The sequence below is a fragment of the Chanos chanos genome, chromosome 5, assembly GCF_902362185.1.
Source record: "Chanos chanos chromosome 5, fChaCha1.1, whole genome shotgun sequence".
NCBI lineage: Eukaryota > Metazoa > Chordata > Actinopteri > Gonorynchiformes > Chanidae > Chanos > Chanos chanos.
The window spans coordinates 40,403,825-40,475,913 of NC_044499.1; the positions used below are offsets into that span (position 1 = coordinate 40,403,825).

Genomic DNA, 72,089 nt, shown 5'->3' on the forward strand with positions numbered 1-72,089 from the left:
TGTCACACGTACTCTTGCAGCTCTTGCCTTCCTTTTCAGAGACTGGTGGCAGTTCATCAAGGACAGTGTCAATGCCACCGTTATGTGAGGCCATTGAAACTGATGACTCAAGAGCCATTAGTTGTGCAAATCCATCTTTAGCTGAGGATAAGTATAAGAAGTTGGGTGAAATGCTGAATATAAATCACAAGAGGCATACTTTATGTAGTATTTAAAAAAAAATCAAGAGTGTACATCAAAATTAAATCTCTTACCTGCAATGGAGGAAGCCAGGGACACAGCATTGTCATCTTGGCCCTCCCCTAAACTATCTCCCAAAGAGTCATTCACCCCACTGCTCTGGTGCTCTTCAACCTCTCTTTCATGACTGAGCAGGAAAAAGAAAGGCCAGAAAAGAAAAGGAGGGAGAAGGAATTATTAAACCTAAATAAAAAAATTTTAAAAATGTAAAATCACATTTATCATTTACAAGTCATGCCATTAAAGTACTGAAACGTCTCTGGCTGATTTAGAATTATGAAAAATGTTTTAAGGCACTCACTCCGCTTGTGTCTGAGGCATTCCTGTGAAGTCTAGATGGAGGGAAAGAGAAAAGGCTTTAACACTAAAGTTAACACTAAAATTTCATCATTCAATGGCAAAAAGGTACAAATATCAGCGTGTGAACCACCTTAACATTTGTCGAGACAGTCATCACTATGATCAAATACTCACAGCTTGTGCAAGTGTCATATTCATAAGATTGGATCAAGCGCTGCAGTCCCTCCACCAGTTTCTGGAATCCTGGACTTTCCCTTAGGCTCCTATTGAAAACAAGACATCCCAAATGAGCAAGGCAAAGTTTTTTGTACCAGCAAAACGCAAAAGACACACTGACTTGTGACACACTGACTCATGTGTAGCATGTCAACAAAACAAAATAATCTTTACAAGGTTTCTAAAGGCGTGGCTGTCATGCACGCAAATTACAAACAATATACTTGAAACAGTAAACTTGAATTACAAACAGTATACTTGAATTTCTCAACTTGATAAATTAGTTGTGCAACTAATATGCACACTACAATGTGACACAGTCAAAAGTAAACCTAGTTACTGCCACTTTGCTCTAATCTCATGAAAGATTTGTGCCCAATGAAAGCCAGAGTGCTGTTTCATTCTGTAATGTAGGTTATCTCAGATTTTTTTTTTTACCTTTTGGTAACTTTTAGCTTGCATACTGGACAGCTTGCTTCCTTTCTTCTGCTCCTGTCCAGCAGCTTCATCATGCAAAACCTTGTTTTTGAGAAACATCAGAAATTCAACACAAATTTTTATTTTAATGGCAGTGAGTACAAAGTTCATAGGGGCAATATTTAATGTACAATTTCTTAGAGTGCACAAACAAAATAATTTACCATTAGACTGTCAGGGAAATTTGGAGTCTCCTTATGTAGAGCTGTTAAGTCTCAGAGACAACAAACTCAAGATGTGATGAATCATTTACCTTAGTTCCAATAACATGATCATGGGAGAGTGCACTCTTGTCAATTTGAGCACAGTCTCTCCGAACAGAGAGAATGACAGAGTGTTTATACGGTGATGCAAACAACTTTAGAGGTGGTGTGATGTGGGAGTGGGACTAGTCTGCCTAACCTTTTCAACTCTGCCACACAACATGTTCTTGAAGGAAAACGGTAGAGTCAGCCTGAAATGCCCCCTCGCGACCTTCCTTTGTCTGACATATGATTTTATCTTTCATACAGACATAATTTCAGACTGTGACAGATGGTCACGGCCCAACATCCCTTTAACAGTTTCACTTGTCTAATTTAAGATGCCTTCACCTCAGGTTACAGACAGTTAAAGCAGTGACAGATGCCTTTGATTATACAGCAGAGGTTACAGCAGATCTAAAGGTTACAGCTGATCAATAATACTTCTTCTTTTGGGCTTGCAGGCATATTCCTGCACGCGCTCAACCATCACATTCTCGTTATAACTTCCCCTTTATTATTTTTTACTGTCCAACCTTAAATGACACTTAGTATTGCAGCTTAAGACTTGATTAGGAAGAATATACGTTCAAGCAGTGTTAATGCTTAAATATTTTCCACAAGACAGTCTGGTAATAAAACTTGTCCTCATTAAGTTTGTGAACATTGTTATAAAGAAATCTAAAATTTGGCTCCAAAATGAAAAGGTACTTACTTGCAAAACTGGTGATCACATTTGGTGGACACAGGCATACTCATTAAATCCAAACTGGGGGAAAAAATGGTTTAGTGAATAATGGTGAGCCTGTCACTTAGTCAAGTCAAGACTATGATGAAAAGGATCAGATCACAATGTCACATGACCTGTATGTGACACTGAGCTATAACTAATGTTTATAGCTCTTGTGTACAATGTTGAAAGAGTAGATTTTCATGTGACTTTGTCAAAGTTCTGCTCTCTACAACCAACAAATAATCATTACATCAAAAGCAACACTGCATCTACCAGAGGTATCATTTTTTAAAACCACAAATCATTTGAATACTGACAACGGACTTCAAAATAGGTCCCTGTGAGGGATTATGCCTTATGTGCCTACATGTTATCCAGGACATCCGGTCATTAGATTTCTGGTTCCGTAAATTTCTATAACTTTTTAAAGATGCTTCTACAAGGTATTGATTCAGAGGGATTAAGTATCTCAAATATATATTTATATTTACATGTGCATCACAATAACTTTATTATATAGTCTAATACGGGATACAGGGGTGTAGTGTGTAAATCTTAAAATGGTAGGAATATACTCTCTGAAATGCTTGTAGGTTCGATCGAAATATCTAAGATAAATTTAAGAGGGTGTGGACCACAAGGTAAAATTTATTTGAAGTATCAATGTGGTTGTCCACTAACACTTCCGTTTTCTAACGTAATTTTCTCCATACATACATTCTGTTACCTTGTATTAACTTGAGTAACAATAGCAATAGACACTCACCATATCGGACACTGTAAATTCTCCCAAATCACCGAAATACCGCGTTTCACGTCCTCGGCCCTCGGCACATTCATTTCTGTACAGACAATGAACACCTTAGGTACCTTCCTGAAGAAACTACGTTGGACCAAATATCTGCAGGTAATGTTGCCTGCATGTCCTTCGTTCTATGATGTTGTCTGCTTTTTTGACAGACACCGCTCATGCATTTGTCGTAGAATATCACTGGAAGTCTGACTGACAAAGATCTCACGATCTGTCCTCCCACTTCGGCGGTCAAGATGATTACCGTGTGCGCTTGTTAAATGATTCAGCATTTCCACCAGTCTCATTACACTAATATATCTTGCCCGACTAACGCGAATGTGACATTTAAACAAATCAATGGCTAGCTTCTCAACTGTCAATATGTAATGGCGACAAATTAACAGAATAATACCTAGCTAAATTACTCAGCTACCTTGTCAGCAAGCGGTGGGCTAATTATACACAAGTTAGCCTGCATAGAATAAAATTTAGCAATTCTTCGCGACAGTGAAATGCAAATACGTGATCATACCTTATGATCCAATGTCCCTACCAATAGGGACGTCTCTGTTTCTTAAAAAAAATGTATACTGACAGACCCCAAACGACCACAAACACTGCCAAATTGTTAGTAACTTCAGCACAGATGATCGTTTGGTTTTCCCGCAACTATTTTTGTCACGTGATCACCCCCCATTTCCGTTGTTGCATAAATGGCATGCATGCACAACAAAAATCCCCCCACAGTCCTGCACATTTTGTTAAACAGTAAATTTCGAATGCAGTGTTTCGAATAATTTCGAATCATTTCGAATCAAGGCTTACAGTTTTTAATGACATTATCCCGAACAACAAAAATAAATTATACTGTGCGCATGCGGCAAGGCTATGTCATTTCCTCCGAAATCATCAAAACAGGAAATTCGCGAGTCGAGAGGGCAGGTAATTGCAAAGCACTTTGGTACGGCCGTTAATATTACAAGTACGTAACTGTAGTGATAATGACCATCACTTGAGACATATCAGAAAATAACGTTTTACTGCAACGAGTTCGGCTGAATTTTGTAGTGTTGCCTACGTCAAATTAGTTACAGTGCTGGTTGTTTGGCCTGAACTGGCAAAGTATACAAAACATAACAGTGATTGGTACAGGTATCTTTCCACACAAAGAGCTTCCAAATAAAATTATTCGGGCAAATATGCTTTAATTCATACGGCGATTATAGTTGCAGAATTTGTAAGGATCGCGCATGTAGTGTACAAGTACATGGCAGTAGCCAGCTATGTGTTGTGCCTCTAGATGCCGTACACGGCGATTAGCCACTGACATAATTTATGTTGCCATAATATGTACACACGCAGAACTTGATCTTGTTTAATTTGACAGGATTGTTGGTTGCGAAATCTGTTGGTGGTGGTAAAGAAATCTGTTGTAGTCGTTAGGGAATATAATGGGTTCTGCGGAACAGGGATTTGTACTTTAAATAATGTTTGAGATTATTGTCCCCTCAGTTTGGCCATGGAGGGTTCGAAGTCGTCTAGTACTACAATGCAAGTGAGCTTCGTTTGTCAACGCTGCAGCCAACCACTGAAGCTTGATACGTCCTTTAACGTCTTGGATCGAGTCACAATCCAAGAACTTATTGGTATATTTAAGCGTTGACGTTATCGTTCTGTCATATTAATTTTACCGTTTTATGTAATCGGTTTTTCACGTCGGATTTTGTTTTCGTTCCCCTGTTCAGCCCCATTGGTCACTGTAACATCCAGCAAACAGACAGAAAGCAGTGAGGGGGAAGCAGCTCCTGAGGTGAATAAAGGATTCACATCACTTTGTATTTTATTATTAGACAGTTTTGTTTTCTGGTTCACACTATGCTCATGTGATGTCTTTAGGAGACCTTTGTGGAGAACAAGCAAGATGGAGTGGCAAGGAAGTACATCCCACCCACACGGTAGGAAGGGCTGAGCCCCTGTCCCTGGTGTTTCAAAAACTCCCTCTTTGGGAACCTATTACACATTTTCCTTGTTGTGATCCAGTCATTGTCTTCTAATCACCTGGTGCATGGTACATTCAATCAGATCAGTCGTGATGCAATTTTAGTGCTGAACTAAGCTTTCATAAACCACAAATTCTTCACTGATCCTCTTGAAATAGGCTTTGTAAATGAGTCTGACTACTGTTGTTTCAGCTCACAGCAAACATGTGTGTACTTTTATAATAAAACAGTGGATTATGACCAAGATAGGGCCAACATTGAAATAAATGCCAGTGTTATTCACATGTCCAGTGTGTCTGCTAAGCTGTAGTCAAACTCAGTTCTGTGGATTTTGTACAGGATGATGTCCACTGAGAGTGCAAACAGTTTCACTCTAATTGGAGAGGCCTCAGATGGAGGCACAATGGAGAACCTAAGTCGCAGACTGAAGGTAAATTATGGTCGTAAACTGTAAGAAATATAGTAATATTCAAATAAAGTGACCCTCACTTCCAAACTCTGAATACTGACAGTGGAGGTCTGTAATCTCAAAGAGAGCTTGAAATATTTTGTTAAATTTAAAAACATCTTGCAAAGGGATAGGCACAAAGGATTTGGGGAAATACGTTTTCTGCCCTTTCACATCTTTCTGCTTACTTTAGGTGACAAGTGATCTGTTTGACATCATGTCTGGGCAGACAGATGTAGATCACCCTCTCTGTGAAGAGTGCACAGACACACTTCTGGATCACCTGGACACACAGCTTAACATAACAGAGAATGAATGCCAGAATTACAAGTAATTCCTTTACTGAACCTACATGTCCATAGGAAGAGCTAAAACATGCACTTCCAATCGTCTTTTCATTGATAGAAATCCAAATACTCCCCAGGAGGTCTACAGTGACTGCCAACTGCTTGTATGTAGTTAGGATGGGTTAAATATAGAGTAGTCTTTGGCCCTGGGATCAATGCAGTGTAACGTAAACTTAAAAAGTGGCTATAAAAAATTTGTGCGTTTTAAAAATGTGTTGATTATAAATATGTCCCCCGTCATTGATGAGTATGTATGAAAACCACTGAAAGTAACAAGAGGCAATCCTTCGAATTGTACTTATATTACAAGAGATGCCCTCCGTGACTGGCCGGAAATATTATTGTTACGTTTGATTGACAGGAGTTGTTTGGAGCTGTTGTCTCAGCTGCAGGAGGAGGATGAGGACACTCTGCTGACAGAGTTACAGCAGTTGAGACAGGAGGAGGAGTCTCTCATCCAAGAACTTGAAGCGATTGAAAAGCAGCGCGAGGCTGTAGCCCAGGACCTCGCAGAGGGACGAACCCACACCCAGAAACTGGATACAGAGGAGCTTCAGTGCGTTCAGGGATAATAGGGAAATTCCAGGGTGGAAGGGAGTTGCCTTAACAGAACTGAAAAATTAACTGTAGCTTGTGAAGAGATGTAACGAAGATGTTGCCATGGAGGAGTAGTTAGAGAACTGTGATGTATTACTGCTTTGGAAGAACATATGAAATTTGTGTAAACTTATCAACCTAAAGACATTATTTTTAGAACTGGAAAGATCAACTTAACAGGAGATATAATCATAAGATGTGTTAGCATGAGGAAGACAGGCCGATTGAAGTGAGGTAGAACCCTATGATGTAAAGGTAAAATTTAACGCTCAGTTATTACACTTTATAGATTCACTGACTCTCTCCCACAGGTATCAAAAGGAGTACAGTGAATTCAAGCGCCAACAGTTGGAGCTGGATGATGAGCTGAAGAGTGTTGATAACCAGATGCGTTACTGCCAGATCCAGCTGGACAGACTGAAGAAAACTAATGTTTTCAATGCCACCTTCCACATCTGGTAGGATTGCATGTTGTTCAGTTCACTGTTAATTTGTTGTTGAGCCTTTCATTCAACGTTGCTTTGTTAACAGTATCTCTGAGAGTGATAGACAACAGACAGTGTAACATGGTTTTTCACTTAAAGCTTTGTAACCATTGTCAGCATCAACAGTCTGTCAATGATTCTCTTTCACAGGCATAGTGGGCAGTTTGGGACAATCAATAACTTCCGGCTGGGGCGATTACCCAGCGTTCCTGTGGAATGGAATGAGATTAATGCTGCCTGGGGACAGACAGTCCTCCTCTTACACGCTCTTGCTAATAAAATGGGACTGAGATTTCAGAGGTGATTGCGCCCAATCAAGCAAATTACAAATGATGTCATACATGAATACGAACAACGTCCGTAATCCCGGACTTTTGTATTCATTTCTGCAAATGTATGGTAACTTGTAATCAGTATCCTGTAAACTTCATTTTCTACATGCTGCCTTTGTGTGCGCAGGTATCGACTAGTACCATACGGAAATCACTCCTATCTGGAATCCCTCACAGACAAGTCAAAGGTTTGTACCACTTTCCTTCCAGTGAGATCGGGAATTAGCTGAAAAATGGCTTAACCAACTAGGCCACATACCTTTGTAACCCATCAGAGTGGTTTCCATTTTTGTCTAGAAGTGCCAGTTTTCACCACTGATGCATTAAAAAAGTACTTTTTAATAATTTTCTTTGAAATGTTTGCTTGTTACACTGCAGAAGTGGTTTCCTCCACTTGTCTTTTTCATTATCTCCATCTCCTTCTCTCAGTCTTTTCATTACTCTTTTTCTTTTCTTAGGAGCTACCGTTGTATTGTTCAGGCGGCCTGCGATTTTTCTGGGATAATAAGTTTGACCATGCCATGGTGGCATTTCTGGATTGTGTTCAGCAGTTTAAAGAGGAGGTTGAAAAAGGTGACACCGGTTTCTGCTTGCCATACAGGTAAGATCTCAGATTTTTATGTGCACTAACGTATATGTCTTAAATCCTCTTAATAAAGTAATGACTTATTCTGTGTGGCAGTATTCTGATATTCAGTTTCGTATTGTACCACTGTCTAAGAAGTGTACTTCAGAGACTTCTAAACAAATAACACTGAAACATAATGCTTTTCATTTGGAGCACAGACTTTTTTCAGTAAGTATGCCTGTACCATTCTGCCTGTCTGCTGATTATTGGTTTGTTTCCTCTGTGCAGAATGGATGTGGACAAGGGGAAGATTGAGGACACAGGTGGCAGTGGAGGCTCTTACTCCATTAAGACTCAGTTTAACTCAGAGGAGCAGTGGACAAAAGCTCTGAAGTTCATGCTTACCAACCTCAAATGGGGCTTGGCCTGGGTCTCTTCCCAGTTCTACAATCGATAGGGGGAAGCATGACTAGACTCAGCCCTGCAGACTCATGGCCTGTGAGCTTTTTTTTTTTTTTCCTGACTGGACATGACTGTTAGCCATGAGCCTCAGGAGCCCAGAAAATATTATCGGTGAATCTCCCCGTGTAAAAATAATATATGCCTTTTTTTTTTTTTTTTTAAAGTTTATGAATACTGAACATTATTATATTTCAGCATCCTCTGTAGGACAGATATGAAGCTTTTATAGTTATATGCACAGCAAATAGATGTGAGGTGTGTTGTGTGTGATCAATGTCGCTGCAGTATAATCAGTCATATAGTGACTGTTCAGTGCCGAACACTAGTCTAGCTGTTGACCTACAACATCTAGCTCAAGCACAAAGGACCTCAACTTAAATGTTGACCAGAAGATAAACTTAAAGGGCCTAGTGAGAGAAGATGTTACACATCTTAAAACGCTGTCAAGAACAATAACAATTTAAAAGTTTGCAAATGATGTATAATAAGCAGGCATGGTTGTTAATGGCAACTTATGATGTAAAAGCTGTCATAAACAAGATAAAATGAATAACTATAAAAGTCATTTCTGCTATCTCGACGCAACTGGAAAATCTGGTATCCCTACTTTGGTCACAAATCAAACCTAGTGCTTATAGCACTCTTCTAACCAGGTGTGGCAAAACCAGACAGTAGTTAAGTAGGTACAGAATGAGAGGTATTTCAAAATTCAAATTTTGTCCTGAAAGCGAAAAATCATCATGAGGTTTGTGGGTTTAGAACTGTCTGATCTGTACGTCTATCATCTTTGTCTTTCCCCGAGGCAGCAGAGTGATGTGGTTAACAGGGCATGAGTACAACAGGTGAACTTCTACATGTTGTGTGGTGAAATGCTGATGAATGCAGGTATCTGACGTGCAATTTTAACATTGTCTGCTGTGTATGCATATGATGTAATTAAGAATAAAGAGTATTGGAATATCGTGTGATTCTGCTGCACTGGTTTCTTTGAGTGAAGAACAGTTTTTCTGTCAATCAGATCAAAAATTTTCTTAGGGTCAGTGCGAAGACCATTTCTTAGTAGTAGATCATCAAATAACTTTATATAGCATGCACAGATATTCACGATCCCCAACTGACCAAAACAGATGTAACACTTGGCAGTTCCTGTAAAGTTTTGAGTTTAACTTTAACATTTTATATGAGGCCTTGCCTGTCTTGAGCAGTATGCATCTAAGCTTATGTTCTGATCCAACTATTGGAGCTTTATAGGACTTAATTTAGGCTGTATGCAAATGTACACCAAGAGAGTGTAAACACAATACACGGCAATGTCAGTGACTCATTTTAATTATTTAAATGCAGCTCTGCGCATCTGGACACCCAGATACACAGTACACAGCATTCCTGCTAAACTGAAATCCATGGAAAAAAAAAAAAAGTGAGAAACCGATATTTAAAAAAATAATTATAAAAGCTTCCACATCCAGTTCCATTATCCAAAAAAGTAAAATGGATAAAAATGCTCTTTAAATACAACTCACTTCCTTGAACTATAGTGGGAAGAAAAAAAAATTTAAACTGTCAGGGTTCCAAGCCAGCAGATCTAGAACTTTGGTCATTAAAAATGAACAGTATAATCTCTTCCTCCTTTCCCTATTAATCTGAGCCCTTCCAAGAAGGTCCTGAAACAAATTTATAATTCTAGTTTGAAGGAAAAAAAAAAAATCTGACACTTGGTCTAGTATCAAATGGAAAGGGTGAGGAGGGAAGTAATCCCACCACAGTGTTATAGTAAACCTCCAACACGTCCTAACAGCTTTGGGCCTCGTCAAAACAAGTCTGTGTGGTTCTTCTTAAAGCCATTCACTTGCTCTATAAAAATATACAACGCGAGAGGGATTTCATGAAAAGGCCCCCCACCATTCTTCTTTGGGATGAATTTGTGTGTGTGTGTGTGTGTGTGTGTTGTATGTGTGGCTGGTTTTCACATGCTTCTTCGCACATGCTTGATCAGCAGGATGTCCCCATGCCATGGTGAGACGTTTTGTGAGCACATATCTTATCGGTTTCCCTGCAAAAACATCACTCTAATCTCATCCTTTTTTTCATTTAATCTCTCTATACATGGCGCTTTGCATCATTCCTCCCATGACAGAAATGGCAAATCTTCCATTTCATCCACATTCTGTGCTCCGTTTTTTTGTTGTTTTTTTTTTTCCTCTTGAGTGTTTGGTGTCTCTCTCAGTTTGAAGCACTGCTGTTGTAGGAACCTGATGTGGAGGCGGCAGGGGGTGCCAGAGGAGGCATATTGAGGGATTTGCGGATGTGAGGCATGAGATAGGGGTCACTGGCCAGCTGGTGCACATCAATACGGTCCTCCTTCCTGTAGGCTAGACAGCGGCGGATAAATGCCTTCCGAAAAGAGAAACCGGGGTTAACCGCTAGAATTGAGACACACAGGACTGGTAACGCATTGCTGTACAGCAGGGATGAGGACCCACAGTACTGGACTATACCTTGGCTTCTGAGGAGACCACGGGTTTGGCAGGAAACTGCACCTCTGTGGCTTTCAGAATAGTGTTCTCTTGCAGAATATCCTGCTGGGACTGGTTATGTCCAAATGGCTAGGGAAAAAGAAAGAAAAAGAATAAACAGGCTTTGTAATATGGGTGTATGCTTGAGTGAAAGCATGTTTTTAATGTGTCTCCAGTACCTTCCTTCCATATAGACTCTGGTAGAAGATCACCCCCACTGACCAAACATCCACTTTATTAGAGATTTTGGGTGGCTCCTTCCCGACGACAAAGCATTCTGGAGGCAAGTACCTGCAAAAAAAGGTTTCCTTGTGGATTCAAGCATAGTAACATGATTCACAGCTTAACCTTGTGAGCCACTGACCTATCTGTGCACAGACAATTATTGTGAACCCAGCAAACCAGCGTTCAAGTAAAAAAAAAAAAAAAGAAAACGTCTGTGCTACAATTTTAATTTATATGAACTGTGTGTCAAGCTACGTTTTAAAAGCTTTTGGTAAAAAGCTAACATGTTTGACTGAGAACACACACTGGGCTCAGTATATCTTTCTGAAAGTACTGAAATGATGAAACGGTCATTGAAATTCTGACACATCGTTGAGTAGTCTTCTCGCCCTCTGGAGGCTGAGATTATGACCTTGCATAAAAGAGCACTGAAGGACTGCTGGCTGCGGTAGACTCCAAAAGAGAAAGGAAGGAACTGACGAGTGGCCTATGCTCTATCCTCATGTTTAAAGAGAGTGTGTCTTTCAGTGCATGGCCCCTTAGACACTTTCAATAGCAAAAAGTTCCAAAACATGCTAATGGTAAATGCGTGAGTTAAATCTGTTAAATGCAAAAAAAACACACACACAAAACAAACAACGCCCCCCCCCCCCCAAAATGTACTTTAATTTATGTCTCCAGGCAGCTGCATGTTAATGATCTTTACATAAATAATCTATATGAGAGTGCATGAAATTATTGTGCCACAGTGTGTGCTGGACATGTCTGTTACCAATAGGTTCCTGCTCCTTGCGACGTGAGCTCCATGCCATCTACTGAGTTATAACTGTCATCGTCCATAATCTTTGAAAGGCCAAAATCTGTGATCTTAATCTCCCCACAAGCTGTGCCATTCACCAGCAGGATATTACCTGAGCAGAGAGGGGGTAGGCAGAGAGAAAGAAAGACAGGGGGAAAAGAGACATGATTAGTACGAACAGAAAGAAATGTCAAGCAGAGACATATAGATGCTTATGCAAGCCGTTTATTGTCTCCGTGACTCAAATCCTTCATTGAACATACCTGGTTTAAGGTCATAGTGGATTATCGGTGGGCGAATCTCGTTCAGATATTTAAGGGCACTGACTATCTGCATAATGATGGACCTTGCTTCTTTCTCTGACATTAACTTGTGCTGCTTCAAGTAGAAATCCAGATCGTTTCCCTCACAGTACTCCAGAACTGTGCAGAACCTAGACCAAAAAAAAAAAAGACATATGAGGCTTATTCATACTACACCAGAAAGATACAAAACTGCCAAAATGTAAACTACGGTTATAGTATAGGAAAATCCACAGATTTTTTTGAAGTGTTACCAGTGCAAGATGAAGGCAAACTAATGAGGCAGTTTGCATTAATGTGTACAGACTGTCTATGTCCGTGATGACAAGAATGCACTGGCAAGAATGCAGACACGTTCTAGAATATATTTTCATTCTGGTCCCACAGCAAAGAACTTACGAGTCTGTATCCAGTGAAAAGTAGTCATAGAGTTTGACAATTCTAGGATGGTCCAATTCTTTGTGGATTCGGTACTCCCTGCATGCATGTCTGCAACAAAAGCAGAGTATACAGGTTAGACTGGTACACAAACTAGCAGAGCCCCTGAATGAGACAGGACCAATGAGGAAAAATGTGGAATGAAATTCAGAGGGAGAATGACTCAGGATGAATATGATGCAGGACAAGCGACTTCAGTTTGCAGTCTCATCATTAGTCACAGTGGGGCATCACTCACTTATGGTAATTCTCCTTCTTCTCCTCTCTCCAGTTCTTATTGAGCTGGTGGATTTTAACAGCTGCATATCTCTGCTCTGTCAAGTCAAATGCCTGCCAGGGAGTCAGGTTGAGATCAAAATAAGCAGAGCACAAAAAAAAAAAAAAAAAAAATCATTCAACCAAAAAGCAAAATAACCTTCAACCTCAAAATAACCCAAATGACCAAACTAACACAGCATAAAAATGTTCTCACCTTTCCTAAAATATGAAAACATATGTTTCATTTCTATTTTTTTTTTAATATATAAAAAACCCATCTCCTGTGTCTGTAAATTAGCCATTCATTACAACTGTGAGGAAACTTAACCTAGTCACAAGCATCCTGAATTTCGGAGGCTGCACCTTAATCTTCCACTTACAAAATTATTTCTCACCTTGTAGACTTCACTGAAGCCACCTCTACCAAGCAGATGCAGTAACAGGTAGCGGTCGTTTAGTGTGGGGTGGTCTTTGAACCTGACAATAAGAGGGAACAGTGTGAGGAGTCATGCAGAGCAATTGCATAATGAAAGACAAAAAAAATACAGCCAGGCATGCGCTTAATCATCAGTATTATGTGTGAAGTCTTTAATATGCTTAAAATGAATATGAAGAAAACGTTCTGTGACGGTGTGTTTGCAAACTAACTGTGAGTTGTCCTCATTGTGTATTCTCTTCAGCTCCCTGATGTGAAGATTCCGTACTCTCTCCAACCGTTCCAGCTCTGCCTGGATCTCTGCCTCCTCCTACAAAACATAACCCACACAAGCATAAAACATCATGCAACTTATAAACCCCAAAGAACTATGAATGATCAAAAGACAGAGGAACTCGGAGAGAGAAAGAGTTCCTGCAATAACACAGGGCAACGGAGACAACAATAAGGGTGAGAAAGTCTGCTGTGAGAAGTTCTACCTTCTTTAAATAGCCAAGTCTTAGTTTGAAAATCTCCTCTTGCTCGTGATACTCTGCCAGTGACAACCTGCAGGAGACAATTAAAACATTCAATGATACTGTGGACTAAATGAAGTGCAAAGGAATTAGCTCAAAATTGAGAAAGAGAGAAAGGAAGAAAGAGAGGTGTGAGCATCGTGTATACATACGCTTCACTCTCGGCTCCGTTGTTTTTGCTTTTGCGTTTGTTTGGCTCCAGACTAAGGGGAGGAGTTTGAACCATGGGAGGTGGTTTCCTCTTTCCCAGCTGTTTCCTCTGTCTTTCAATATCTTCACGTTGTGAGTTGATGCGTTCCTGCTGCCTGGTACCACGAGGACAGATGTTGAGGACATAACAAGAGTTTGTTTGAAAGCTATTAGAAATCATTAAGTGGGATAGCAAGAAATGCGGGGCATGGATTACTCACTTTATAAGATTCTGGAAGGCGTAACCATCTGTCCACTGCTCAGTAAATGAGGCTCCATGTCGGACAGTTGTGAAGTGCCCCAATCGTAGACGATCCTGCATACTCTTATCTCGGCACGCCATCTTCTCCTGCTTTGACTGAACACACATACGATTTCGGCAAATGGTTCACTGCAGGGGAGCTACTTTGCTTTGTTTAAGCTGTAGTATGAATAGCTTGTGACTAAAATAATAAAATATGTTCTCCTAAGTACTCCTATGATAAAAATGTCATTTTTTTAACAAAACAAAAAAAACCATTTTTCTCCCAAAAAATGACTATACACAGACAGAATATTACAATGTACCATATTCTCCATTGTGGTATGAAGGAGTACATGTGGGTAAACATGTGCACACGCACCTTCTCTATGAGCAGTTTCTTGCTCATGGTGACACATTTGTTGAGTCGTTCTTTGTACCGTTCTAGTATCCTTTGCTGCTCGTCAATCTGACGCCTCAAATCACAGTTTGCCTGCGCAAAAACAAGACACCAAATTCAGTCACAGTGTCGATGTTTATTTAATCTGATAGACATTTACTTGGGTCGCTCCAAATTTACTGTTCCACCAAACCTGTCTTCACTTCCATTACAGCAGATGCACTTACAAAATCTTAAAATACAGTAGCAATCGCTGCCCTACCTCATTTATACATATACTTGCCCTAGGAACATGGAACTCACAATGACTAAAAAGATCATTTTTCAGCAGTACAGATGCAAAATTCAAATACGAAAAGACCAGAATTATCACTCAGAGTTCACCACACATACTGCCTTTTCATAATGCTTTAACAGTCTTCCCAACATTTACCACATCCAAAATTTATGGAGGATCACAAACCTATTACTTTTAACCCTTGCATTGCTGAACATGTGAGCTTAATTAATACATTTACGTGGTGTGCAAGCTGCCAAAAGCACAGAACACATTGGTGTACTTTACCCGTAGCAGGTCATCTATCCTGCCTTCTTTCTTCTCTAGGTCAGAGTTCTTGTTGTTTTCTAGTGCTGTGAGTTTCTCTATTGTGAGATCAGACTGGGGGGAAAAAAAAGAATAAATGGTCTAATGAATTATGGACACAGGGGTTTAGGATGCTTGGAGATGGCACCTGTACCGTATTAGAGGTAATACTAACCACTACTCTTTTATGGCCTTAAGCAATTGAAATGTTATTTAACTCAGTATAGAATCTTAAAATGTAACAATACTGACCACATAGACTAGTCATTTGTTTCTAACCTGAGTGGCTTTATGAGATGAGTGCAGTGACTGAGGTTTCAGAGAGCCTGTGGAGTGGTCTGTGTTCGCAGAGCCTATGGAGGAAGGACTACCTTGCTGCACCTGAACATGAGAGTAGAGGAGAGAGAACAGGAGTGGAAGGAGGAGAGAGAAGTAATGAGATGGCAAATATGAGAGAAGGACAAAAATCAACAGAAAAAGAACACCAGTGTTTGATATAATGATTCTAGGTGAGGACACTGCTGTGTACGAGCAAGACTGCAAAAGTTAATGCATTCTAAGTGACAGAAACCAACACAAACATGAGCTGTATTCCCATGAAAACAATGCAATCACTTAACAAAACTTGCCCTCACCGAATGAATCATTTATCAAACAAAATGAGGCTTTGTTAAATCTCTGAAACTCAAGAATGCCTTGGAATGAGAGTAAATTCTTATGCTAGGAGCTTGAGGGAGAACAAAGGTCACAGAGTAATTAAGAGCAACCTGTATCAGATTGCAGGTTAAGTGAAGTAGTGAGAAAAGGAGCATCGTGTTAGTGACCCAGAAGCGTAGGCTGGTTACATGTCTGCTATGTTTAATAGAGCACCAAAGAACTATACGTGTGCATACGTGCGTAAGCATGCGGACATAAGGATCTGAGAGTGTGTGTGTGCTCACCGGCACTGGAGGGTTAGAAAGGGAGTGCTGGGGGGAAGCACGGACCAGCGGTGGGATACCCCGAGCCGGGCTGGTACCAGGACCACTACCACCCGCAAACTGATGGAGAGAAAAAGAAAGACAGATAGACACACAGTGCAGAGGACAGGTGACAGGGTGGAGAAAAAGAAACACCGAGGAGATTAAAGGTACATTAAGACAAGGAAAGAAACAGAGCACAGGGTGAAGGTGATAGCGTGATTCAGTCAAAGCAGTGAACAGCAACCATTTCCTTTTCTCACCTCAAAATAATCACTAATTTTGTGTCCTCTTGGGCCACCTTTTCCTGTAAATCAGAGGAAGAGGAAACACACCATTGATCTAAATTTGATATGGGGCAGGAGCGCCTGCCAAAAACAACAAATGATAAAACCACGGTGATGTAATGAGTGCATAAGACAACAACTTACCTTGATCGAAAGGGTCGCCTTTTCTTTTCCGTGTTCTTTGGTCACCACCCTTTTTCTCTGGTGTCTAGCACATACACACACATTAGATATCTACCTCTTTCTCTGGCATTATCAAGACACAGTGGACACAAGCTGAATGCACAAACTGAATGACAGAGACAGGGTGGAAGTGAAGCACATATAAATGTAAACAGCCTAGGGCACCTGCCAATGCTCTTAGTAAACACAATATTTCATTTCACAACCGTGCATGCATCATCCAATGCTATCTGTCAACATATAGTTTAATGCCATATGCCTGTGCTCTCTGAAGTGTTCATGATAGAAATTGATGTTTTCCATTATTCTCTACCCTGGCCCTCTTGTTCTGAAGTGTGTATTTACTTTCTTTCAGACATTTCACTTCCTATTTTCTTTTCTGACACATTCACTGTTACATAAAAACTAAGTGTTTCAAACAGATTACTGAACTATCTGATGTAATCTCGCTGTGGATGGGAGACCCCATGTAAAAGATTAAACCAGGTCATTATGGTTATTGCATGACAGAGAGGAGTAAATTCCACCTCTGACAACATAAAACGGAATGAAATGGTGCAATTCTAATGTAGTTTACAACATGACCATGTGTGTAAAAAACCTATCCTTATCCAGTGGAGTTAAGAGTCAGAGCCAAGGCCAACTTCACAGTGATACTGTTGCCAAATCTCGTGCTCACACACTGAAAGTTTCGGAACTAAAATAAAAGGCCATTCTCTTGTGATTCCAACAGAAGTCATTGCTGTCATTTTCTCCTTGATCTACTCACAAGAATCTATACACATTCTATGCTTTATATTTCTTAACAGAGTGCTGATGCAGAGATGTTTCAACACTCCACAAAGGACATACAGAAAGGTGTAAATGTTGCATTTTTTCCACAGAATTCTGAGATGTGTGTGTGTGTGTGTGTTCTCACCTCAAGTTCTTTGTCACTGAGAGATCCCACGCTGCATAGGCTTTGATTGGAAGACTCACTATGACCTGTACCCTGGTCACAAAAAAAAATGACCAGACAGTGACTACCCACAATCTTTCAACAGCTGAGCTAATACATAAATAAAATTTTTTCAAGTCCTGTAAAACACTGTTTCATAAGTCCTATCTAAGGGATCCAAAGTGCGGAACACTTTGACAACTCAGCATTACTGACCTTGGCCACACCAACTCCAGTGAATCGGGCCTCAAGTAACTCCTGTCGCCGTGGGTCCAGACTGTGCAGTTCCTCCATCATCTCTTAAAAAAAAAAAAAGGAAAGGAAAAAAAGAAAGAGGAAAATCAGATAGACTGACCAGGGTCATTATGCACATCACCAGACAAAACACTAAATAATTGTTCAGTATCAAAACTGTACTTGATAAGAAGTGATACAGCAATCATGACATAATTTCTGCCAACTTACAGAGGATGCCAAGCTTATCAAATCATGCACGAGGATACCAAAAACGTTAGTTTGTACATTACATGACCAGTTGCTGGAACAACTTTTCTAAGAACCAACCTAACCACACCGTTTGTCTCCAAGATTAACAATAATATTCTATTAGTATTTACACTGTATGGTAATGCAAACTGGACAGCTAACGCTGTGTCTAAATTAAACACTGGTGTACAAACACAATTTAGATACGATAGGGGTAAACTACATGAACTTGGTGTATTCTCATCAATGCTAGCTAGCAAGCAATGGAACAAATCAATGACTTTCTACACTAACTAAACCACATCACAACAAGCATTACGATATTTTTTTCAGAACGACATCTGATTGTCTAAATCTGACTAACTGAGTAGTTGTTTCGCCAACAGGTATCCAAATGCCAACACAAAACAATCTATGCTACACAGTTTGCTGCCTAACATGCCCAATATTGAGCATATACTGTGTAACCACAGCTAGTGAGCTAGGCTAGCTCTACACTAACATCACCAGCTTTTTAGCCCCGCTAGCTAGCCAAAAAATTGAACGTGTAAATCACACGGATGGGAGCATAAGTGCTGAAAGAATACACTATGCATACAGCACAAATATGCTGTAACAAAACAGATACCTTACTTAATCATCATTTCGCCACAAAACACTATGCAAAGATCACAGAGCTATAAAATAGCTGACTTGCTAAGCATTGTTAGCTGCTTGCTAAAAACTCCATTCCTGTCAGGTTAGCTAACTTGAGACCACTGTATTATCTTAAGAGAACATTACTTCACAGGATAGTTTCCCCTGAACACAAATTAACCTGATCCATGAGCTCGCCATATGTGCCTTAATAACTGAACTAACATTACGCTGTTAGCCAAAACTCGGAGACTAATTAATATTTCATTAACATTCCTAACCATTAACTAACTTAGCATGTTAGCTAGCATGCTCTCTGGCATCAGCCCTACTTTATGTTCATAACAACTTTGTTTACCTGCAGCCTTGAGATTTGTCTGGCCACGGAGAGTTTTCAGTCTCTCAGCCAAATATGGACTCAAAAGGTGAATTCTTGCCTTTCAAATAAATCTTGACGCGTTGATTAATAGCGATCAATTCTGAGAAGATGCGTAGTGAGAACAAACGACAGTTGTTTTCTTCATCTATTACACAATGCAACTGGAGAAGCACGAGAAGGCCTTCATCCTCGGGGTTTCCCGCGAATGTTGTGCCGCAACTAGGGCAAGCAACGATAATTGTCAGTTTAGCTACTTGTTGTTCTTCGCTGTTCACGGCCGCTGTCTTGTTTTTCCGTGTGTGTACTGTCCACATCGGAATTGCTTGAATTGCATGGCATCCTTGGTGTACAAAATATACAAAAGACTGGCTTTTTACTCGCTTTTCATGTTTTTATGCCCTATTATTCGAAGGCTTGTTCTCTGGCCACCAGGATTGGACCGATGTCAAACGGATTCAATTTGTCTTATGAAGGGGCCAGGGTTCATCTTTCACAAATGGACGTCTAGGAAACGAAATGAATAATCCAAGGCGAATATATACTGTTTATCTTCCACAATTCACGAGATCAAAATCCATTCTGTCATATAGCATTTGGAGAACTTTTAACTCGATGCACTCAATAACAGTGATACTGAAACGCGCTGGTGTGAAACTTCACGTTGGCTCAGCCACCTGTCAGTATCTCAAATTTGAGGCTGGGGGTACACCCAGAGTTCATCATGGTCCCTAAGATTATTATGCAATGTGACGTGTCAGTATAGTACTTTGATAACGAAGAATACCGTGTACACTAAATGTGATTAAAAAGCAGGGAGAGTGGGCTTTGGTGGTGCCCTGACAGCTTAACAAGCTTTCATTATTTGACCGTAAGATTTTTTTTTTCTTTCTGTTTTTAAATGCACCTTGTGTTGTCTATGTTTGTACAGAACATCTAGGCACTTAGACACCTACAACAACGGGCAACTACTTGAAAGACATGATACTTCCAGTCTCACTCAAACTCACTTAAACTTACTGTTTATTTACAAATGGCTCTCTCTAAACAAACTAATTTCACAGAATATCACAATCATATTAAATTATCTTGTTTGGCAAATCCCCCAGGTGGACATTTGGCTTTTGATGGTTATCGATTATTTTACTGATTATTTTAATTATTTTATTAAACTGTAGGCATGTCTCTCTTGAAATGTAACAGAAACAATATGACTGTTAAGAAGCCATGAGAACAGCTTTCTGAGCTCACCACTTTCACCAAAGTGGGCAATTCAGAAAAGTGACACTGATGGTTATTTGGTGATCATCTTACCCCTGTGGGGTAGCTGGATTGTATGCAATCTACTTTTCATATCCCAGATGTTATCCCATCAACCAATTTAGTCATTTTTAAAACAGAGTAGGAGATTCCATAGTTGTCAAACAATGTGAAACAGATGTAGGGAGTACTGGAGGAATGCACAGTATGCAGGCTTTTGCTCCAGTCCTGGTCACACAAAGTGATTCCCCTTGTCATCGTCCTGGGAAGCCTCTGAGAATATTAGATTCAGTTGTGTAAGGTGATAGCTAGAGTAAAATTCTGTGTCTGTTTGAAACTCCAGGACACAGACTGTGAACACCCGAGTCTGCAGTGATTGTCAAAAAACAAAACAAACAAACAAAAAAATGACAAGAATACGCAGGCACGTTGTAGTATTTGATCAAAACGCAAGCAATCAGATGTTGAAGCTAACATCTCTAAATCACGACTGTTTCTGGAGAACTAAGCACACGTTCTGTTTGCTACAACTCAACTCAGTTTTCAGTTCTGGTTCACTCATGTTGCAAAACACTACACACAACTTTCCTAACAACACACTTTACCAAACCAAACACTTTACACCAACATTTTCATTCAGTTCTCATAGTTCTTCCTAACAAAAGAGGTAGAGGAATATAATGCTGGTACACAGTGTATGAATCTATTTACAGTATTAGAGTATTGTGTATTGTTTTGTATTGCAGCAGTAATATTTTGTGTGGTGACTCCTATATCCACTCAAAAGACACTGTTTTCCCATTGACAGATGTGCTACCACACTGAGCATTGTGTGGAGTGTTTTGCAACATAAGTGAAACTGAGTAGCAAATGTACTTGAGGCGAGTACAATATTTGCTTAAAAATGCTAAAAATTTAGATTTACATCAGCATTTGGTTACTCCTTGTATATGCTTTCAGTCACATTATGTAAACATTATACTCTAATGAAAATGAGTGCTGAATTCTGTCGTAATAGTAGTAGCTCAGTGGTTTAGAGTTCCACACCAGGAATTGGAGGATTGCTTGTTCAAATTGCAGTACTACACTTAGGGATCTTAACATTACACTGGAGCACTGTGTGATCCAGTGCTGATATGCTTCTTCTGTGTGCCGTCGTTGTGTCCTCAAGCGAAGTCACTCTAGGTCTTTAAGTCTCGCCTCAACTTTGCATCTTTGCAAAAGAGCACTCCTCCTGAATGAAGTTCTGCTCAATTTTGAAATGCCACGAACATGTTGTTCTCGGGGGAAAAGCATTTTTTAAATCCCATTGTTCACAAATTTACATTTCCCTTCAAGAAATTCAAAATTCAGAATTATGCATCCCTTACAGATAAAACCAAAGTAAAAAAAAAAAATTATTACAGTCTAGAGTAATTTGTGAAAAGTAAATGTTACTTGACTTAGTCATTCTTTCATGGTTGTATGTCCAGGGGTTCTATAGCTATTGCATCAGCTATTTTGAAAATATTTAACAAAAATTTTAATTACTGAAATTAAACGTAACTCATCATATGAGAAACCAACTCACTTGACAGTCATAAGACAACTGGCAAAGTCAGGCTGTTATCACTAATTCAATGTTTTTAACCATGCAGGAGGTGAGTTTAGTAAGTGTTAATGCAATTCTGATCTTGGGGAATCAGCTAGCATAACATTTCATGAGCAAATAATAAATCAATTCAATCTTAGCATTTTATGATATAAGTATGAAGAAGAGAACAGAGATTTAGGCAACTTCAACATCAGAATCTGTCAGGGAGACCAGCTGATAGGCTGTCACCACCAATACAAAGATACAGTCTGTCACTATCACAGATTTATTAGGTAGTGGATGCAATGGAAACAGACTGAGTCCTCCTGTCTTGTAATTATTCATACACAATGTGAACTGAGTGAATATGGATTTAATAATTATTGAACAGATTTGGAGTGATTGTTTACATATGTGTAGCTGAGTGTCACTCATACAAGGATATTTGTTATCACTTACTCACTTTCAAAGCCGCTTAACCTAATTGGGGTCACGGGGGGTGCTGGGGCCTATCCCAGCAGTCATTGGGCAAAAGGCAGGGAAACACCCTGGACAGGTTGCCAGTCCATCGCTGGGCAGACACACATGCTCACACACACATTCATACCTAAGGGCAATTTAGTCTCCAATTCACCTATTCACTGTGGGAGGAAACCCTCGCAGACACAGGGAGAGCATGCAAACTCCACACAGAAAGGACCCTGGCTGGCAATCAAACGCAGGACCCTCTTGCTGGGAGGCAACAGGGCTACCCACTGCGCCACTGTGCTGCCATCTATTTGATGTGTAATTTGATTTTTTTGTCAAACAAAAAATTTGGAAAACTACACACATCTACACACATACTCTAGCTGTTTTAGTTTGATATTTGCAAAATACCAGTTATAGGCGCAGGGGAAGCTACCTGTTTCCAGTATGTATGTTCATGACTTGTTCCAGTTATGCCATCACACTGAATGCTCTGTACAAAGATGCTTTTCATCAAGGCTGGTGAATGACTGGGAAAAAACTATGCAGCAGATTTCACAAATGTCGAAAGGGTGCTGGGAGTGTCCTTATAAGTTTATGTGATGGCTACAAAGTAAAATGTGCTGGCCCAAACAGCAAGGAAAAAATATTTTAAGCTCCTCTATGAGATTCAGATGTTATTCCGTATATTTAACTATATCTAGACTATATTTAATTCATTGCAAAGAAATATTAGCATTGGAAATGGTGTCCAAAAATGAGGTTGTACCTTAGAGGAGATGTTGATGAGAAAGGAACCCATTTGTTTCTATCTGCAATATATCCAGAAACCACCAGGAGATGGCATACTTTTGCTAGAAAGTTATTCCCTTAAACTTGCTATTTCTGTGTCTGTGTTTATGTGTTTATATGTGTTAAGTGTGTCGTCCTCTGGGCAAGATCATTTTCATAGAAAATGTCAATTTTCACAGCTATAAACAATTATGTTTATTCAGAGGTGAAGCTGGAGCTGAATAATTGTGGTTTTAAAACTTTTTGGTTCCAGGAATATTGTGTTCATATAGGGATTTGCTCATGGCAAGCTAGACCACTAAGGCACACTCTTCGTGTGGTTTGTAAGATCATTGAAAAATTAAAATAAAATTTTAGATTCTGCTTTCAAAACTACTTTAAATACTTCAATGAAATCTCAGTGACACCAAGTTTAGTGTTCATTCTGACAATACATTTGCTTGTTTTTAAAACTCTTCAAGCCGACACCCTATGGCACTAAAGCAGAGTGGAGCGAAATATAACGATGGTCGCTTGACACTCCCAGCACACACTTAAAGCATTAGGTCATTTGACAGACAAGTAGAAGAAGCCAAGTAGCATGTAGTGTTCTGTGTAACCTGCATCTTCTACCTAATGTTGTAACTTTATCTACTGTACTACAGATTGATAAAGCCAGCATCATGCTAGCAAAATGATGGTACTCACCTGAACCTGAGTATAATCCTATAACATTATCCCTGATGTGTGAAACCAATCCTGTGCTATTACAATCTAGGCAATGTCCTCCTACCTATTACCTTTATAAAATTTTTACGGATCATATATTTCCTTGTATTTCTTGACCTCAAAAATCAGGCCTACTTTGTAAATTGTAATGTAATGAATTCAAAGGCTTGTGTTTCAAACCTCATGTGCACGGCACCCAATATTAAATGAAGAAGTTAATGCAACACGACCCAGACAAGGATTTTTGTTTACAGTAAATGTAAACACTGTTCACACTACATTGTAATGACAGCAAAATGGGACACTTTGTAATGTGAGGTGTGGTTTTTAATAAACTGATGTTGAATGACATTGTTTGTTCCTAGTTGTAAGCAACACATAACGAGCTAATAAGATCTGACAGCAACAATTGTATGAAATTGTTGAAAAAGTTCAAACATCCATGTATACATGCTGAGTGAACTGAAAAACAGCCCTTTTCAACGGCGGCGTGAGCCGTCACTCGCTGGCGCATCCCCAGTGTGTGTTACTTCCATTGAAAGGAATAGGAGCGAAATCCTGACGCATGTCACACACCGCGAGTGGGAGTTGAGCCTAGATCATTGGGCATTCAATGATCCGTTCAACTCCGGATTCCTGTTGTAATGGGACTGAAAGGCAACATGAGCCAGGTAGCCATTTCAGCCCTGGAGGGACATTTTATTTCACAGCGTGAAACCAAGTGACAACACATGAGTGTCAGAGGTGCTGGTTCAATCAGACCAGTGCAGGGGGTTGCACATGGGGAGGTGGTTGGTGTAAAGGTGGGCTGGAGGGGATACTAGGCTTTGGGGTAGTCACAAGCTTGGGAAAAGAGTGTCTCTCCTCCAGTCTACCCAGCTGGCGGTGGTTGCTTCCATGAGTGGCGCACCAACAGTCTGCGGAACTGGGAAGAGGTCTGAGCCCTGAATTGGCCACTACGCACTCTCCCCTTTCTCTTTCCCAGACTTCAGCTTTTATCCTGCAGCTAATGGGTTTCCCTGAGGTGCAGGTGTGCAGGTGCACTATCCATATAGCACATAACATGGAAAAAAATAAGTAAATGTCCTTCCATTTAATTTTTTTGAAACTTCACAAAAATGGTAGGAGCCAATAGAGCAGGACATCATGAAGAATTTTGTGTTGCTACTCCCCCCATTGTCACATTACAGCAGGCAGTTTCAATTCAGTTGTAAAGACGCTTGCTCCCTTTTTGTGGTTTTGCTCTGTAACCAAAGCAGGCCCGGGGCCGCTGCGGACTGTTCAGGAACACGTAATGCAGAACAAACAATGCTGGTGTACAACTTGTATGTCAGTAATGTAGTACATTCAATTACAGCTGAAAAGGTCATTTCAGCTGACGTATTTACTTACTGAAGATGAAATGTGAGCAGAAACAATCAATTTAAACAGAATGCAAGTTGTTTCAGTGAGTGGTTGCTGCTAATGAATAAAAGTGAAATAAAATAGCTGAGACTAAAACTCTCTCTCTCTCTCTCTCTCTCTCTCTCTCTCTCCCTGATACAAACACACACACACGCACACACACACGCACACACACACACACACACACACACACACACACACACGCACTCTTGTTCTAAATTCAAAGCAATTTGTTATCAAGAAAAATGCAAGAAATGAGGTAGTGTGAGATTATCTAGGAATGTTTCTGGACAGGTTAAACAGGGTTTACAAAAGACGTTAATATACGAGTAAGCATAGATGAACCACAGCAAGCTTGCCTGTCATTAAGAGCGTTAAATTTATTTGTCAACATATATTTATTATAAGACAATTAAGTCAGCTTATAGTACCTGCTGCATTTTACTTAATATTCTTTGTTTGCTTTATTATCCTTTCTTATCCTAATTTGTGCCAGTTATGTCCATGAAATACTGTGCTGTGTCTTGGTACAGGAATATATTTGGAAAGGCAGTCATAAACAAAACATCCTGATGACCAAAATATTTGGAGGTGGAGTGCCTTTATTTCTCTCAAAACAACTCATGCAAAGTCATCATAAAGAGACAAATAAAAGTGAGTGTTAGTGTAAGTGTTTGGAAAGTATTAACCCATGTATTTTAGGCCAATCTTGAAATACTTGACATTTTCATGCTCATAAAGATATTTTTTAAATAATTTATCAACTTTCTTTGCTTTCTGTACATTTAGGTAGTAAACCTGATCTCAAATTTTAACATTTTTGTTTTTTACATTCCACATTAATTTTTCACCTTCGTGTTTCTTTCCACTTCATTTAAATTTCTCTCCTTACATACAGAGGTGTCTCTAATGGTTCTGAAGAGATAAGAAGGAAAATGAAAGAAGTGTATTTTTCCAATATTTCAATTTCTTTTAAAGATTAGTGAGTTGCATCTTGTTTTTCTGCAAAGAGCATCCCTGTTGCATCTTTCCCATCATGGTTTTTGCAGGGCTTAGTCATAACCTTAGTCTTAATCCTAGAGATGTAATGTATGTTATTTGTGTCATTTAATTTACATTATGTTATGTTCTCTGGCTTTTAGCCTGATCATGAACTTGTGGGATCAGAGTCCCACTTGGTTACATGATAGAACAATTTTACCAGTATAATGCATGCACAGATTTATTAATCAAAACGTCTTTCATCTCAATGAATCATTACAGAACATCATTAATATCATTACAGAACTTGATCTGAACAATCAACATTTAAGATAATTAAGATAATTACGCAAACATTTTTAAATACAGATATGTCAATAAGAAAGATGTCACACCTGCAATAAGAGCAGTGGGACTGGTTTAAAAGTGGTGTGCATTTTTAGCATAACCGAATCATTCAGGGTAGGAACAGATATACTCTGCAGGCCTTTATTATATTTGTATTCAAAATATGTGAATGGTGTACACTAAACCTAAAAATCTATTTGATATTTATATGTAACCTAATAACCTTTTTCCTTTTACAAAGGTTTAGGCGATGATCCTGGTAAAAATGATAATAACGTGATAAAAAAAACATTGTATGGTGCTTGTAAAGTTCTCATTTCAAGTATAATGGTGAGTTTGGTAGTCAGGTTGTCACTGGGTCATTCTCCAATAGATACATTTCTCTGACAGCTTATTTTGTTAGGACAGATGATAATTGATCTTTTTCCTCCGAAAAACATCCCCATTTAACTTGCATGACCAATGCTGCAAACCGGTTCTTTATATATATTTTATGAATCGTTGGAGGTGGGAGGTGTTTCTGTCTGTGTTTATAATACTCACACTAGAATGCTAACAAAATAGGATGGTTGACCCTCCTTCTGTCTTTGTGGTTCAATGTAATGTGTATATTTTTTTGCACAGATGTGTAACATGAATTCTTTGCATTCTCCCTTGAGGTTCTGTTTGATAATATCTAGTTTGGTAACTCCTTCACTTAAATTTGAATACAAGTTACTCTGTTATGAAGCTGCTAGGCTGCATTCATTTGTCAATATTTCTGAACTTGAACAGGTTTAACCTGAATTTAATAATGGTAGAAAATTCTAAAAAAAAATGTCCTAGCATTTTTGATGAAGTAGGGTAGCTGTCACAAACACAGAACAGAGGTCGTCACAGTGGCACAGAACAAGCAGTATACTGAGTACTTTATTAGTGTATTGGTGGGGTCTTGACAACTGAGGAAGTTTTGCCTACACTGGCTAAATCATATTTGCCTATATTATGTCTATATAATAATATTTATAAAATGTATTGTGGCCTATATCTTTACTGGGGAGAGATACGTAGGGTCATGTTTTCTGTTATGTGTGATATGGGACTGGCTGGTGCACAGTTCAGGTTCCCAACATGAAAGGACCTTACTTTGATAATTAAGAATGAATGATTAAGTCCAGCTCAAGATTTCGCTACAAGCAATGGAATATTCACCAGGATGCTTTAAGCAGTCACTGACGCTCAAGGCAACAATATACTCTTTTGCAATGAGTGTCTTTTTTCTCCATTTTATTCCCTTTTCTCCCAGTTTAGTGGTGGCCAACGACTTGGTATTTCTATTCCCTGACGCTTGCACAACACTCATGCTGGCCAAGGAGCGTACAACATGGCTCCTCCAACACTAACCAGTGGGAATTGCTATTGCAGTGCTGAAAAGGTGAATCTATCGACTCCCCACCCACAAACACAGCCTATTGTATCAGCGTAGATAACCTGTCACTGCTTCCGGCAAAGGAACCCAGGGGTCTCACTTTGAGAACCAGCCCAGACTAAAAAGATGAGCAATCTGCCATCTGCCAAAATGATTTTTCACTAAAACTCTGTAATGACCTGTCTGATACGGCATCCTTTCTTCCTGTCTGCTTACCAGTCCAATCTCATTCTTGCCCCTGTTACCCCGATGCCAGAACATGTGCTGCCTTGGTTCCTCACAAGGTTTCTTCTTATTTCAGCCAATGGGAGTTTTACCTTGCCATTGTTGCCTTACACCTCTCACTGGGGACCTCAGGCTAGGTATCGTGCAAAGCTGCTTTGTGACAAAACACTTTACAAAAAATTGAGCTGAGACTGTATTGAAGAGATCTTAGTAGTTCACTCCAGAATGAATACAATATCATTTATATAGTTGAATATATTCAATTAGAACAGATTAAATGATTATTTTTTAAGACAGAAAAATACAACATTACACATTTTAAGCAGTGCAAAAACTGTCTTGGTTATAATTAGACTAGTGGGACTGGTTTTTAATGTGTTGCTCATTTTTGGCATACCCAGGCTCACTGAAGTGCAAGATGGATGTGCCCTGCAGGTCTCCATCTAATATGTTTTTGAAATATATGAGCAGTGTTATGCATTTTGATAGATATCTATGTGAATCACATATGAACAGTTTAATAATAAAAGGAAATCTTATAACTTTTCAGAAAATTATTATTCTACTAAGTATTTTTGGAAATCCTCAACCTTTTGACAAGTTTAATAGGTCAACATTTGACTGCTGTACACTTGGCCACTTTATTCTGCCTTTAAGGCAATTACAGGGTGAAGTTATGCTCCGCCCACTTCTAGGAGTACAAATATATGTATATAAAGGGAGCTAAAGAAGCAGAACCTTCAACAGCTCAGCAGGTGTATAGACTGTCTCAGGTGGGGAGGAAGTCGAACTCCTTGTATTCATTGTGTGGAATTTGTTTAAAGATTTCCTCCAGGTAAGATTTGCATCGGTTCTTAATCTTCTGCTGATCTCATTTTTTAACTGTTTAATTGAATACTATCTTGTAAAAGTGTATGGGACACACACTAAATATGCCTTCAAATATTATATGTGGAAATAAACTGATAAATAAAATTAAGTGAAAAAAAAAACTGAAGCGACTTGTGCAATATTGTTAAATTATCTAAAAAAATGTCAGAAATACCTGGTTTTGGTGGATTCCTGTCACAGCCAACACTGAATATTTTAAAAGTGAAAAATTAAGACTGCATTACCATGACTTACATTGTTATTTTATTTTACCTTGAAGGAAAAAATGGGATACTCACTCCCATTGTTTATCCCAGCAGTGCTGCTGATTCTAAGTAAGTCTTTCGCTGACAAAGTATTTGCAAAGCGCCTGAGAGTCTTGGATCATAAAATTTCACCTCAATGATCACTGATCATCAGGAATTGAGTGCTGATGTCATGTTCTGATGTGTAATTATCTAAAAAAGACTACATAAAATATAGGAGTAAAGTGAATAGGAAATATTATTTATTAAAATAGTATCAATTATTTCTTGTCTTTCTCTTTTCCTCTCTTGCTCTCATTAGGTGGGATAAGCAAGGCACAAGATGGTAAGTATACTGAAAGCAATGTGTATGATAAATCACTATTAATAATTATATCTTTCAACTCACAGGTGGAGGAAGAAGAAAAAATGACCTACTTGCCAACAAGCAGATAGATAGATGGACAGACAGACAGACAGACAGGCAGACAGACAGACAGACGGATAGATAGATAGATAGATAGATAGATAGATAGATAGATAGATAGATAGATAGATAGATAGATAGATAGATAGATACATACATACGTACATACATACATAGGTTGTGGTAAAAACAAATTTGAGGAAAAAGTAGTTGATCTATTTGTTCAAATTTATTCACTACATATCTGAAATGGTTTATATAATGGTTCTGATTGCAGGTCTGTTGTACTCATATCTGGATGGTCTAGCAGCACCTGCTGCTGATGATGGCTCCACAACTGCTGACTTACAACAGCCTTTCAACTACTTTGGACGCAGCTACAGTCAGATACATGTGAGCAAATCAATTTTCTTTATTTTCTGCTAAAACAAGAATGTTCTCACTGTTCTCGCCCTATTGTACAGTGGGCCTAAGTTGGCCTGTTGGGTGGGAGCCTCCTCATGTACATCCCTCAGGTGGATCAGTCTTGTTAAAATCTTCAGCTTCATGGATAATCACTCCAGTTTGCCTTAGGGCTACCTTCATTAATTTTTTTGTTGCTAAAACACAATGCACAAGTACAAAATAATATCAATATCATTTCACACATCCCAAAGATGTATGAAATGTTCTCCATGCTGTGGCCATGTAGAATGATATTAATAACTTTTATACTTAGACAAAGTATTTGATCTCATTATTACACAATAAGTACTGTTTGGGCTTTGTTCTAAACTAAAAAGAGTTATAAGAAACATGAAAAAATGAAAAACTAAAACTAAAACTAAAAATGAAACAAAATAAATTGACAAAAGTCAATTTCATTATTTCAGATCAATCACAATGGACAGCTGACATTCGATGCTCCATACACTGCCTTGTACCCAGATGACTTTGAGACTGGGGCAAGAGACCTCATTGCTCCGCTGTGGACAGACCTCAACAATGCAGCTGGAGGAACCATCTACTACCAGGAGTTCACCAGTGGTCCTCTTCTTGAAAGAGCCACAGCAGAAATTAATGCCCTTTTTCCTACTGTGTACTTTTCTGCTTCATCAGTCTTTACAGCCACCTGGGATGGTGTTCCAGACTTCGCTCAAAATGGGGTACGTGTCTTTCTCTTTAACATACTGCTACATACAGGTTTCAGTGTTAATCAAACATTTTATGGACTGAACTTAGAAATGTACTTTCTGAAAAAAACCTTGGGTACATGTAGTTTCCCCTCGACATACTTAAACATATTTTTATCATTACATTTTTTCCCAATTCTTAAAAGGCATGTTTTTGATTGAAAATCTCAAACATACATTTGAAACACAATTTCTTCTACAGTTTTCTTAAGAATATGCTATGGTGTCTTTCAGGTGGCACAGATCCAAGTGGTTTTCATTTCCGGAGATCATCTCTCTTTCATAATGATGAACTATGTTGTTGTTCCTGATACAAGTCAGAATTGGAGGGTGAGGATTATCTTAATTACAATTTCAAGATAAAGTATTGTTTATAGAGTAGCAGTGTCAATGGGTAGATTTCCAAGTATTAGCCATTTTAAAATTAAAATTAAAATGTTTTATGCAAAGAAAGGGTTAGTGTATTTTTGTAAAATGATCTAACCTTCATGGACGTTCTCATTCACTTCTTGTTACTTTTTAAACATACTTCTTAAATAAACCACTACTTCGTTAATTGTTAAATATATTTACAGTTTGATAAGAGGGGCAAATCCGACAAACTGGCATTGGTGTGCAAGAAAAAATAGCCTGGATGAACAGATAATCTAAACTGCTTTTTAAAGTTTTCCTTTGACTGTGATACTATAGCAAATGTGAATGATTCTCAGGCTGGCTACACTAGAGTGGAGGAAGGCCTTTATTTCTCAATTCCTGTGGCTGAATCTGAAGACCTCCCATCAAGCAGTAACGTCAACATTAATGGTCGCTGGGTCTTCCGTGTTGATGGTGGATCTGACGGTAAACTATTCTGATAATTATGTGTATGATCACAGTCATTTTAAGCAATATTTAGTTTGTGGTTTGTGATATCTGCAAATCATAAGAAGTATTTGCTGAGACTTGAAATAACTGATTGCAAAAATCAAACACTGTATGTAAAATATTAGTACCATACATACAGATGAACTTATGAATTCTTTAATACCAGAATATACATCAATAGCTATAAGACAACAATTGAATGCACACAAAGACAAAGAAGAATTTGGCTATTTACATATTAAATAAACACTCATTAGCCAGTTTGACTATATCATTAGGAAAGGTATATAGTTCTAGTAATTACATCAGCACTTTTTAAAGTTCAATTGGTTTGTTTACCATGGCTCTTGAACAAAGATAATAAGTCTGTTTCGACCAATTCATACTCAGTGTTTTTTCAGCTGGTTGATTGTACTCATCCAAAATGCTTTCCCTTTCAGGAATATTCTATCCAATTGCGGGTGCTGCTGCAGCACCCTCTGCTGATGATGGCTCCACAACTGCTGACTTACAGCACCCTTTCAACTACTTTGGACGCAGTTACAGTCAGATACATGTGAGCAGAACTGTGCTTATTTATATTCCTCCGAAATATAGATGTAGAGAGTATTACTGATAGTATTATTAATAGTATTATTAGAGTATTATTAATGTATATTTACGTTTTACATTTACATGAATAACTTTTTCAAGCATCATGAAGATACAATCTATACTTTTCTTCCAGCCTCACTATTATACAACCGACACTTCAGGTTTCTTTCTGAACAGAAAATGAAATAAAAAGCCAATAACAATGTTTCTTTGATTTTGACATCAGATCAATCACAATGGACAGCTGACATTTGATGCTCCATACACTGCCTTGTACCCGGATGATTTTGAGACTGGGGCAAGAGACCTCATTGCTCCGCTGTGGACAGACCTCAACAATGCAGCTGCAGGAACCATCTACTACCAGGAGGTCACCAGTGGTCCTCTTCTTGAAAGAGCCACAGCAGACATTAACACCCTTTTTCCCACTCTGTCCTTCTCTGCTTCGTCAGTCTTTACAGCCACTTGGGATGGTGTTCCAGACTACGCTCAAAATGGGGTGCGTGTCGATACATATGTTTCATGATAGTAAAACATTGCCTAATGCCTAACTTAGAAACTGAGGCATGCTTTCTGAAAAACAGTTTGTGTAATTGAGAGCACAATTCTTGCATCTTTCAGGTGGCACAAATTCAAGTGGCTTTAATCTCTGGAGGCCATCTTTCATTCATAATGATGAACTATGTTGTTGCTCCTGACACAAGTCAGAATTGGAGGGTGAGGATTATCTTAATTATAATTATAAAATAAAGTATTGTTCATTGAGTATGACAATGCTGTTTTTTTTTAATAGAGAAAGGATTACAGAATTTTGTAAAACAATCTATCCTTCAAGGATGTACTCATTAACCTTAAAATCCTATATATAGTTGCAAACATAAAAATTGTTTTTTTTAGTCGCAGTAGGGCCATCATAAAAACATTTTAATATGTAATATTTAATGCTTAAACATTTGCTGCAATGTCATCCCTTTTACTTTTTGTAAAAGGGATGGTTCATTGTTCCTGTCTTCACTGATGTAATCACACACAATTTCAGTTGTTTTTTGAACATACTTGTAGTCCATGTGTACGAAACACCTATAAATAGGAAAAGATTTATGTTCAAAAAAGTTATTCCATCTAGAGATGGATTATTTCAACTGCTTTTTTTATTGTCTGTGATGCTACTGGAAATATGAATGGCTCTCAGGCTGGCTACACTAGAGTGGAGGAAGGCCGTTATTTCTCAATTCCTGTAGCTGAGTCTGAAGACCTCCCCTCAAGCAGCAACGTCAACATCGATGGTCGCTGGGTCTTCCGTGTTGATGGTGGCTCTGACGGTAAATTATTTTGATGGTAGCCTGTGACATCATCGCAGTCATTTCATTTGATATTTAGTATATGGGTCCATTGTTACCTGAGCAAACTCCTGTTGTGTTGGTGCCTCTTCCCATTCATTGATCTACTGTGTATATAATCAGGGTGTTAATAGAAGTCAGCAATGCTGGCCCACAGACAATGTAGAGCAAAACTGATATAAATGTTAAAGGTACAACAAAGTATTATAGACCACACAGGCCATTTCAAATATATATATATATATGTATATATATATATATATATATATATATATATATATGTGTGTGTGTGTGTGTGTGTGTGTGTGTGTGTGTGTATATATATATATATATATATATATATATATATATATTTTGAAACCTGACCAACATTTTAATTTCAAAATAAGATGATCCCCATAAAATCTTTTAGATAGGGATAAAGAGGACTTCCATCATTCTGTGAAAAAAAAAACTGTGATAGTGATGAATTTGGTCATTTGCAAACAGTTTTAAAAAAACAATCTGTGACACTGCCTTAGCACACCATTTGCACACTGTGTTTGCAGCCATTGCCTAGTGAATATAAATGAAGGAAAGGGGGTGAATATGAATATCTGAGAGAGAACTGAACCTGTGCATGCTGCCAAAATCAGCAAAGTGTCCATAAAATTCAAATATGATTTTTACAAGATTTTCTATGACGGTTCCAATTTCAGGTTTATTCTACCTGTACCTGGATGGACAAGCAGCAGCCGCTTCTGATGATGGTTCCACAACTGCTGACTTACAGCAGCCTTTCAACTACTTTGGACGCAGTTACAGTCAGATACATGTGAGCATAGCAATGTTACCTACTTTCCCACACAATATGGTTATATAGAATTAAATTGATATGTTTTCATACGTCACATAGATGTGTAGTTAATGTGTATCCAACCTCAGTATTTCTCAGTCAGCACTGTGTAGGCTTTTTCCTGTACAAGATAAGAAAAAAAGAAAATCAGATGGAGGAAGTAAAAATATTAATTTCATCACTTTGATTTCAGATCAATCACAATGGACAGCTGACATTCGATGCTCCATACACTGCCTTGTACCCAGACGATTTTGAGACTGGGGCAAGAGACCTCATCGCTCCTCTGTGGACAGACCTCAACAATGCAGCTGCAGGAACCATCTACTACCAGGAGGTCACCAGTGGTCCTCTCCTTGAAAGAGCCACAGCAGAAATTAACACCCTTTTTCCGACTCTGTCCTTCTCTGCCTCGTCAGTCTTTATAGCCACCTGGGATGGTGTTCCAGACTACGCTCAAAACGGGGTATGTGTCCTTCTCATTTAGCATATTGGTCAATCTGCTACAGTTCTGTTGAACATATTCTTGTGTCTTTCAGGTGGTGCATATTCAAGTCATATTCATTTCTGGAGGGGATCTTTCCTTCATAATGTTGAACTACGGTGCCGTTCCTGACACAAGTCAGAACTGGAGGGTGAGAATTAGATTCAATATAATTCCATATACATATATATATATATGTATTTGGCTGGTTTTATTTTGCTTCCCAACTAAAGCAGCTCCGCTTTCCAAAGAATATTCCTCTATGAAGGCAAACCCAAAAACTCTGGCATTCCTGCTCAACAATATATGTTCTGTCTAAATGAATATTTTACACTTCTCTCTCTTTTTTTTTCTTTTGATCACATTGCTGCTTTACATACAAATTGCTCTCAGGCTGGCTACACTAGAGTGGAGGAAGACCTTTATTTCTCAATTCCTGTGGCTGAATCTGAAGACCTCCCATCAAGCAGTAATGTCAACATCAATGGTCGCTGGGTCTTCCGTGTTGATGGTGGTTCAGAGGGTAAGTTATTTTGACAATTACTTAAATTACTGCATTCATTTTACTTTATATTTGGATTGTGGTCCCATTTGATATTTTAAATGATTTTTGCTGTGTTGTAGACCTTTGCCTTTTATTGCTCTCATATTTCTTAATGGGCTCTCGAGTACTTAATAAAACTGTGCAGTGGAAGTTGACTGACAATGTAAAACTGATATGAGCACTCTGTTAGTGTTAGTGTCACCCATAGCTACAGATGTACCGATGAATGTTTTAAAATGAGAATATATGCAATTGGGTATAAGATACCACTAGTATAATTCTTTCAGCTGACCTCAGTTGTCATGGATTTTGCTATTTGTTTGTTATATGACCAAATAATTATTTACTAGTTTATTGTATCACTTGAAAGGTTGTACAATGCATGTAACCAAAACAAGACATTAAAAAAAAGTTTGTTTGGTTTGCTCAGTCAAGTGCTTTAATTTATATCACACATGATGTTATGACCTAGCTGTACCTAATTTCCTGCTTTGAGTGAATTGCATTTATCTGAAATGGTTTCCTTTACAGGGGTATATTATCAATTTGTGGGTGCAGCTGCTGCACCTGCTTCTGATGATGGCTCCACAACTGCTGTCTTACAGCAACCCTTCAACTACTTCGGGCGCAGTTACAGCCAGATACATGTGAGCTAAAACACTGTTATCTATTTTCTAGAATAATATGGCTGTATAGAATTATACTGACATGTATTTGTTATACGGGAGTATCCATTTGAATGTGCTTCCAACCTCAATATGAAAAAGTTAACATTCTTCAGGCTATTTTGTAACAAGAAGGAAAAGGCAAAAGGAAAACAGAGGAGAATTCTTTTTTTCTTTTCCATTTCAGATCAATCACAATGGACAGCTGACATTCGATGCTCCATACACTGCCTTGTACCCAGACGATTTTGAGACTGGGGCAAGAGACCTCATTGCTCCACTGTGGACAGACCTCAACAATGCAGCTGCAGGAACCATCTACTACCAGGAGGTCACCAGTGGTCCTCTTCTTGAAAGAGCCACAACAGAAATTAATACCCTTTTTCCCACTCTGTCCTTCTCTGCCTCGTCAGTCTTTACAGCCACTTGGGATGGTGTTCCAGACTACGCTCAAAATGGGGTATGAGTACTCCTACTCCAACGTCTTAATACAAATAATTTTTTTCAGAGATAGTCAAACATTGCCTGATGCCATGAATTGAGAAACCATAGCATACATTAAAAAAAACCCTTCTACCATTTTTGACATGAACAAACTTCTGTCTCTTTCAGGTGGCACATGTTCAGGCGGTTTTAATCTCTGGAGGTCATCTTTCCTTCATAATAATCAACTACAATGGCGTTCCTGACACAGATCAGAGTTGGAGGGTGAGGATTATCTCGCAATCGTCAATATGATCACAAATAAATAGGGGTTTTTGTGCCACAGTAGAGCAATAAAAAGGAAATACTGATCAAGAAATTCTCAACATTTCACAGTTTGGTAAAGTTTTATGCTGTGTTGAGGAATATTTATTTATTTACTCATGTAATATTCTTTTGTTTATGGAGGTGATAGTGCACATTTCTAGTATCCTTTTTGAACATGTTTACAAGATCAGAGTAGGATGCCCCAAATGACTGGCATTATTGTTCAAAAAAGTCCAAATGAAGAATTTCATCAGTTTTTTCCTTTTCACTATGATACTATTGCAAATATGAATGGCTCTCAGGCTGGCTACACTAGAGTGGAGGAAGGCCGTTATTTCTCAATTCCTGTGGCTGAGTCTGAAGACCTCCCATCCAGCAGCAACGTCAACATTGATGGTCGCTGGGTCTTCCGTGTTGACGGCGGCTCTGACGGTAACATTTTTTGATGGTAGCCTGTGACATCATCACAGTCATTTCATTTGATATTTAGTACATGGATCCATTGTTCCCTGAGCAAGCTTCTGCTGTGTTGGTGCCTCTTCCCATTCACTGATCTGTTTTGTATAATCAGGGTTTTACATTATTGAACTCTACAGTAGTGGCTCACGTTCAACATAACACAACAGTTATATATACGCTAAAACTGTTACAAAGTGTTTTGAACAAGCTGACCATCTGAAATGTTTGCTGAAAACTGATTGTTATTTTAATCGCCAAATGACAAATCGTGTATGTAATGTTTTCTTGCAATAGCTACAGACATGGTAAACTCCTTTAGATGAGGGTATGAAATACACCAGTTGCATCACTCATGCTTAGATGGTGATGGATTTGCTCATTTGTAAGCATTTTAAAACGGCACAAAATGACATACTGAATTTGTGAAATCACCTCAGCATGCCAGTTTTATTTTTAAGCTGTTTAGTTATCTTTATATGTTTGGGTTTTTTTGGCATTTGCACCAATGCTTTTAAAACACCAGATGCTGTCATTGCCGAACTATTGTAAATGATTTAAAGAAAGTGTATATGAATATCTGGGGGGGAAAAAATCTGATGCAATGTTAACACACAAGCTGTTAAAATCAGGTGTATGTTTATAGAACTCAAGAAGATTGTATCATACAAGATTGTCTATGATGGTTCCAATTTCAGATTTATTCTACCTGTATCTGGATGGACAAGCAGCAGCTGCTTCTGATGATGGCTCCACAACTGCTGACTTACAGCAGCCTTTCAACTACTTTGGACGCAGTTACAGTCAGATACACGTGAGCATAACAATGTTACCTACTTTCCCATACAGCAGAGTTATACTGCGATGTTTTCAAATGTCATATAGATGAACTTTTAATGTGTTTCCAACCACAGTATTCCTCAGCTAATGCTGAATATGCTTCCTGTTGAACGGGATATGAAAGAAAAAAGAACTGATGGAGGAAGTAGAAATATTAAATTATTCATACTGATTTCAGATCAATCACAATGGACAGCTGACATTCGATGCTCCATACACTGCCTTGTACCCAGACGATTTTGAGACTGGGGCAAGAGACCTCATTGCTCCACTGTGGACAGACCTCAACAATGCAGCTGCAGGAACCATCTACTACCAGGAGGTCACCAGTGGTCCTCTCCTTGAAAGAGCCACAGCAGAAATCAATGCCCTTTTTCCTGATCTGTCCTTCTCTGCCTCGTCAGTCTTTACAGCCACCTGGGATGGTGTTCCAGACTTCGCTCAAAACGGGGTATGTGTCCTTCTCTTTTAACATATTGGTCAATCTACTACAGTTCTGTTGAACATACTCTTGTGTCTTTCAGGTGGTGCATATTCAAGTCATATTCATTTCTGGAGGGGATCTTTCCTTCATAATGTTGAACTACGGTGCTGTTCCTGACACAAGTCAGAACTGGAGGGTGAGGATTATAGTCAATAAAATTTTAATTCAATTTGTTGTTTATTTGTTGTTTTGTAACAGAGTGGTTGTGCTTCTAAAGAACACATCACTAAAGTGATAGCTGCGATTTTTTAAGATTTAGTGATTTTTGTGACAAAATAAATGCTACTTAATTTCTTAAAACTTTGCTAGCGCCACTGGTGTCATCACACATACATTCAGTTACAATGTTTGCATTTCTAAATTTAGGCAAATGTAAAAACTCTGGCATTGCTGCAAGAAATATTCTGTCCAAATAGATATTTGCGACTTCTCTCTTTCTTTTTCTTTGACCATGATGTTGCTGCACTTACAAATGACTCTCAGGCTGGCTACACTAGAATGGAGGAAAGCCTTTATTTTTCAATTCCTGTGGCTGAATCTGAAGACCTCCCATCAAGCAGTAACGTCAACATTAATGGTCGTTGGGTCTTCCGTGTTGATGGTGGATCAGAAGGTGAAGGCATTTAATGATTCCTTCAATCATAATATTACTTTATTGTTATGTTGTTATATTGAAAAAATCTGCTTTATTACAGGCTCATGCCTCCTCTGGGTTTGATATTTGTTATAAGGGTGTTTCAAACATAGATTCCCATAGTTTCAGTATTGTAATACATTAATCCAGACCAACAAAGGGAAGTTCAAAAATTGCGAGGGTGAGAAACAATGTTTTCCATTATCATGCATCCCCTCAGGGATTAAGACAGTGAGAATGGTGGAAACTGGACAAAAATTTTTAGAAATTTGAAAAATTGTTCTGCAGACTTTAGTCAGAAGAAGAATAAAGATCAGACCGATTAAGGAAATAGATCAAATAGATTTCCTTTCTGAAGTGGAAGCCTTGGAGTGAACCACAAACACAAAATTCAATTATGGGCACAAGTCTCTGTTCTATAAGGGGCATGTTATCTTTAGTTCCAGAGGGCTTCCTTCCATTTGGGGATGGAGACCTGCAAACTCCTGTATCTGATGATGGAAGCTCTGAGGAGATCATCTTGCAGCAGCCTTTCAACTACTTTGGACGCACTTACAATCAGATCTATGTGAGTACAATGTTGCAAAGCTCTATCAAATAATGCCATTACATTTCTTTGGTAAAAGGAGGGATGCACTCTGAATTTCCTGTCCCTATCTTAAGTAGTTTGTTGCTTAACACGATGTGTTAAATGGCTGGATTTATGCTTGTGCACATGCTGTGGTGATGAGAATGCTGCAATGTTTCCTGGAAATAACCGTACATTGATACTGTTACTAACTGTACATTCATTTCTCCGCAGTTTTAAAGCTCCTCTCGAGACATTTTATTCATGTTTCTCAATGTATGCACATGTATTCCCATTCAGGTCAATAATAATGGACACTTGACCTTCACTGAGCCCTTCTCTGAGTACAGCCCCTATTCAGGCTCTGGAAGAGACATCATCTTCCCACTGTGGACCGACCTGAACAATGGAATCCAGGGAACTGTTTCCTACCGACAGGCCACAGACATTGCCACTCTGAACCAAGTCACCAGTCAGATTAATCAGTATTTCCCTGACGTTTCCTTTGCTGCATCCTGGGTTTTCATTGCCACATGGAACCAAGTGTCATACTACTCGGGCGCAGGGGTAAGTATCCCTGAAAGAAAGACCTACATTAAATCATTCACTGGAACGAATTCCTGTTAAGTCCACATTTTCATGTGCTACCAGGCCGCAACCTTCCAAGTGGTGTTGGTGTCCAGCGGTGACGTCTCCTTCTTACTCTTGAACTACGGTGACATTGATGCAACAGAGCAGCTTTGGATGGTGAGGAAAACACAATAGTGTCGTTTATACTTTCTAAGAGTATGGGCATTATGCAATCATTATTACATTGACTTTATGTTTACTGTGATTGTAGGCTGGATATGACACAGAGGACTCTTCCACTTCCCTCACAATTCCTGCACCCGGCGCGTCAGACCTCTCATCAGGCTCCAATGTCGAAGTTATGGGTCGCTGGGCTTTCCGCGTCAACCGTAAGGAATTTTTTCTGCTCTCGTGTGGAAACACATGAAAAACGCTAATCGATATAGTCTTGTCAACTGTTTAAGCATATCCAGAATAAGTTATATTTAAAAAGGAAATAAGGCAATGTAACTTCTTAACCTTTATCTGTACAGATCCTGCTCCAGCTGTCCTGTTTCCATTTGGGGATGGAGACCTGCAAACTCCTGTATCTGATGATGGAAGCTCTGAGGAGATCATCTTGCAGCAGCCTTTCAACTACTTTGGACGCACTTACAATCAGATCTATGTGAGTACAATGTTGCAAAGCTCTATCAAATAATGCCATTACATTTCTTTGGTAAAAGGAGGGATGCACTCTGAATTTCCTGTCCCTATCTTAAGTAGTTTGTTGCTTAACACGATGTGTTAAATGGCTGGATTTATGCTTGTGCACATGCTGTGGTGATGAGAATGCTGCAATGTTTCCTGGAAATAACCGTACATTGATACTGTTACTAACTGTACATTCATTTCTCCGCAGTTTTAAAGCTCCTCTCGAGACATTTTATTCATGTTTCTCAATGTATGCACATGTATTCCCATTCAGGTCAATAACAATGGACACTTGACCTTCACTGAGCCCTTCTCTGAGTACAGCCCCTATTCAGGCTCTGGAAGAGACATCATCTTCCCACTGTGGACCGACCTGAACAATGGAATCCAGGGAACTGTTTCCTACCGACAGGCCACAGACATTGCCACTCTGAACCAAGTCACCAGTCAGATTAATCAGTATTTCCCTGACGTTTCCTTTGCTGCATCCTGGGTTTTCATTGCCACATGGAACCAAGTGTCATACTACTCGGGCGCAGGGGTAAGTATCCCTGAAAGAAAGACCTACATTAAATCATTCACTGGAATGAATTCCTGTTAAGTCCACATTTTCATGTGCTACCAGGCCGCAACCTTCCAAGTGGTGTTGGTGTCCAGCGGTGACGTCTCCTTCTTACTCTTGAACTACGGTGACATTGATGCAACAGAGCAGCTTTGGATGGTGAGGAAAACACAATAGTGTCGTTTATACTTTCTAAGAGTATGGGCATTATGCAATCATTATTACATTGACTTTATGTTTACTGTGATTGTAGGCTGGATATGACACAGAGGACTCTTCCACTTCCCTCACAATTCCTGCACCCGGCGCGTCAGACCTCTCATCAGGCTCCAATGTCGAAGTTATGGGTCGCTGGGCTTTCCGCGTCAACCGTAAGGAATTTTTTCTGCTCTCGTGTGGAAACACATGAAAAACGCTAATCGATATAGTCTTGTCAACTGTTTAAGCATATCTAGAATAAGTTATATTTAAAAAGGAAATAAGGCAATGTAACTTCTTAACCTTTATCTGTACAGATCCTGCTCCAGCTGTCCTGTTTCCATTTGGGGATGGAGACCTGCAAACTCCTGTATCTGATGATGGAAGCTCTGAGGAGATCATCTTGCAGCAGCCTTTCAACTACTTTGGACGCACTTACAATCAGATCTATGTGAGTACAATGTTGCAAAGCTCTATCAAATAATGCCATTACATTTCTTTGGTAAAAGGAGGGATGCACTCTGAATTTCCTGTCCCTATCTTAAGTAGTTTGTTGCTTAACACGATGTGTTAAATGGCTGGATTTATGCTTGTGCACATGCTGTGGTGATGAGAATGCTGCAATGTTTCCTGGAAATAACCGTACATTGATACTGTTACTAACTGTACATTCATTTCTCCGCAGTTTTAAAGCTCCTCTCGAGACATTTTATTCATGTTTCTCAATGTATGCACATGTATTCCCATTCAGGTCAATAATAATGGACACTTGACCTTCACTGAGCCCTTCTCTGAGTACAGCCCCTATTCAGGCTCTGGAAGAGACATCATCTTCCCACTGTGGACCGACCTGAACAATGGAATCCAGGGAACTGTTTCCTACCGACAGGCCACAGACAGTGCCACTCTGAACCAAGTCACCAGTCAGATTAATCAGTATTTCCCTGATGTTTCCTTTGCTGCATCCTGGGTTTTCATTGCCACATGGAACCAAGTGTCATACTACTCGGGCGCAGGGGTAAGTATCCCTGAAAGAAAGACCTACATTAAATCATTCACTGGAACGAATTCCTGTTAAGTCCACATTTTCATGTGCTACCAGGCCGCAACCTTCCAAGTGGTGTTGGTGTCCAGCGGTGACGTCTCCTTCTTACTCTTGAACTACGGTGACATTGATGCAACAGAGCAGCTTTGGATGGTGAGGAAAACACAATAGTGTCGTTTATACTTTCTAAGAGTATGGGCATTATGCAATCATTATTACATTGACTTTATGTTTACTGTGATTGTAGGCTGGATATGACACAGAGGACTCTTCCACTTCCCTCACAATTCCTGCACCCGGCGCGTCAGACCTCTCATCAGGCTCCAATGTCGAAGTTATGGGTCGCTGGGCTTTCCGCGTCAACCGTAAGGAATTTTTTCTGCTCTCGTGTGGAAACACATGAAAAACGCTAATCGATATAGTCTTGTCAACTGTTTAAGCATATCTAGAATAAGTTATATTTAAAAAGGAAATAAGGCAATGTAACTTCTTAACCTTTATCTGTACAGATCCTGCTCCAGCTGTCCTGTTTCCATTTGGGGATGGAGACCTGCAAACTCCTGTATCTGATGATGGAAGCTCTGAGGAGATCATCTTGCAGCAGCCTTTCAACTACTTTGGACGCACTTACAATCAGATCTATGTGAGTACAATGTTGCAAAGCTCTATCAAATAATGCCATTACATTTCTTTGGTAAAAGGAGGGATGCACTCTGAATTTCCTGTCCCTATCTTAAGTAGTTTGTTGCTTAACACGATGTGTTAAATGGCTGGATTTATGCTTGTGCACATGCTGTGGTGATGAGAATGCTGCAATGTTTCCTGGAAATAACCGTACATTGATACTGTTACTAACTGTACATTCATTTCTCCGCAGTTTTAAAGCTCCTCTCGAGACATTTTATTCATGTTTCTCAATGTATGCACATGTATTCCCATTCAGGTCAATAATAATGGACACTTGACCTTCACTGAGCCCTTCTCTGAGTACAGCCCCTATTCAGGCTCTGGAAGAGACATCATCCTCCCACTGTGGACCGACCTGAACAATGGAATCCAGGGAACTGTTTCCTACCGACAGGCCACAGACATTGCCACTCTGAACCAAGTCACCAGTCAGATTAATCAGTATTTCCCTGATGTTTCCTTTGCTGCATCCTGGGTTTTCATTGCCACATGGAACCAAGTGTCATACTACTCGGGCGCAGGGGTAAGTATCCCTGAAAGAAAGACCTACATTAAATCATTCACTGGAACGAATTCCTGTTAAGTCCACATTTTCATGTGCTACCAGGCCGCAACCTTCCAAGTGGTGTTGGTGTCCAGCGGTGACGTCTCCTTCTTACTCTTGAACTACGGTGACATTGATGCAACAGAGCAACTTTGGATGGTGAGGAAAACACAATAGTGTCGTTTATAGTTTCTAAGAGTATGGGCATTATGCAATCATTATTACATTGACTTTATGTTTACTGTGATTGTAGGCTGGATATGACACAGAGGACTCTTCCACTTCCCTCACAATTCCTGCACCCGGCGCGTCAGACCTCTCATCAGGCTCCAATGTCGAAGTTATGGGTCGCTGGGCTTTCCGCGTCAACCGTAAGGAATTTTTTCTGCTCTCGTGTGGAAACACATGAAAAACGCTAATCGATATAGTCTTGTCAACTGTTTAAGCATATCCAGAATAAGTTATATTTAAAAAGGAAATAAGGCAATGTAACTTCTTAACCTTTATCTGTACAGATCCTGCTCCAGCTGTCCTGTTTCCATTTGGGGATGGAGACCTGCAAACTCCTGTATCTGATGATGGAAGCTCTGAGGAGATCATCTTGCAGCAGCCTTTCAACTACTTTGGACGCACTTACAATCAGATCTATGTGAGTACAATGTTGCAAAGCTCTATCAAATAATGCCATTACATTTCTTTGGTAAAAGGAGGGATGCACTCTGAATTTCCTGTCCCTATCTTAAGTAGTTTGTTGCTTAACACGATGTGTTAAATGGCTGGATTTATGCTTGTGCACATGCTGTGGTGATGAGAATGCTGCAATGTTTCCTGGAAATAACCGTACATTGATACTGTTACTAACTGTACATTCATTTCTCCGCAGTTTTAAAGCTCCTCTCGAGACATTTTATTCATGTTTCTCAATGTATGCACATGTATTCCCATTCAGGTCAATAACAATGGACACTTGACCTTCACTGAGCCCTTCTCTGAGTACAGCCCCTATTCAGGCTCTGGAAGAGACATCATCTTCCCACTGTGGACCGACCTGAACAATGGAATCCAGGGAACTGTTTCCTACCGACAGGCCACAGACATTGCCACTCTGAACCAAGTCACCAGTCAGATTAATCAGTATTTCCCGGACGTTTCCTTTGCTGCATCCTGGGTTTTCATTGCCACATGGAACCAAGTGTCATACTACTCGGGCGCAGGGGTAAGTATCCCTGAAAGAAAGACCTACATTAAATCATTCACTGGAATGAATTCCTGTTAAGTCCACATTTTCATGTGCTACCAGGCCGCAACCTTCCAAGTGGTGTTGGTGTCCAGCGGTGACGTCTCCTTCTTACTCTTGAACTACGGTGACATTGATGCAACAGAGCAGCTTTGGATGGTGAGGAAAACACAATAGTGTCGTTTATACTTTCTAAGAGTATGGGCATTATGCAATCATTATTACATTGACTTTATGTTTACTGTGATTGTAGGCTGGATATGACACAGAGGACTCTTCCACTTCCCTCACAATTCCTGCACCCGGCGCGTCAGACCTCTCATCAGGCTCCAATGTCGAAGTTATGGGTCGCTGGGCTTTCCGCGTCAACCGTAAGGAATTTTTTCTGCTCTCGTGTGGAAACACATGAAAAACGCTAATCGATATAGTCTTGTCAACTGTTTAAGCATATCCAGAATAAGTTATATTTAAAAAGGAAATAAGGCAATGTAACTTCTTAACCTTTATCTGTACAGATCCTGCTCCAGCTGTCCTGTTTCCATTTGGGGATGGAGACCTGCAAACTCCTGTATCTGATGATGGAAGCTCTGAGGAGATCATCTTGCAGCAGCCTTTCAACTACTTTGGACGCACTTACAATCAGATCTATGTGAGTACAATGTTGCAAAGCTCTATCAAATAATGCCATTACATTTCTTTGGTAAAAGGAGGGATGCACTCTGAATTTCCTGTCCCTATCTTAAGTAGTTTGTTGCTTAACACGATGTGTTAAATGGCTGGATTTATGCTTGTGCACATGCTGTGGTGATGAGAATGCTGCAATGTTTCCTGGAAATAACCGTACATTGATACTGTTACTAACTGTACATTCATTTCTCCGCAGTTTTAAAGCTCCTCTCGAGACATTTTATTCATGTTTCTCAATGTATGCACATGTATTCCCATTCAGGTCAATAACAATGGACACTTGACCTTCACTGAGCCCTTCTCTGAGTACAGCCCCTATTCAGGCTCTGGAAGAGACATCATCTTCCCACTGTGGACCGACCTGAACAATGGAATCCAGGGAACTGTTTCCTACCGACAGGCCACAGACATTGCCACTCTGAACCAAGTCACCAGTCAGATTAATCAGTATTTCCCTGACGTTTCCTTTGCTGCATCCTGGGTTTTCATTGCCACATGGAACCAAGTGTCATACTACTCGGGCGCAGGGGTAAGTATCCCTGAAAGAAAGACCTACATTAAATCATTCACTGGAACGAATTCCTGTTAAGTCCACATTTTCATGTGCTACCAGGCCGCAACCTTCCAAGTGGTGTTGGTGTCCAGCGGTGACGTCTCCTTCTTACTCTTGAACTACGGTGACATTGATGCAACAGAGCAGCTTTGGATGGTGAGGAAAACACAATAGTGTCGTTTATACTTTCTAAGAGTATGGGCATTATGCAATCATTATTACATTGACTTTATGTTTACTGTGATTGTAGGCTGGATATGACACAGAGGACTCTTCCACTTCCCTCACAATTCCTGCACCCGGCGCGTCAGACCTCTCATCAGGCTCCAATGTCGAAGTTATGGGTCGCTGGGCTTTCCGCGTCAACCGTAAGGAATTTTTTCTGCTCTCGTGTGGAAACACATGAAAAACGCTAATCGATATAGTCTTGTCAACTGTTTAAGCATATCTAGAATAAGTTATATTTAAAAAGGAAATAAGGCAATGTAACTTCTTAACCTTTATCTGTACAGATCCTGCTCCAGCTGTCCTGTTTCCATTTGGGGATGGAGACCTGCAAACTCCTGTATCTGATGATGGAAGCTCTGAGGAGATCATCTTGCAGCAGCCTTTCAACTACTTTGGACGCACTTACAATCAGATCTATGTGAGTACAATGTTGCAAAGCTCTATCAAATAATGCCATTACATTTCTTTGGTAAAAGGAGGGATGCACTCTGAATTTCCTGTCCCTATCTTAAGTAGTTTGTTGCTTAACACGATGTGTTAAATGGCTGGATTTATGCTTGTGCACATGCTGTGGTGATGAGAATGCTGCAATGTTTCCTGGAAATAACCGTACATTGATACTGTTACTAACTGTACATTCATTTCTCCGCAGTTTTAAAGCTCCTCTCGAGACATTTTATTCATGTTTCTCAATGTATGCACATGTATTCCCATTCAGGTCAATAATAATGGACACTTGACCTTCACTGAGCCCTTCTCTGAGTACAGCCCCTATTCAGGCTCTGGAAGAGACATCATCCTCCCACTGTGGACCGACCTGAACAATGGAATCCAGGGAACTGTTTCCTACCGACAGGCCACAGACATTGCCACTCTGAACCAAGTCACCAGTCAGATTAATCAGTATTTCCCTGATGTTTCCTTTGCTGCATCCTGGGTTTTCATTGCCACATGGAACCAAGTGTCATACTACTCGGGCGCAGGGGTAAGTATCCCTGAAAGAAAGACCTACATTAAATCATTCACTGGAACGAATTCCTGTTAAGTCCACATTTTCATGTGCTACCAGGCCGCAACCTTCCAAGTGGTGTTGGTGTCCAGCGGTGACGTCTCCTTCTTACTCTTGAACTACGGTGACATTGATGCAACAGAGCAACTTTGGATGGTGAGGAAAACACAATAGTGTCGTTTATAGTTTCTAAGAGTATGGGCATTATGCAATCATTATTACATTGACTTTATGTTTACTGTGATTGTAGGCTGGATATGACACAGAGGACTCTTCCACTTCCCTCACAATTCCTGCACCCGGCGCGTCAGACCTCTCATCAGGCTCCAATGTCGAAGTTATGGGTCGCTGGGCTTTCCGCGTCAACCGTAAGGAATTTTTTCTGCTCTCGTGTGGAAACACATGAAAAACGCTAATCGATATAGTCTTGTCAACTGTTTAAGCATATCCAGAATAAGTTATATTTAAAAAGGAAATAAGGCAATGTAACTTCTTAACCTTTATCTGTACAGATCCTGCTCCAGCTGTCCTGTTTCCATTTGGGGATGGAGACCTGCAAACTCCTGTATCTGATGATGGAAGCTCTGAGGAGATCATCTTGCAGCAGCCTTTCAACTACTTTGGACGCACTTACAATCAGATCTATGTGAGTACAATGTTGCAAAGCTCTATCAAATAATGCCATTACATTTCTTTGGTAAAAGGAGGGATGCACTCTGAATTTCCTGTCCCTATCTTAAGTAGTTTGTTGCTTAACACGATGTGTTAAATGGCTGGATTTATGCTTGTGCACATGCTGTGGTGATGAGAATGCTGCAATGTTTCCTGGAAATAACCGTACATTGATACTGTTACTAACTGTACATTCATTTCTCCGCAGTTTTAAAGCTCCTCTCGAGACATTTTATTCATGTTTCTCAATGTATGCACATGTATTCCCATTCAGGTCAATAACAATGGACACTTGACCTTCACTGAGCCCTTCTCTGAGTACAGCCCCTATTCAGGCTCTGGAAGAGACATCATCTTCCCACTGTGGACCGACCTGAACAATGGAATCCAGGGAACTGTTTCCTACCGACAGGCCACAGACATTGCCACTCTGAACCAAGTCACCAGTCAGATTAATCAGTATTTCCCGGACGTTTCCTTTGCTGCATCCTGGGTTTTCATTGCCACATGGAACCAAGTGTCATACTACTCGGGCGCAGGGGTAAGTATCCCTGAAAGAAAGACCTACATTAAATCATTCACTGGAATGAATTCCTGTTAAGTCCACATTTTCATGTGCTACCAGGCCGCAACCTTCCAAGTGGTGTTGGTGTCCAGCGGTGACGTCTCCTTCTTACTCTTGAACTACGGTGACATTGATGCAACAGAGCAGCTTTGGATGGTGAGGAAAACACAATAGTGTCGTTTATAGTTTCTAAGAGTATGGGCATTATGCAATCATTATTACATTGACTTTATGTTTACTGTGATTGTAGGCTGGATATGACACAGAGGACTCTTCCACTTCCCTCACAATTCCTGCACCCGGCGCGTCAGACCTCTCATCAGGCTCCAATGTCGAAGTTATGGGTCGCTGGGCTTTCCGCGTCAACCGTAAGGAATTTTTTCTGCTCTCGTGTGGAAACACATGAAAAACGCTAATCGATATAGTCTTGTCAACTGTTTAAGCATATCCAGAATAAGTTATATTTAAAAAGGAAATAAGGCAATGTAACTTCTTAACCTTTATCTGTACAGATCCTGCTCCAGCTGTCCTGTTTCCATTTGGGGATGGAGACCTGCAAACTCCTGTATCTGATGATGGAAGCTCTGAGGAGATCATCTTGCAGCAGCCTTTCAACTACTTTGGACGCACTTACAATCAGATCTATGTGAGTACAATGTTGCAAAGCTCTATCAAATAATGCCATTACATTTCTTTGGTAAAAGGAGGGATGCACTCTGAATTTCCTGTCCCTATCTTAAGTAGTTTGTTGCTTAACACGATGTGTTAAATGGCTGGATTTATGCTTGTGCACATGCTGTGGTGATGAGAATGCTGCAATGTTTCCTGGAAATAACCGTACATTGATACTGTTACTAACTGTACATTCATTTCTCCGCAGTTTTAAAGCTCCTCTCGAGACATTTTATTCATGTTTCTCAATGTATGCACATGTATTCCCATTCAGGTCAATAACAATGGACACTTGACCTTCACTGAGCCCTTCTCTGAGTACAGCCCCTATTCAGGCTCTGGAAGAGACATCATCTTCCCACTGTGGACCGACCTGAACAATGGAATCCAGGGAACTGTTTCCTACCGACAGGCCACAGACATTGCCACTCTGAACCAAGTCACCAGTCAGATTAATCAGTATTTCCCTGACGTTTCCTTTGCTGCATCCTGGGTTTTCATTGCCACATGGAACCAAGTGTCATACTACTCGGGCGCAGGGGTAAGTATCCCTGAAAGAAAGACCTACATTAAATCATTCACTGGAACGAATTCCTGTTAAGTCCACATTTTCATGTGCTACCAGGCCGCAACCTTCCAAGTGGTGTTGGTGTCCAGCGGTGACGTCTCCTTCTTACTCTTGAACTACGGTGACATTGATGCAACAGAGCAGCTTTGGATGGTGAGGAAAACACAATAGTGTCGTTTATACTTTCTAAGAGTATGGGCATTATGCAATCATTATTACATTGACTTTATGTTTACTGTGATTGTAGGCTGGATATGACACAGAGGACTCTTCCACTTCCCTCACAATTCCTGCACCCGGCGCGTCAGACCTCTCATCAGGCTCCAATGTCGAAGTTATGGGTCGCTGGGCTTTCCGCGTCAACCGTAAGGAATTTTTTCTGCTCTCGTGTGGAAACACATGAAAAACGCTAATCGATATAGTCTTGTCAACTGTTTAAGCATATCTAGAATAAGTTATATTTAAAAAGGAAATAAGGCAATGTAACTTCTTAACCTTTATCTGTACAGATCCTGCTCCAGCTGTCCTGTTTCCATTTGGGGATGGAGACCTGCAAACTCCTGTATCTGATGATGGAAGCTCTGAGGAGATCATCTTGCAGCAGCCTTTCAACTACTTTGGACGCACTTACAATCAGATCTATGTGAGTACAATGTTGCAAAGCTCTATCAAATAATGCCATTACATTTCTTTGGTAAAAGGAGGGATGCACTCTGAATTTCCTGTCCCTATCTTAAGTAGTTTGTTGCTTAACACGATGTGTTAAATGGCTGGATTTATGCTTGTGCACATGCTGTGGTGATGAGAATGCTGCAATGTTTCCTGGAAATAACCGTACATTGATACTGTTACTAACTGTACATTCATTTCTCCGCAGTTTTAAAGCTCCTCTCGAGACATTTTATTCATGTTTCTCAATGTATGCACATGTATTCCCATTCAGGTCAATAATAATGGACACTTGACCTTCACTGAGCCCTTCTCTGAGTACAGCCCCTATTCAGGCTCTGGAAGAGACATCATCTTCCCACTGTGGACCGACCTGAACAATGGAATCCAGGGAACTGTTTCCTACCGACAGGCCACAGACAGTGCCACTCTGAACCAAGTCACCAGTCAGATTAATCAGTATTTCCCTGATGTTTCCTTTGCTGCATCCTGGGTTTTCATTGCCACATGGAACCAAGTGTCATACTACTCGGGCGCAGGGGTAAGTATCCCTGAAAGAAAGACCTACATTAAATCATTCACTGGAACGAATTCCTGTTAAGTCCACATTTTCATGTGCTACCAGGCCGCAACCTTCCAAGTGGTGTTGGTGTCCAGCGGTGACGTCTCCTTCTTACTCTTGAACTACGGTGACATTGATGCAACAGAGCAACTTTGGATGGTGAGGAAAACACAATATTGTCGTTTATAGTTTCTAAGAGTATGGGCATTATGCAATCATTATTACATTGACTTTATGTTTACTGTGATTGTAGGCTGGATATGACACAGAGGACTCTTCCACTTCCCTCACAATTCCTGCACCCGGCGCGTCAGACCTCTCATCAGGCTCCAATGTCGAAGTTATGGGTCGCTGGGCTTTCCGCGTCAACCGTAAGGAATTTTTTCTGCTCTCGTGTGGAAACACATGAAAAACGCTAATCGATATAGTCTTGTCAACTGTTTAAGCATATCCAGAATAAGTTATATTTAAAAAGGAAATAAGGCAATGTAACTTCTTAACCTTTATCTGTACAGATCCTGCTCCAGCTGTCCTGTTTCCATTTGGGGATGGAGACCTGCAAACTCCTGTATCTGATGATGGAAGCTCTGAGGAGATCATCTTGCAGCAGCCTTTCAACTACTTTGGACGCACTTACAATCAGATCTATGTGAGTACAATGTTGCAAAGCTCTATCAAATAATGCCATTACATTTCTTTGGTAAAAGGAGGGATGCACTCTGAATTTCCTGTCCCTATCTTAAGTAGTTTGTTGCTTAACACGATGTGTTAAATGGCTGGATTTATGCTTGTGCACATGCTGTGGTGATGAGAATGCTGCAATGTTTCCTGGAAATAACCGTACATTGATACTGTTACTAACTGTACATTCATTTCTCCGCAGTTTTAAAGCTCCTCTCGAGACATTTTATTCATGTTTCTCAATGTATGCACATGTATTCCCATTCAGGTCAATAACAATGGACACTTGACCTTCACTGAGCCCTTCTCTGAGTACAGCCCCTATTCAGGCTCTGGAAGAGACATCATCTTCCCACTGTGGACCGACCTGAACAATGGAATCCAGGGAACTGTTTCCTACCGACAGGCCACAGACATTGCCACTCTGAACCAAGTCACCAGTCAGATTAATCAGTATTTCCCTGACGTTTCCTTTGCTGCATCCTGGGTTTTCATTGCCACATGGAACCAAGTGTCATACTACTCGGGCGCAGGGGTAAGTATCCCTGAAAGAAAGACCTACATTAAATCATTCACTGGAATGAATTCCTGTTAAGTCCACATTTTCATGTGCTACCAGGCCGCAACCTTCCAAGTGGTGTTGGTGTCCAGCGGTGACGTCTCCTTCTTACTCTTGAACTACGGTGACGTTGATGCAACAGAGCAACTTTGGATGGTGAGGAAAACACAATAGTATCGTTTATAGTTTCTAAGAGTATGGGCATTATGCAATCATTATTACTTTCACTTTTTGTTTACTGTGATTGTAGGCTGGATATGACACAGAGGACTCTTCCACTTCCCTCACAATTCCTGCACCCGGCGCGTCAGACCTCTCATCAGGCTCCAATGTCGAAGTTATGGGTCGCTGGGCTTTCCGCGTAGACTGTAAGGAATTTTTTCTGCTCTCATGTGGAAACATGTGAAAAACGCTAGTCGATATAGTCTTGTCAACTGTTTAAGCATATCCAGAATAAGTTATATTTAAAAAGGAAATAAGGCAATGTAACTTCTTAACCTTTATCTGTACAGACTCTGCTCCAGCTGTCCTGTTTCCATTTGGGGATGGAGACCTGCAAACTCCTGTATCTGATGATGGAAGCTCTGATGAGATCATTTTGCAGCAGCCTTTCAAGTACTTTGGACGCACTTACAATCAGATCTATGTGAGTACAATGTTGCAAAGCTCCATCAAATAATGCCATAACATTTCTTTTGTAAAAACACAGACACATTCTGAATTTCATGTTCAGGTCTTCTGTGGATAGTCATATACTAAAATGCTGAAATGTTTATAGCCATGACATACTGAGCTGATGACTGTGTGGGATTGCTTTCTGGAAATACTCTTACATTCATTCTTTTATTTATTGTGCTTCTGTGTCAAAACTTTCATAACCCATTTTTTTTACATTCTATTCATTTCTGTGAATATGTTTGTATTCCCGCTCAGGTCAATAATAATGGACACTTGACCTTCACTGAGCCCTTCTCTGAGTACAGCCCCTATTCAGGCTCTGGAAGAGACATCATCTTCCCACTGTGGACCGACCTGAACAATGGAATCCAGGGAACTGTTTCCTACCGACAGACCACAGACAGTGCCACTCTGAACCAAGTCACCAGTCAGATTAATCAGTATTTCCCTGATGTCTCCTTTGCTGCATCCTGGGTTTTCATTGCCACATGGAACCAAGTGTCATACTACTCGGGCGCAGGGGTAAGTATCCCTGAAAGAAAGACCTACATTAAATCATTCACTGGAATGTATTCCTGTTAAGTCCACATTTTCATATGCTACTAGGACGCATCCTTCCAAGTGGCTTTGGTGTCCAACGGTGATGTCTCTTTCATACTGATGAACTATGGTGACATTGATGCAACAGAGCAGCTATGGATGGTGAGAAAAACACAACAGTATTGTATGTAGTTTCCACATTCAAGTGCTTAGTATTTTTGTTTACAATTTTATGACTGTATACACTACTGACATTTCAAACAAATATTTTTTTCTTTATTTTTACAATGTGAGTTTTTTTCATACTTTGCATTTGCACACATGTCTATTATATTTACGTTATGTTTGATGTAATTTTAGGCTGGTTATGACACAGAGGATTCTGCTGCTTCCTTCACAATTCCTGCATCCAGTGCTTCAGACCTCTCATCAAGCTCCAATGTTGATGTTTTAGGTCGCTGGGCTTTCCGCGTAGACCGTAAGGAAACTTTTCTGCTGCCTTGTTTGAAAGCACTCTAAACACTCCTAAATGCAACCCTCTGACACACCTATTCATCATTAGAACATTGTATATTCAATAAGGAGATAAGGCAATCCACCTATTTAACTGTTACTTGCATTGGTTTAGCCTCACCAGTCTTGCTTCAATTTGGGGATGGAGACCTACAAACTCCAGTATCTGATGATGGAAGTTCTGAGGAGTTTGTCTTGCAGCAGTCTTTTAAATACTTTGGACGCACTTACAATCAGATCTATGTGAGTACAATGTTGCAAAGCTTGTCAAATGATACCATTTTTTTTTTTAATTTCCTATTTAGGTCTTTTGTAAGTAATCTTATATGAAAATGTATTAATTGCTAGGTTTTATGGTTGTGCCATGCTGAGTTAATAACTGTGGTGCATTTGTTTCTGGAAATACCTGTACATTTATTCTCTTATTTATTGTACTTGTCTTTGACAACAGTTTAATAATCTGTTCATCAACACTTTATTCATGTCTGTTAATATGTGCACATGTATGCCTACTCAGGTCAATAATAATGGACACCTGACCTTCACTGAGCCCTTCTCTGAGTACAGCCCCTATTCAAACTCTGGAAGAGACATCATCTTCCCACTGTGGACCGACCTGAACAATGGAATCCAGGGAACTGTTTACTACCGACAGACCACAGACAGTGCCGTTCTGAACCAAGTCACCAGTCAGATTAATCAGTATTTCCCTGATGTTTCCTTTGCTGCATCCTGGGTTTTCATTGCCACATGGAATCAAGTGTCATACTACTCTGGTGCAGGGGTAAGTTTATAATGACCTAGTCCACTGGGGCATTTTTCTTTTTTGTTTATATTACATGTCGTATAAACGTACCTTTTGCAGGTCATCTTATACACTCGTTTCTGCAAGATGCAAGCAAAACAATTGTTGAAATTCTCTTTTAAACCTGTCGGGTTTCTTTTGGGAATCTTTTCACATTTGTCAGGATGCATCTTTCCAAGTGGTTTTGGTCTCAAATGGAGATCTCTCATTCATTTTGATGAACTATGGTGAAATTGATCCAACAGAGCAACTTTGGCAGGTATGTTGGGCTACCTCTCATTTTTTTCTTAATATTTTAATTTGTTTGTAAGGAGGATTAAATAAAGAGTGCATATGTGTATTTGATATATGAACAAACTGGTGAACATTCGTCTCTTTCACTTGTCCACTTTCTTCTGTGTGAAAAATACTGACATAATCATTCAACATGTTTATAGGCTGGCTTTGACACAGCAGACGCTGCCAATTTCTATCAAATTAGTGCAACTGCTGCCTCTGAACTTTCATCCAGCAGCAATGTGAATGTAAATGGTCGATGGGCATTCCGTGCTGATGGCAATGAGAATGGTGAGAGGATTCTTGAAAGTTTTTATCACTGTTGTCAGAATACCTTTCAATCATGTTGTTTAACTGCAGAGGACTATTTGGTTTTGATATTAATTTATAGTCAATAACAAAACTTAATACAATATTCATGTTGTAGATTACATGGCACATCTACTTATATATATCTGCTTGATATTTGATTTAATATTACTGATCAAGTGCTCCCTTGTTTATTCACTATTCTCTGCCAGTTTGGTTAATTTTAACATATTTTCATGTTTTTAATGCTGTTTTTTTTTTGTTCTCTCTACAATCTTATAGAATGTGTTGCTCTGGGCTGCACAGAGAATGAGTTGTGCCAGCAAAGAAGTGGTGTTTATGGTTGTGTTTGCAGAGATGGCCAACGACCAAACCCACAGTTCTTTGGTAAAAAACAAAACAAAACAAAACAAAACAACACAAAGAAACAAAGAAACAAACAAAAACACATACATGCACCTTTAGGTAACAATGTATTCACAGGTGGTTACATTTGTCTATGCTGTTAAAATCTGATCCTCTACCATCCGACATCTGGTTCATTGTGAGAAACATTATTACGCATTTTAAGAGATTATCACTATTCATGAGCAGCTTGTCTCTTCGGAAAAGAGGAATGTGAAGCTGGAAAATCTACAACAATAGCGAATGTTCAATAATAGAGATAGAATGCCACTAAATGTTATTCTAAATGCTATTTTGTCTGCTCCCACAGATGCTATGGAGACATGTTCCAGCAGCACGGGGTCTATGTCTCTGTCCCGATGTCAGCTCTTTGAGGTTGGGTATACTGAAGACATGTTGCACCTCAATGACCCCAGCTGTCGAGCAACAGTCCAAGATGGCCGAGTGCTGTTTTACTTCAATAACGATGACCAAGTCTGTGGGACCACACTTTCGGTAACAATGATTACATCAGTAACTGAAACTGGCACAATTTCCAATTATTATTAAGGATTGCATTTCCTTTGGATATACAGCCACAATGACACCATGTTTGTCACTGCCCCATAGAGCAACAGCACTCATTTCATCTATGAGAACGCAATTCAGGCCAATTTCGGAGCTAGTGATCAGGATGTCATTAATCGTGACAGATGGCTGAGTCTGGCCTTCTCCTGTGTGTACCCTCTCATTCAAACCCTCTCCATGCCAATGGGCATCCAAGCCATGGAGAGGTAAGTCTAAGAGTACAATGGTTAATTGCTTTGCAATGATGTTTCATTGTATAGCCAGCACTGGTATATTATTATCATATGTGTAACAAGTAAAACCTACATCTTTTTGGAACTGCTTATAATGGATTTAAATTCTGTTCAACAGTGTGGTGACTGAGGAGCTTCCTGCAGGCCAGGGCACATACCAGATCCGCATGATCCCATATCCAGATTCTTCTTTCACAAACCCGTTCTCAGGACCAGTGGAGGTACTGGTGAATCAGCAGATCTTTGTTAGTGTGGAGGTGGAAGGAGTTGACAGTCGACAAATCTCCACAGTGCTAGACAACTGCTGGGCCACACCTGTGAATGAAATTGATTACCACGTACGCTGGAACATAATCACTGAAGAGTAAGCAGCTTTTAGCTTTTTAGATGTCATACACATTTTGGTGTTAGAGGAACCTCACATCCATTTCAGATCTTTTAAAAAAAAAAAAAAAAAAAATTGGGTTATTGATCCAGTCCCATGTGGTATATAAGGCGGGCTAAGAGAAACGGTTCTGATTGGTTTCTGTGAAGACTGGTTTCTAGGATACTGAAGTAACTACTCTAATTAACTTAACTGTCTTCTTGTAAGTCATCTTGAAATATGTTTTGCTGTTTTGTACTGTGTATTGCTGAAGAATGTCAAATCACAGTGCACATACGCTGCACACCTTTTTTGTTTCTTTCCATGCAAAATCTTTCATTCCTGCACTCCAGGTGTCCTAATCCTGAGGATGGCACTGTAGAGGTGTTGCAGAATGGTGTCTCCACAGCCAGTCGTTTCTCCTTCAGAATGTTCACCTTCACTGGAAGCTCCGACAGAGTCTTCTTACACTGCCAGGTCCACTTGTGCCTGTTGGAGAGCAACAACTGTGCCCTGGTGAGTTTAGATACTCAGTCAGTCTGTGTCAGTGACTGTCCACAGTAGATTAAGAAAATTGACTCCTGTTCAAAGTTTTCATCATAGTTCATTTCTAAATTTCTAACCCCCCCCCCCCCAAAAAAACCCAAAACAAAACTAGGGCGCCAAAGAAAGTGCTACAAAGAATCCAAATCTACAGTATCTGAAGAATTTGAACTTTAATTTAACTTAGCAGCCTTTCAGACATATATAAAAAGTTATAAATGGCAGAGGGAACACAGGTGGGGTGACACAATTTGTGATGGAGTGTATTCTTCAGTTTGAAAGATTTTCTTTTGTTTTCCTCTTTTATGTTACACATTCTCTCCACATGTGAAATTTTGCCCTCCTGACCCCTTGTCTGTTATCTGCAGCCATGTACTGAAGGAGGAAACCAGAGACGGCGTAGATCTTTGGACTTCCACCACAGTGCTGCTATTACCATGGGCCTCTAGAATTCCAAGCACAATTGCAGGTTAACATACACCCAAAATCATTTTGATTGCTTAGAAAGAGATTTAAAATTGTGCCAGTATTTTTGTCTTCTATTGCCTAACCTTAATTTAATATCTTTTTAGGTCTCAGAGCTAGAGAAGGCATCATTTGCTGGTGTGAATGGATCCCTCATAGCTTATTCTCTCTCTTCTACTGCAGGACATATACCAGACTGACAAATCTTCCAACCTACCAAACCCTGCCTAATACCTTGTAACTGAAAAAAAAAAAAATTCGAGGGTTTAGATTCAAAGGGGAATAAGTGACATTCCGACAACTTTACAGTAGGACCAAAACAAAAAATGACCATAGTTTGATCTAACTTTGTGTACTGATTTCAGACTTTAGCAATAAAGTTTTATGCACACATGGATGACAGTATACTTGATGAACAATATTTTATCATTTAGTCAAAAAAATATTTTTTCTACTTTTTTAAATTTGAAAAAAAAAATCACATGGGCCTTTTTGGGGTCCTACTAATTGCCACACTACACCACACTGCACCACACTGTACTGTACCACACTATACCACACTACACCACACTATACTACATTACACAACACTGTACCACACTACACCACACTGTACCACACTACACCACACTATACCACACTACACCACACTATACCACACTACACCACACTGCACCGCACTATACCACACTACACCACACTGTACCACACTGCACCACACTACACCACACTGTACCACACTGTACCACACTGCACCACACTGTACTGTACCACACTATACCACACTACACCACACTATACTACACTACACAACACTGTACCACACTACACCACACTATACCACACTACACCACACTATACCACACTACACCACACTGCACCGCACTATACCACACTGTACCACACTGCACCACACTGTACTGTACCACACTATACCACACTACACCACACTATACTACACTACACAACACTGTACCACACTACACCACAATGTACCACACTACACCACACTATACCACACTACACCACACTATACCACACTACACCACACTGCACCGCACTATACCACACTACACCACACTATACCACACTGCACCACACTACACCACACTGTACCACACTGCACCACACTGTACTGTACCACACTATACCACACTATACTACACTACACAACACTGTACCACACTACACCACACTATACCACACTACACCACACTACACCACACTATACCACACTATACCACACTATACCACACTACACCACACTACACCACACTATACCACACTACACCACACTATACCACACTGCACCACCCTGTGCCACACTGTACCACACTGCACCACATTTTACCACACTACACCACACTGTACCACACTGCACCACACTAGACCACACTGTACTACACCACACCACACCACTCTAGACCACACTGTACTACACTACACCACACTCTATGACACCACACCACACTATTCCACACTACACCACACTACATCACACTGTACCACACTGGTTCTCTGCGCTGCCATACACTCTCACTGCAGAAAAATAATACTAATAATGATGAGAATAAAGAAGATAAATCAGAAGAAGAAGAAAACTAACCATTAGGTTCATGCACATTGTGAACTGTAGTTAATTTATATTGTTGCTTAATTTACAGTTCACAGGTAACTTCTTTTCTTTTTGTTTAAGGGGAAAACCATATTATAACACATATTCAATATCCTAAGGCTTATACACTACATCCTGACATGTGCAAAACCCATATTTTATACAGGCAAATATATAGGTTGATATCTATGCCCCTTTGAAGTTAGATCAACGTTATTTTTGAATCCACTTGCTTTTAAACAAAATATCAGAACACAATTCAGTGATTAGTTGTTAAATGTGTGCATTTTGACCCACTGTAATAGCCAACACAGTGCCTAGGCTACATTGGGAGAAAACAAAAACAAAAACAACAAAAACAAAAAACATTGTCTTCTGGTTTTCAGTTGTGATGTTGCATTGGGAAAAAAATAACACTTGATCTTGAAATACACCTGTATAAAGTAGTCAAACTACTAAGAATAAACAAAGCTTACAAACAGTACCACAAACTATAATGTCCCAAAAAAACCCATTTAGGCTACATGACTAGACCTCTGTCTTTGTTCATAATTAGTGTGGTCTGCTTATGCCCTTTTGGCACCAACTGGTTCAGTATGTTCAGTGTTAAGTCCTTTGGTTTTTGTTAAACAACTCTAAATTGATTAAGAATTCATTTGTGTCCTTTTGACAGTGGAGAGCTCGTCAAAAGCTTTCATTTGTTATATATATATATATCTCCATTTCACTCAAAATGTGACTTCTACCCCTTTTCTTCTCACCCCTCAATGTGAACCGTGAATGTATCCATCCTACAAATATAATGCAATACAGTTCATGTGTTGTTTTTGTCGTTTTTCTTTTCAAAAAACAAAAATGCTGGCTGGTTTTCCAAAAAAAATAAAAAAATAAAAAATTTGAGGACATTTCTCAAAACTGAAGCTCATTTCTCAAAATGCACAAAGGAATTACAAAACAGCTTCAGAGTTTCTGCATAACTTCAAAATAATTATTAAAATTTAGCAAAACGTTCAAAATTATACCTTCTTTCATCCAAATTAAAACCAAATCATACAGACATACAGATGAATTAACAGTAATTATATCAAGTACAAAGTGGCATGAAAAGTAGGGGTGGATGAATCAATTAATTAATTAATTCTTAAAAGTAAGTCCGCTGGCAACCGAGCCTTTTCCTACCGCTCTCCCTTCCTCTGGAATGGTTTGCCTACACAAGTTTGGGAGGCAAACTCTCTCCATACCTTTAAAACAAGACTGAAGCCCTCTAGTGGCAGGTCCAATGGTCTGCACGTGCGAATGAAAGTTACTTGGGAGAGAGAATGAAATTAGCTGGTGAGAGAGATCCAGTGGACCGCGCGCTGTCCATTTGATAGCGTGCGTGAATGAAAAGTAGCAGCTTTCTAGGTTTAATTCTTGAAAATATCTTCCAATTTTTTTGCCACAACTCATATGGAAACAACGAAACAAAGGAGAACACAGAGAAATAAAGTACTTACTCCCATATTTACACGTGTAGCCGGTTAGTACAGACAAGTAGTGGAGTTGTAACTTATGATTTTGATTGCTCATAGATTTTGATTGCTCATACAGAGGCAAAATGGGTCGTGTGAATGGAAATGGAATATCCCATTTGTGTTACCATAGGCATTTACATACTCAACCCAAGGGGTTAGGAATGTGCAGCTATACAGCCTTATCAAGGAGAAAAATTAAAAATTAGCATGCAGTATATAGTGGAGTAGTACGCAGTACACCGTATGCAGTTTCGAATACAGCCAAAAGCTATTCTCATTTTTGCTGAGCAGACCCTCTCTATCAACCCATGGTAGTTGTTTGGTAAACTATTTTGATTCTATACGATTTCAGTGGCCTTTTACTATAATGACCTACAATACGTGAATAAAACACTGAAATAAAAATATTTGTTGTAATTTATTAATTAGGTCATTATCAGCCTATAAATGTTGTCAGAAAGGTCATGATCATCATTATTATATTACCTAGCTATTCATATTAATTCACCCAGTAAATCACCTGGTTTGAATCTGCTTAGATTGCTGCTATTGTTCATTCGCGCGTGTGCGGTCCACTGGATCGCTCTCACCAGCTAATTTCACACTCTCTCTCGCAAGCAATTTTCATTCACGCGCTGACAATTGGACCTGCCACTAGAGGGCTTCAATCTCCCCGCAGGGTTTCAATTGCTCTTGCGGGCTGACTGACCCTCTCTTGCTAGGTAACTGGATCTCTCTTGCGCAAAAAGGGTTCGTTCTCTCTCATGTTTTTCACATGACTTTTGTCCACAGCGACGCCTCATGTATTTACCTTATACGAAAAATGGCAACTGGGTTAAAATATTCTAATGTAATAATGTGACTATAACTATGTAAAGGATAATGGTGTCTACAGTGAGCTAGTCATTATTGCAAAATAAATCCCAACAAGGTGATGCAGGACCCTGACACGAAGCTGTAAATTATCCTGGTTATTACACGACTACTTGCTAAAGAAATCAATAATTCGACACAAAATATTGATTTAAAAATTATTTGAATGATTTAAAAATTATTTTATTGCCTCTGCTAAAAAAACAAAAAAACAAAAAAAAAAAAACAGGCCATACCCAGGTAGTAAACAGATGTTGGGCCAACATTCAATTTGGTTGGCTGTGTTGGCCCGACCAATACAACATAAACACAACATTGGGCCAACGATGGTATGGTCGGCTTGTTTGCTCCCGGGCTTATGTGGCTCAACATCCATTACATATGTCGGACCAACGTGTAATTTCGTTGGCTGTGTTAGCCTATGTAACCTATGTGGGAAATCAGTTTATTTGTATATTTACAGTTTATTTTAGCTTATTGTAGTGCTCCCCACAATCAATAAATGTCCCATATTATAGAAATAATGAACAATCTTGTACTTTATTGGTTGTTTTGGCTACACATAAAGTTGTCTTGAACAGAAGAATTCTTTCCCAGCACATCCACACACAACATGCTACAAACAGTACCCTAACTGTACTAACATTATACACTGTACTCGGTACATTATTACTTAAAATTACACAAGATGGTAGAGGACTATTTTCATCTGGACGCCTGCAGTTCATGTGCATTTATTGGAAGATGGACCGAAGAGCGAGACCTCTCCCAAAAGAATGGTACCACATGTGAATGCATGAGGTTGAAATAAAATATTAAACTACCTAGCTGAAACCATCACCCTGACGCTAGGTTTCCACACAGTGAAACACCTTGCGAATTTCACACTGCAAAATTTCGCACAGGGGGCATGGTCATGAAAACAGCATGCAAGTGCATCTAGCTCAAAAGGTCAAGTGCTTAAATGATGGTCTACAGTGGTCTGCTTGCCCTGACCAGAGCTGTTGAGAGAGCTTTTTTTTTTTTTTTTTTTTACCGCTGTAGCCCCGACTAAGGTCATGTAACATGTAAACAACAACCCGTGTTGATGCAGACACAAATGGTTGCTGATACATCTTTTAATCACATACATGTTTTCATGCTATACGTAACATTTAGCCTCCGCCATCTTGGTCAGACTTTTTTTGTTACTACCGTCTCTCTAGAAAATGTCACGTATCAGACACATCACAAGCTGAACTGATTAGTTCTCGTGTGGTTCTTATTTGCATAAAGTTGCATCTCAGTTTCACATGCTTCTGCAAATTCGCACCGATTTTGCAGCATCAGTAAGAATTTCGCACCCATTCAACCTCAATGAGAGCGATGCGAAATTTGCAGTTATGGAAACGTACCGTGACAGCCATACTTCAGCCATATTTGCCCAGCCAAGTCCCTTGGTATTAAGGTAATCGGCTCAGTTTGATACTCCTCGATTCTGTATCATTTTAATTTATAAACCTTACGTAAACAAATCAAGCTAATGTTAGCTGTCTACTGTAGGCATAAAGTGGCATAGAGGAGCTAACTAAATTAAACTAAGCTAAACTCAACTAAACTAAATTGACGTTAGCTGTTTGGCGTAACATGAACATAGCTGGCTGACTCAGTAGTTTGCCCCTTAACGTTAACATTGCATTTTCACCAAGGTCTCTATCATAACTTAATGGTTGGCAGCATAACTAGATAAACATACACACAATCAAGTCTGCAAAAAAAAAAACAAAAAAAAACCCTCTGATGATGAATCTGATTCTGCAGAGTCAACAGATTTCCTATTAGAGGAACTTAAAGAATGGGCAATGAAAAGCAACACACCTTTATGCCATCTAAATGAGCTCTTGGTCATTCTAAGAAAATTTCATCCCTACCTTCCAAAGAATGCCTGCAGTGTTTTAAGCACTCCATCAAAGTATGACGTCCAACAGATTGACGGTGGCACTGTGCATTATTTTGGGATATAGAAAGGTATTAAGCAGGTGTTAGAGACCATCAAACCTCTCCGAAATGTCATTAATTTGCAGGTAAATATTGATGGATTGCCCTCATTTAAAAGCAGCAATCAGCAGTTTTGGCCCATTCTAGGATTGGTGGAGGAGGACAGAACAAAGCAACCATTCACCATCTGTTTGTATCTTGAGTCTTAAAAACCATCTGATGTTAATCTGTTCTTCGAAAAGTTTGTTAGTGAATTTGGAAAACTTAAAGCTGAGGGTGTGAATGTAACTGACAAATGTGAAAATGTGCAAATTTCAAATTTTGTTTGTGATGCAAGCGTTAGGGCTTTTGTGAAGAACATTAAAGACCACAATGCATATCATGGCTGTGAAAAATGCACTCAGGAGGGGTTATGGGCAGAAAATAGCATGACTTTTCCTGAGGTAGATGCACCTGTGTGGACAGATGTGTCATTTAGTAGTCAGGAAGATGAATGCCATCATAAAGGGTTCATTGGGTTGACAAAGGATGGAATTGGTATGGTCTTTCAACTAGGTTTCATGCTCCTGGTTTGCCTTGGAGTTGTGAGAAGGTTGATGGGGTTTTGGATGAGAGGACTTCTCCCTACTCGTTTAGATACTCAGCAGATTGGCTTATTTCTGCAGCTCTTGTCACCTTCGCAATTACACTCCCAAGAGAGTTCTCACGGAGAGGGAGTCTACAGAATTGGAAGGCTAAATTCTGTGGAAGGCCACAGAATTTAGAACATTTCTGTTGTACACTGGGCCAGTGGCACTGAAAGACCATCTACCAAATGTACTTTGCCACAGTTTTATGCTTCTGCATGTGGCTATTAGAATTCTACGCAGCACCTCACTGTGCCTCCAATACTGTGATTTTGCTGAATAGTTGCTTACAACATTTGTTCAGCATTTTCAGTCAGTGTATGGAAATTACGTCGTTTACAGTATACGCAGGCCAATACATTTAGCCAATGATGCCAGACAGATCATCAGGAGGCTGTCGGAAAAGGCAAGTGTCAGACATAAAAAAAAGTGTGTGCAAGGATGGTTTTTACCAGGAGCATAAGAACGGGCCTTTTCCACATGATATGATTAGATCTCAGCGGTTCACTCAACATAAAAAATTAGTCATGGATCATTAGTTAGTTTATCAGCGGGAGACAATTGCATCCTGTTCAGTGGTGACATTTATGTAGTGAAAAATACTTATAAAGCTGAGGACACATCACACCTGGTCTGTGTCAAGTTCCTATTCAAGTTATCTCTTTTGCATACCCTGATTCATTAAATCTACATATAGCATTTGTTAAATGCCTTTGGGCAGTCATTGACTATCGTTCCTGCATGGACCGTTTCAAAGGTTGTTCTCTTAATGTCTTTGTTTTGTTTTCTTTAATAAGATTATTTGTTGAATAACTTTATGTAAATTTCAGTGGATACATTTATTTAACTATAACCTTATATATTTATATATTAGCCATGCTCTATTGTTTGTCACCCCCTCTGTCTGTTGTTTGGTGCTAGCCACCAAATGTATGTGTGTGGGAGCTCCCTGGTTTTTTTTTTGTCCCTGTCTTTTGTTACTGTTTTTTGCCCGTTTAGGGTCCCTGTCTTTTGTTCCTGTTTTTTTGCTAAACTGGTTTCTGCTGGTTTTAGACCTCTATCAACGGACGCCAGAGACTTTGTTTAGTTGTATAGAATTATTTTGTTTTTTCACTTTATTTTGTTTCACTTTTGGTTTCCAAAGTTTAATGGATTTTCTTCTTCTGATGCTTCCTCCAATAAACAGCAAAATTCTGCATTGCCACTCCTGTCTCTGTGCCCTTCTCTTGGCCTGCCCTTTACATTTACACAATACATGAATTGGGAAATGGAATAGCTTGTTTGCAATCACGTGACTATTGTGGCGTGCAGAATTCAGATGGAGGGCAGGAAGTGAAGAATCTATATACTGTCAGAAAACTGAAACACATATTGCATGTGATCCATACAAAATGAAGAAAAGCGAGTTTTCCTATAGCTTCACCGATTTGCCCAGTGTGGAGGCAATCGACATTACAAATTACCCCGTCCCCCAAACCTACTACATGGATCGCTAGATGAAGGTGTACTTACAAAGTGAAAACCAGATCATATTTTAAATGGTTAAACACGGCAAAATATCTTAATATTTTGTATTTATTTAGACATGATTTGATGCATCCAGTACCAACTTAAGGCATTATGAGGTAGTCATAGAGACAGGGGTGTGCTTAATTTTTCCATAAGAAAATTGCATTCTATTTAATTAAATGTTACAAGTCATTTTAAGATTAGCTGTTTTCAGTCTCGTTTGTTTAACTATATGACCTTCAGTATTGTGTAACTGAATAACAAATATATTTGAAGAAACACAAATGATCAACATGACCAATATTCAAGAACTTTTCCTTCTACATTTTTGTTTGCACATTAATAAATCAAGAACTTGCCTTTTCTTTCACACAGTGTTTGTCATATTTATTACAGTGGCTCTTTCTGTGAGAGATGCAAAGACCATGGGCTGCCTAAGAAACACTAAAATCATTAACCCTCTGTCAAACAGCACGGCAGAACGTACGGGGTGAAGTATTTAAGATGTGCTTTTAGTAGTCCATCTTTGGAACATTGTAGTTTCACCACGGCCGACCCATGTCAATAACATCTGCCGTCGCATAATTACGGAGCCTAATGGAAGTGCAGTCGGATTCTCTTAGCACGGTGGTTGTCTTTTCTTTTCTTGATGTTTACCATGGAGCTCAAGGAAAAGTGGTTAAGAAAGGAAAGGACATAGGACGTAATTTTTTGACTGTTCAGATGCACCCTCAAAATCAACCCATGACTACTAGTAAGGTTACTGAAGTATGTCCTGAACCTGTCTCTGACTCTGTTTCTTGTAGCGAGGTGCAGGATATTGTTGTTCCAGACTTTAGCCATAATGGAACTAAGACGTAGCTGCATCTAAGACGTAACTGCATCTAAGGCCTGTGTTAATCCATACATTGACTGCATAGATGGTGTACAGCTGTCAGCGTTGAATGGTCACTTCTAATGCTGTTGTACATATTCGGCTGTAGTAATCATTAGTAATGAAGTAGCCTAGTTTTGAATGACAGCACAGACTTAAATTTCACTAGTTTTATTTATTTTTCCTTGTTTACTTTATAAAACTTTGGGGAGCTATTTTATTTACTTATTTATTACAATTTTCAGTTAACTGTATAAGACATGCTACTGGGAGCTCCCTGCAGTTTTTGTTTTAAGATAATGTTGAAAAGCTTTCTTTGAATTAAACATATGCTTAAAGGCATTTCAAGTTTCATGTTGGAGTTTTGACACCAAGATTTTCATTTTTAATGCAAAATGTATATCGGTTCCACATATTGGTTATCGGTCTCCTTGATTACTAATAATGAGCATTGGTAACAGCCCTGAAAAAAATATATCAGTCGACCCCTAATGAAAGGTGCAAGATGTCTCTATGAAAATCCTCAAGTTATCAGTAGGCTTTTGATGTTTCATGGTTGTAATCAGTGTCGGGTGTAACGAATTACAAAGTAACGTGTTACTGTAATTATATTACTTTCTTCCGTAATGAAGTTAAGCATTACAGTTCAAATTTCAGCAATAACATTACAGTTACTGGATTCTTAAAATGTCCATTCCTGCATTACACACGCCAAAACAATGTTTTTCATGCTGAATATTTAAATTTATTGTAACTTATAAAACAAATAGTTCCGGTCCTGGGTGCTAATTGGTCAATACAGTGTTCCAGCGATGTTAAAATACATGATTATAGAAGCAGCTATGACGCGACACACACCTGTTCGCCTTAACTGTGTATCTGTAATATGACTACTCACTGTCACTAAGGAGAGATTGGGTCCATGACAGTAGCTCCCATTAAATGGGACAAGACTGACAACTGGTCAGTTAGCTAGCTAGCAAGGTCTCCTACATTTGAGAAAACCCCAAAATACGGTGTAGCCAATCATGACAAGAATATGGAGAGCTTTAATATTACTGTTAATCACAAAATGCAGAAAACACAGATGTCAGCTGATGATGATAGCAGAACGTATGACTAGCTACCTCAGAAACTACCGGTAGTTAACCACTGTATCTGATGCATCATTTTTACTGTGTAGGCTATTCCACCAGTATTGGCTATACTGTTTTCTAATTAAAGGCTGGTAAGTTATGCCTTTAACTGTGTTCATACTTTGCACCAGGCTGTTGCATTGAAAGTAAAGTAATGATAGGACTATGATGTTTTTATGTGGTGAATTGGGGGATTTGTGGTTTTAGAGAGTAACTCAAAAGTAATGAGTAGTGTAATTACTTTTCAAAAGGAGTAACAAGTAAAGTAATCCCATTGCAATTTAAAGAAGTAATTGGTAATGGACAGATGGTAAAAAATTTCTAAGATGGTTTTAGTGTTAATTTAACAAAGAGAGGGAATTGTCCAAAATTATATGTATTTTTAAAAATATGACCAAAGGACATGAAAGTGCTTGTAATCTAAGAACCACCAAATATGCGTGTGTGTGCATATATATAATGTGTGTGTGTGTGTGTGTGTGTGTGAGTGTGTGTGTGTGTGGTGTGTGTATGTATGTATGTATGTATATATATATATGTTTGTGTGTGTGTGTGTGTGTGTGTGTGTGTGTATATATATATATATATATATATATATATATATATATATATATATATATCCTTCATGAATGTAGCTTACTTAAACAAGGAGCTGTGCCAGATTCACAGTACCAGAAGATCAGTTTTCAAAGTTGCTGCTTTTCCTTGTGCATTCTACTATCTCTGTTAGAGTATCATTAGTCATGACATAAATAGGATGTGTGGCAGTGTTGTTTGATAAAGGCAATGTCTCCACAGCTCTCTTGGCCTTCTTGTCAACTGTCATATTAGTCATATCTGCAGCAGCTGGGAATGTTAGCTCTTCAGCTGTGGTGTGAGGTTTCCTTGACTTAGCTACTCAGTAACTAATTATATACAATGCTTTAAGAACTGAGGACTGATGTCACCTGTCTCACAGGACAATGACTTGCTTGACAACTGGTGAGATGGTGCTATTTTCAAAATATTCCATGGATTTATCTTTGTAATGGTGCTGTTTCATTTCTAAACGTCTTCTATTCTAAACGGGCTATTGTTAGACAGGTTTGCTTGTGTGTCACCTGTTGGTTTAATTGGCTGGAGCATAAACTTTGCTCTGGTTCTTTCCAAAAATACCTTATCGATATTTTAATTTACTTGGTTCTTCATGGTAAAAAAGTTTTATGACCCATGCTATGGAAGGTGTCGAATGGTAGATACAAACACTCTTCATTGTGTCTTCAATTTAATCCACAGTTAGTTTTGGCATGCTTCTAACACGTTTTATAACACACATTGCCATGAGTCTGACAAAAAGCACTTCAATTTCCAAGATGGGCATACAGAATGTGGGGCCTAGCTGAATACTTTGACTGCCACCAGACCTCTCTGGTCTCTTAGTGAGGTGTAGTGGTAAAATACGATCACAGGTATATATTTTGTTAAGTGAATGTGAATGGAATGTGTAGACAAACTTTTCATCTTGTGTTACACTTCTCTCACTCAAACACTGGTTTATCAACCAAGCTCTCACACACCTGCCCCACAGTTTTAGAGCGCTCTCACTATCTATGAGCGTCAAGGTCGAAGGCCCTTGGCTGCACGTGTATATCTGTGTGTGTGAGAGACCTTGTTGTTAGTCTTCCACCATCAAGACTCTGTCTGGGTGCCTCTGATGACCTCCTCTCTACTTTTGTTGTATACGCTACCTTTTACTCAATAAACACAAAAAAACTACCTTAAGTCATCGTCGTGCCTGTTTATTATTTTCAACACTTTTAAAAACATTAATGCCCAACAAGAACTTAGGGGTTGCTATCTGTTTCACAAAATACAGTTGTTGCATAATTTCTGGCAAAAAATTGCCTTCCTTACTAGAGTCTTTCTGCAGCTGACCAGTTATATCTTCTTGGAGAAAGAGAACAACAAAAGTTTGCAAAACTTGAGAATGAGTTGATTTATGTTACGGCTCACATTTAATGATTTAACAAATTTGAAGAGGACACAGTTTGCTTGGATAGATATTGTCACTTTGTTTCAGAATCTAGAGATTACCATACTTACATCTTTTGCATCTTCTTCATCAGAATTAATGTGAGGGAAATAAAAAATGAGTAGTTCTACAATTGTGATGATGACAAACTGTTATGACCCTGGGTCATAAATGTGTATTATTTTGTGTGCTGTTGTTTTTCTCCCCCTGCCTGTGTGTGGTGCTGTTTCCTCCCCTGTCTGTTGTGTTTTCCCGTATGTCTTTCTGTCTCTTTAATGTCTTACTCCACAGGTGGCGATCGAGGATTGGCCCACGGTTGACGGCGCCAGTTTTAAAAAGACGCGCCACCCAGATGCCGGCGCCTCTCGTTTTGTCCTGGCCACTTTGTCCGTGTCCGTTCGTTGTGCTTTGATAATTCGTTGTGCTTTGCTAATTCGTTGTGTGTGTTTCAGAGATTCGTTGTATCGTTTGTAAAACTTTATATGTGTGTATGTGATTTTCGTTGTTGTAAAATAGTTGTAAATATTTTCGTGTTAACTGTTTGGGTAGTGGTAGGGGGTGTGAAGCCATTTTTGTTGGATTTTCTTTTCTCCTGTTTTTCGTTAGGGAGTTAGGGAAGTTTTCTGTATTTCCTTTTCTTTTATTTTTGGAAAGCAGGTTATTTAGTCTGGGAAATATAGATTGTTTTGTTTGTTGTTTTGGCCGCGCTCACCCCCGAAGCTTTTTACTACCACTTTGTAAATAAATCACTTTTTGGATTATAATTCGTGGGCACGGGTCATCACTGGGTACAGGAAAAAGGGGGGGTCACTTTTGTTATGCTCGGTACCCCTAGGCTGGGCATAACAAAACACTGAACTGATTAGTGCAGAGAGGTCTTGCAATAATGTTGAGCATATTCTTTAATACAGAAATCAAAGACTCGAGTCTTGTTTAGAGTCAGTTTGCCTTTAATGAAACAGAATTTGGACATTTTCTCAATGTTTTTAACTGCTTAAAAAGTTATCACTTGGCACAGCTCTATTTTGCAATATTTAAAAGTATTTCTGATATTAAAATGCTTTCTTCACATTTTTAAACTTTAGCCAGACTGCTTAGCACATACTGTTATTCATTCAAAATGCACATATATATATATATTTTTAAATCTAATAGCTTACTGTTCTTTAAGGCTTTTTTTTTTATTAATTCAAGCCTGCTTTTCTTTTTTGAGTTTATTCAGTAATCCATGCAGTTTAGTATTTTTCTCCTTGCTGAGCATATGTGAACATGCATTTTGAATATATCAAGAGTACTTTCCAACAAAGAACATTCTAGATTATAGTAGAAATACAGATGTAAGCCACTGCC

General features: G+C 39.4%; 2 protein-coding genes across 3 annotated transcripts; one reads left to right on the forward strand and one right to left on the reverse strand.

Annotated features, from left to right (window-relative positions):
* The first annotated feature begins 3,926 nt into the window (after nucleotides 1-3,926).
* becn1 (beclin 1, autophagy related) lies at nucleotides 3,927-8,383 on the forward strand. Of its 2 annotated transcripts, none has more exons than XM_030773758.1 (12): nucleotides 3,927-3,943; nucleotides 4,514-4,647; nucleotides 4,747-4,811; nucleotides 4,898-4,956; nucleotides 5,341-5,431; nucleotides 5,643-5,779; nucleotides 6,158-6,352; nucleotides 6,705-6,851; nucleotides 7,029-7,178; nucleotides 7,338-7,398; nucleotides 7,669-7,811; nucleotides 8,067-8,383. In XM_030773758.1, exons 2-12 carry the CDS (start codon nucleotides 4,521-4,523, stop codon nucleotides 8,233-8,235), a joined length of 1,344 nt encoding a protein of 447 aa, XP_030629618.1. In that variant the 5' UTR covers nucleotides 3,927-3,943; nucleotides 4,514-4,520; the 3' UTR covers nucleotides 8,236-8,383. The 2 variants fall into 2 exon arrangements, with proteins under 2 accessions (XP_030629618.1, XP_030629619.1); XM_030773759.1 differs by having other exon boundaries at nucleotides 3,937-3,983.
* Nucleotides 8,384-10,341: 1,958 nt separating this feature from the next.
* On the reverse strand, nucleotides 10,342-19,432 carry LOC115811161 (serine/threonine-protein kinase tousled-like 2). The gene is made up of 21 exons (XM_030773250.1): nucleotides 18,989-19,432; nucleotides 17,725-17,807; nucleotides 17,491-17,562; nucleotides 16,533-16,596; nucleotides 16,365-16,408; nucleotides 16,084-16,182; nucleotides 15,422-15,523; nucleotides 15,125-15,217; nucleotides 14,542-14,652; nucleotides 14,140-14,276; nucleotides 13,882-14,034; nucleotides 13,694-13,760; nucleotides 13,427-13,524; nucleotides 13,174-13,255; nucleotides 12,759-12,850; nucleotides 12,482-12,571; nucleotides 12,044-12,213; nucleotides 11,754-11,892; nucleotides 10,936-11,047; nucleotides 10,739-10,846; nucleotides 10,342-10,634 (listed from the first exon to the last, which is right to left on the reverse strand). The coding sequence occupies exons 2-21, from the start codon at nucleotides 17,803-17,805 to the stop codon at nucleotides 10,464-10,466; spliced, it is 2,085 nt and encodes a 694-aa protein (XP_030629110.1). The 5' UTR covers nucleotides 17,806-17,807; nucleotides 18,989-19,432; the 3' UTR covers nucleotides 10,342-10,463.
* Nucleotides 19,433-72,089: the final 52,657 nt, after the last annotated feature.

Coding starts and splice junctions, on each gene's coding strand:
- becn1 (XM_030773758.1), top strand. CDS start 4,521: ATGGAGGGTTCGAAGTCGTCTAGTACTACAATGCAAGTGAGCTTCGTT. Junction 4,648..4,746: donor CACAATCCAAGAACTTATTG/GTATATTTAAGC, acceptor TCCCCTGTTCAG/CCCCATTGGTCACTGTAACA. Junction 5,780..6,157: donor AATGAATGCCAGAATTACAA/GTAATTCCTTTA, acceptor TTTGATTGACAG/GAGTTGTTTGGAGCTGTTGT.
- LOC115811161 (XM_030773250.1), bottom strand. CDS start 17,805: ATGATGGAGGAACTGCACAGTCTGGACCCACGGCGACAGGAGTTACTT. Junction 17,563..17,724: donor CTGGAGTTGGTGTGGCCAAG/GTCAGTAATGCT, acceptor TTTTGTGACCAG/GGTACAGGTCATAGTGAGTC. Junction 12,851..13,173: donor GCTTCAGTGAAGTCTACAAG/GTGAGAAATAAT, acceptor ACTCCCTGGCAG/GCATTTGACTTGACAGAGCA.